We start from the raw sequence: 72,089 nt of genomic DNA, 5'->3' as shown, positions 1-72,089 counted from the left end.
TCAAATTCACTTTGTGAACTTCGGTATACAAAACAGCGGCTTTGAAAAAGTTGAAAAAAAATTCACGGTTGACATGGCGTAACACCTGACATCTGACATGTTACACACAATCGGATGTGATATCGCTCAAGTGGTGTAGATTTCATTTCATGGTAAAAATAAAAATTGACCGCGGGAAAAATCTTCTTTGCTACCGGCTTGAATAAAATCAACCGTTTTGCACACTGTGTCTGTGTCTATTTCTCCATGTGGATGGGAGAAGTACTGGCGCATTCGATCCACACTGAATCGAATGATTCTTTTCGCTGCAATTGCTCTTCGCGTAATCGGGTGGGGGAAACAGATCAGTGACAAACGACCGTTCGAGGCGATAACATCAAAATTACTCCATTTTATCACTATCCCATATTACTGTAACAGTTTACGATTGTTTGTAGTTAAGTAAGATATAAAATACCAACAGTAAAACGAAACTTCTCGTTCTAATACATTCAAATGGTCTTTAATGTCAAACTTAAATTGAATGATTGAATGTACGGAATGTAAATTAATTAATAGATTTACTAGAACCACAAATCTTCTGTAACATTATATCAAATTCACTACACGAGCTAAGTTGAATTCTCTGACATTTGCAAAATAATTGACCAAACAATGGAAATTCCTTTGATTTTGAAATTTCAACCCATTAAACTGTGTGACACTCAATATGCCAATACAACAAAGTAATTTATCATATGTATTAATTTGTAGCGACGACTTTGAACTGTATCACATACAATCTAAGTGTTTGTATTGCCAACTCGACGTTTAGAGCACGCTGAATGATGTTGGAGCTATGTTATGTCTGCGAAAAAACTTTTCGAAAACAGATTGTTTGCAAAATTACTTTGGAAAGAGATAACCAAACGGCATAATGAAACCTTGCAGCTCTACTAAAAGATGAAAATAATCCTAGTCGCATTTTGTGCGCAAGACACAATTCAGAATTGAAGATTGCAAATAATAATAATTATATGTAAATCAAACAATCAAACTGTGTAGTCTCCAACTGAATCTTGAATGCATCACATATGAATTTTCGAATTTGATGAGCTCTTTTTTTTAATTATCCATTCCATTGATTATTTTCCTCTGTGAGTATGGGATCGTTTCAGAGAATTCATTTTCGTCTCTCTCTCTCGGTGAGTGGGAGAGCTCATGAGATTAATGGTTGAACAATTCGATTTTACGTCGTAGCCACCTGTGACCTGAATTTTTAACAAGTGCAACTTATATGCGTCGACATTGGTTCGTTCACAAGAAATGCCATTCACCAATCCAATTGTACACTCAAAATTTTCAATTTATATGCAACGTTCTCTCATCTTAATGTTAAAATGAATACAAATCCAACATATTTCCTTTCTCTTTCACTCTACGTGTGTTTCTATCGTTCTCCAGGTTGTACATCTTCTCGAATGAATGTTTTATGTTTAAGGCAAAAATGTGGTTCCAATACATTCTCTATTCTCTGTTGTTGTGTACTTAAAAGGATTTTAAATTTTTTAACAAGTTTGCGTCGTTTATTCGCATTTAACATCAAATGTCCTCTAGTATCATTGTACGGCTTCTCGTTTACATGAAACGCAAACAAAAAGCAAAAACATCAAACTAAAATGTAATTAAACGCTTGAAAGCTTCCCATTTACTAATCACCGGTAATGTGCGAAAAAAAAACTGCACGAAGAATAGAAATGTTAGCCGATTGCATTTCATTATCCGTGGTCTATATCGTGAGCAAGTAATCGCACGCTCACCAAACATTCCATCACACAATTAGTTTGGAATAAATCAATCAAAGTGAGACAAATGGCCAATACAAACGAGATTTATTTTTCAATTCGTAGATAAATCGTATTCACAATATGCGTTCATCAATACGCAAAAAGCAAATAGAGCAAGAATTGGAGAATACCATTGGCTTTTGTGTTTGCTACTTTTTATTGCGTCGTCTAACACGCTGACACGGGTACAATGAACGAGCGCAAAATGACTTTGTTTTGACTAGCGCGTAAAATTCATTTTCTATGACATAAATTGAATCGTTGCGGCGAAAGAGTAGCTCTTATTTTTCTCCAAATAATACTACAACATACATTTTTTATGAATAGTTTATTTGTTGTATTACAACAAATAAACCGTGTGAAAAAAACTTCATGTTGCAGTATTATTTGGAGAAAAATAAGAGCTACTGTTTCGCCGCAACGATTCAATTTATCCTTACATATTCTGCTTTTTTACAGAAAAATAAAGGAAATGCAAACGGAAAAAATAGTTGGCGTAAATGTGAACATGTCTTTTGGAACAAAAAAAAAATATGATTCTCAAAATGACAACGGATTACTACTTTTAAAAAGCATATACGTTTTGAAATGCATATGTTTTTATTTCCGCTCTGAAGCATATCATATCAAGTTCACAAGGCATAAAAATACTGAATAATGTGATACACACATACAAACAGACTTGGATATATATGTACCATTATTATCATTGACGGAAATTGATATTTACCTTTTTGTTAAGATATAGAAAGAGAATGAATGTTCTTTCTCATTATATAGGGTTTCTGCTGAAGTGAACTTCAAGTAATCAAGAGAGATAGAGAGAGAAAGCGTAGAAATAAAATGAGCAAAATGAGAGAAATAAATTCAATATGCATGTATTACATGAAATAGTGAAATACAATAATAAAACATTTAGTTGATAGAAAACCATTGTTGGAAATTGATGTATTTTCGTTTATTTGTAAACACATCAAAAATGTATTGAACCACTTTATTAAAGTAAAGAAAATTATCAGAGACTGTTCCTCAGAGCAATAAATGTTTGGAGGAGCTGTTTTTATAATGTAGCAGGAGGAGCAAAATTTGAAAAGTTGACAAATATAATTAAAATTGATAATATTAGGTATGATTTGAGATTTTTTTACTTATTTTTCAGTGAGTTTCAAAGTTTCAACATAAGTCTTTTTGGGGGTTTGCCCATAAAGTTCAACCAATCATTTTACTTCTTGAACTATGCGATCCAAAAATCTGGTTCTATATTCAGAAAGTGATTTAATGCCGGGAAATCAAATTCATTCGGTTTGCTTGAACGTTGGGTTGGTGTAAATGGTAACCCACTATGTACGGGTTTTCTGTAATTTGCGAAATGAAAGGCATATAGTAACTAAAACTACAAATCTCGACTAGAACGTGCAGTACACACGAAAATATGGTTTAATTTCTATTCGTTTGTGATCTCGTTGAATCAGTTTTTTCTACACAATCTAATTGTTGATAATAATGTTTGGATGTAAAAGTAGTCGAAATAAGGTCTATTTCATTTTCGTTTAAAATTGGGTTTTGAGCTTTGACCATATTTTCGTGTGGAAAGTCGTTTGGATCGTGGTGTGTGGTATTACTTGTTATCTTTGGATATTTATATGGAAGTACCATCATGATGACGGTCTTTTTGATTCAACAATGCAGAAATGAAGTTAACAATCGACTTAACAATTTTACTATAGCAATAACGGTGCAATACAACAAACCATGAGCAGAGAGCAAGAGAAAGAAAATACGAATAACATTTATTCCACCTGGTGTACAGAGCTTTTAGCAGGAATATGACGAAATGATATCATAAACACTTCATTATTACAGCTCAATGTCAACAGGGGTGTTGACGTCGCTACTGCATATAGAAATCGCTTACTTATTGAAATGACTCGATTTTTGTGTTTACGGTCTGACACATATGTAAAACTTTATTTTCATTTCAAAATAGTCAAAATGCCACTTATGTTGTTATAACTGAAGATGCACTTCGAGAATGATTTTCATAAAATGAATAACATCAAATGGTTGAACAAATCAGAGCGGAAAAAATATAGCAATCAAATAAATGCCATTGCGCATAAGAGCGTACGAGGCTGAACAGACTTAAATACGGTTCTTTTATGGATATGCAAAGCAAATGTTATATATGGTTGTCTTTCTTGGCTTGGTCATATGGGTTGAATCGGTTGAAGCGAGCAAACATTCGCCCTATCCGGTGTGATGCAAACAGGAGCCAGTGCGACCGAGTCATGACGTTTTTGAATTTTATTGTGTTCGGACACATTTTGATGAAATTGCGTCTTCTTCGCAATACACATGTACACCAACAAATGAACGAAAACTATAAATCTCTTATCATTATGGAGATTGTTTGTGTCATGCCATAGTTAAAACCCCAGCCATAAATAGTGAATTCAATTTAACAAAGAGGAACCGTCTGTCTATATTGGTTGCCGCATAAAATCTAGGCCAATCGAAATGAAAGTTATGCATGACTTCACATCCATAAGAAAATTTGTCAAAAAAAATTGAAAAACCTGCTATTGTAAATAACGTAACACAACCGACTTTTTGCAATGCATTTTCTATTGTGCTACGGACAATGAGGGAACGAAAAATCATCAAGTATTTTTCGGCAAACCAAGTGACTTATAAATTTTATGGCAATTGTCTACACCCATATAATTTATGTCACTTTCATGACTGGCACTATTTTTCACCAACACAAACTACATAAAGATTCTCCCGTCTCACATTTCACGCTAATCTACACAGCAAGCATTTTACGTGATTTTATTGACTGCAAGCTTAGGATGAATGGATAATGCATTTATGTTGTATCGCCAAATTGAATTTGAATAAGTGACAATAAATTTCTGTTTAAATGTCGTTTTCTTCTTTTTACTGAAGTTTTCTTCTTTCTCAACTCTCCTTTCTTCTCCCTTTGGTCTCTCGATTCACTTGCTTTGTTTGAATTCTTTGACACTGGTTGCACACAAAGAATTTGTATCGAAACAAACAATACGTACGTCGTACAACTATAAATATTGCATACTTTAATTTTCATCTAACGACGATTTAATGCAACACACAATGCACGAAATTTTTGCTTGGAAGCAACTTGTTCATCATCTCATGTTTGTGAGAATTGTTGCAATTTTTAGTGCTACTGTTCCCTCCAGTAAAATACTACGTCGAGCCTTTAACGATGTAAAACGAACAATATAATTTAAGGAAAGATTTTCATACCAAACGAACAAGCAACGACCGAAAAAGAAACTTTCACAAAGTTGCCATGGTAAACAAATCTCAAATATAGACAAACGTACCAAGGAAAAAAAATAAATCACGACATTATTATGCGCTGTTTTGTATTCAGTCATAAAATTGATTAAGAAACGGAAGCACACATTTAATTCTTGCGAAGCATTTTATTTTGAATAAATACAAATAATAAAATTAACCAAAAAATTCTATCAAATTTCGAACATTCGTTTGTTGTTACATACAATACATGAAACGAGGAAATAACATTCGCAAAGCGAACCGGATCACAGTTTTTGGATGCAAGACAATCAGAGCATATACTGAGCATAGATATATATCCGGGATATTTTGTGAGTATCCGATATTTATCGCAGCCAGACATTATAATGGAGTGAAAACAATAGAAGTGATTGTTATAGGTCTAAGTATAAAACCATTTACATTACTCCAATCACTATAACAATAACTTCTATTGTTTTTACTCTATTTCAAAGTCTGGCTCCAATGAATATCGGATACTGACAAAATATCCAGGATATATAGCTATGCTTAGTATATGCTCTGAAGACAATGTTTCAATTTTAAAAATGGGTTCTTTCTGATTCATCTTTAACTCAGATAGAAAACTCGTGTTTTCAAATGTTTTTTACCTTAAATGTTAAATATACAATTCCGTGTACCATTTCTATCGAAATTTTAGTATGAATGACTCAAACATTTTTAAAAATTATCTCTCAGCTAAGATTACATTCCATTTTGGTATTTGATCATACATGGGCACAGGGTGTGTGTAAGCCAGGATAACCCCCCTTAAATCGTCCGAGGTACCCCCGACGACAGCCGAAAATTCCTTCGATTTGCTAGTGTTTTTTGCGAAAAAAGTGAAGACCTTTTTTTACTTTTCAAGTTTGTGAGGAATAGAAAAATCTTTAAAATTGCTAGGGCTTTTCACGACAAAAAATGTCTTGATTTGCTAGGGTTTTTTGAGTAGCCGGTGGTTAAATTTTTTGCGTGCTCATGTATGCATTTGATTCCATTGAATGTTTATTATGAGAAGTAGGGCTTGTCGTTAGCTGACATAATCAGCACTTATAGATCCAGTCACGTATTTTATTTAAATCGAATGCTTGGGTTAAAAGTTACGGGCTAACAAAGTGTGTGCACTTCTACATTTTTGAAATATAGCAAAACAAACACATGAAGAAATTCCTCAATTTAATTTATGTCTATCGCACGAGAAAATAATTCAAATTATAAAAACAAACGTTATATTCTTAATATTATAAAGAATCAGAGCGATAATTCTCATTTGAATACTGAACATTTCCATTTACAAAAAGATTTAAATGAGTTGTGTGTAAAGGGGGCATGGATTCTAATATAGGTCATATTTAAACTCCCCAGTATTTCAGGACCTCTAGCAACTTTTGCCAATTTTTTTTATTTGCTAGTTTTTAATAAGAGAAAACTTTCGAGTTCTTAGGGTTTTTTGTCCGTTTTTGCCTAAATTCTCACATCCCGATCAATTTTGATCCGAATGGAATGAAAGACCCGTGGGAATCTTTGAAAGGGATTGAATGTAAAATTAATGAAAAGCTTGTGAAAAGGTTTTATTTTTGCATTCGAAATGAATAAAATGTTATGCAAAAATCAAAAGAATAAACATTGCAATTCCATCACATACACTTTTCAACTATAACTTTCAGCTCAAAAAAAAAAAATTAAATTAATTAAGAACAAAGTTCCCAAATGTGCAATTACGACAAATAAAAGTTGACAATATTTTTATTCGTCAAAAGTATTTGCAATTTATTTGAACGCAAAACATTTGCTATAGTTGTTGAAATCGATGATAAGAATGTTTATTGTGTTTGAAACTATGGAAAAGTTTCAGTTCATCAACCGTATCACTTAAGTATACTTATCAACGCTGCTTGACAAATATCACACACTGGCCTTATCAAAGGAAGCATTGCAAATATTTGAAATGCATTTTGAATCGTTATTGTTGGCTTGTTCTTCAGAAATATTTAAACGAAATACCTGCGGGTGAGCACTGCCGAGAATATGCTACAATGGTCCGTTCAAAGTTACCAACAGCTAATGTGATGCTATTAAATGAGCATAACCGGCGATAAGAGCGATGCTTCCAGATATTGCCGGAATTTCAAAATTTCACATTTTATACAAATGACCATGTCTATGAACTTTAAGTACGTCATTAGAAAGAATAGCTAAATTATTATTAGTATTTTGGGTGAACATGTTGTGGCTTTTTCAACATATCAAATGAGTGCGACGCAGATGTAGAGAAACATCTAAAATATTATTTAGTTATGTACGGCACATTTCTAATTTGAAAGAATTTAATTCTGGATTTACTGAAATATACGATCAAACACCTTTTAATATTTGCTCTTGCACATGTATTAAGCTGAAGATTTAATTGTATAATTTATGTTTATTCAATGAAGATGGGTAAATGCAAATTTTCTTTGAATATTTGCAAACACCAAGTCTCATATTGACACGTATCGCCCATGACACTAGATTTATTATCAAAATAAATGATGGAAAGTAAACAATAAACTGTCACGTGTTTATAATTCCCATACAAATAAAACCACAATACTTTCTAACTAAAAAAATTGAACAACATCCAAGACCGAGAGTTTCGTGTTATAATAATTAACTGTGAAGATAAAACTAGATTAATGATTACATCAATATTTGCTGTATTATCTCAACTTGAGTTAAGGTTTGGATTTTAAGGATTAAAATACGCTTTCAAAATAGAGCAATTATAAAAATATTTTTTATTAATGACGTAAGACTCGATGAATTTCCATTTTACGCAGTTGCAATAAAAGCTGAAGTACTGCATATTACACTAAAAACGTGCTTTTGTCGAAAAAAAGAGACTTTTTGATAAATTTTCCACCATTCGCCACAGTTAAGTTGAAAGAATCAGTCGTTGTTCAGCTGTTGCATCCTCCAATTAATTCACATTCATCGGATTATGTGAGAGCTCGTTAGGATTACATCGTTCTTAATATCGAACAAAAGCCTAGATTTGCGAAAACGAAAGAGCCTACCATCTTTATTCAATTGCAGCTTGAGTATGACATCATTTGCTGAATTTTCTTTAAAATCGTAACAATACGAAGTGAAGAGATATTCTGCATGACAACAATTAATGTTTTGGCACAATTTACAAGAAAATAATTCCAATAACAAACAAGCGCGACGAGAAATATTTTCCATTTTCAAGTGAATCGAAGCATCAATTCTCATGTGGATCGCTGTTGCGTATTTACTGAAGAATGAAGAAAATGTGAAATGTGTTCGTACATACCAGAATAAAATCCGCTTTGAAAATGTTTGAATAAACAACTGAGGACGCAACAATGGTGGGTAAACAAAAAAGAAAACTAGAAATAACAAAGACAAAAAGATAACAATCCCGAGTGGAAAAAAAGTGACTAAGTTACTATTGACTGTAAGTGACTATAGTTAGCTATATTCATGAATTTTAAAATTTTGTATGGAAAACAATCGACTATAGCTACTCAGTCAGTCAGGCGATTATTTTGGGACGTTTTGACTATCGGGTGACTATGATTATTGTCAACTATAGTTAGCTGTTACAGTTAACCATAGCTTACTTTAATTGATTGAAGTTAAATAAATTTAACTAAGGTTGCTTGTTTTTACAGTCAACAGTCAGTTAGTTTGTCCCAAAATAGTCAGTCACTTTTTTTGTACACGGGCAAATGCCGATTTGAAATGCTAGTGAATGAAAGAAAATGGCACAGAAAGTGTATGATTAACATTGATAATAAGACAAAATGGAATTGTCATTAATCTCTTTGACCAACATCGACCGCCAACTCGATGAAACAATAAACGAAAGGTTAAATGAGAGTTGCATTACAAAGAAGTCCATACCAATGAACGATGACGCGATGGCCACAATCACACAACAAAAACGGAATTAACAGTCGAAGCAAAAGAATTGTGTTGGCGTAAAAATGCTGTTCTGCATTTTTCAGTTGTAAACTTCTTTTGAACACTCATTTTTTAACAGTGTCAGATTGGGGAAAAAAAGTTCACGGCAAATCTTTTTTTATGTTAAAAACCTGCCATTTAAATTCGTCTAAATTATCGTCTTGTTTTTGTGTCTATTTGATAAAATTCATTGCATAGATTGTTGTTGGCTGTGATGGTGGTAGGAAATTTGATATGAACGTTGCAACATCAGAATGTTCAGCCGAAGACCTGACACATACTGAGAAGGAGAGAGGGTGATAAGGAGATAAAAAAGAGAAAGAAAAAATGGCAGTCGACAAATGTGAGTTGTTGTTTCAACGCCTCCACGCCTCAAAAGCTTTTAGATTTCAAAGTTGGTTTTTTTGCACTCTTGTGCTCACCATTATTCTGATATCAGCACTAAACGGTGCATAAATGACATAGACATCTGTTGGACAGTGTAACAAAAAAAACCATACGACAAACGACAAATGTGCTCTATTTTGTCCATCGGTCACAATTCGCATTCATCAAACCGAGATATTTTCCCAAAGCAACCACCGTTTCATGTTCAAATAGGAGCAAACATAACCAACGGTTGATAGTTGGTTCGCATTTCATCTCGGCTCGTTCCGAATATTTGCACTATTGACGCACGTATGACATAATGACCGCCGCATGATGCTGACTATAAAATCACAACCGAAACACAGATAGCTTCGGCACGTACAAAAACGATTCAAAGTTGACAATATTGTGGCTTTGACGTTGATCGCATGTGTGCAATGTTCGGAAAAACAGCGACCAATGCAAAAAATCGTACGATTCACAATGGGAATATCATTTTGCCGATGCAGGCCATTTCCGCTGCTTGGTTGATTTTCCATTCAAAACATTCGAAACTATACGATCATGGACACAGCGCAGGGAATTTCAAATGCAATACTTATCTTGCAAGCGCACTTATTCCTCTCCAGTCCGTTATCGCGACATTTTTATTTCACTTTTTATTGAAATGAAATGGTATGGGTTTTTATCAGAAACTAACAAATAATTTTTAGAAGTATTTAATTAGGTTTTATTTGATTTTTAGAATAAATAACTGTGCGCCATTCAAATGCAAAGCATAAAATAAGATTGGCGATGCTAATTTCATTATAGTACGTGAGCTTCCATTTGATGTTTGATTTTCACTTGTACTTCATACTAGAGGTGGCAGCGAATACTTAGTTTGATGACTTCATTAAACTTCATCGTTATTATGCCAAACTTAGTACGAAAAAAGTGCAACTAGGTAATAGACGCTTTCGTTGACACAAAAAGTACGTGAATAAAACATATACAACGGGATTTTTTCAGTTGGATGCGAATATTTGTTTGTTCAGGTAAATATTTTTTTTGCAATCGGCTTGTATATTTCCATTTTAATCACTGAAACTTGACTTCAACCGACTTTCTTGTGATTAACTCATCGAGTTCGGAGAATTCATAAGCCAATTTTTTCCATTGGAAGTTCGGTGTGTAAGTGGATAGAACAAGATTTAAGAATAAATGACAAGATATTCATTTGAGATTATGCTTACTAATCCGCTTGTTAACCAGTTGCAAAAATATACCATTAGTTTAATTCATTTTGTTTTTTTTATTTGAATTTTCATGACGAAAGCGAAAAAAGAATCAATTTTAGTGCTTTCCCAAATCGTCGATGGTAATAAAATAAAACAATTTTGAATGTAAGCCTTCGAATGAAGCGGATGAAGTCAAGCTGTGTGACTGATGGTGATGACCAATTTTCGATTTGATTTCCGAACCAGTCAAACGTGCTGGAAGATTTGTTTCTCGGCAATTCTCGAAATCGATTTGCAGCAATATGCAAATATTTCGATACGAATTTCATTTCACATTGAATCGATAGTTCTCGGTAGTTGGAATTTTTCTCTCAATCTATCTCATGCTAAAATCGAATAAATATCAAATTGATGCCATATTATCAATGGATATGTTTGCCGATATTGAGATCACTTATTTGCAGCCGATGTAGTACATGAATATGAAAGTGAATATAACATTTTGCAATCGATATTGTGCGCGTGTTCTGTGTGAAGTGGAGAAGAACCTGTTGGTGGTGGTTTGGTTTTGATTTGTATGGAAAACACGATTCACACATTAGTATCTCTCGTTCGAATGATAAAATCGAACCGATTCTTCGTCTGCATATTTTCGCATCGCAATCACAGCAAATCAGTCTGACTTCAGCATTTGTGGAACATTTTTATTAGCATCGCTATTTCTATAGGCATTCAGTAGTTAATATATTGCTTACGCATCGTAACATTTACTATAGCGTTATTTGAGCTGTCATAGTTTGATTTCTCATTTGAATGCCAAATGTAAATGTTAAAATGAATGAGTTTACTAGAAATTACGAATATTCAGGTTAAATTTATTATCATTTTTTTGTATATTTTGAATGAAATGTTTAGAGTTAATTTTCAATTCGATTTCCCATTAGAATGGTGCGCATTTTTGTAAAATGTTGTTAAATTCAACCAAATAGAATATCGTTTTTAATATCTTTCGACAACCTCACCGTAAAGGATTTACACCCGTTTTTTTTTTAAAGATTCAATGAGATAACTTTCTAGATTGGCGCTTTTTTTCAAACTCATACAATGGAAAAGATTCAATTTGAAAAGGAATCGCGTCAGTGATGAAAAGACGAAAATAAATTTTATGATGAGTTTCACTCGAATTCCAATTGCCATAAAATCCGTTTGATGTCAAAAGTACCAACTTATTGATTTTGAAGATATCTTTCTGTAGGAAATTTAATAAAGCTCCTTACACCATCGAAACAGAACGAAAAATTCTGAAATCGCAAACAATCAATTTCCGCCTTAATTTTTTGATAGCATTCAACACAAATGGTGCAGATCTCCGGTTTGATATTTGATAATAATTATTGCATTAAATCATATCCGGTTAGGATTTCAACGGCAGAGCCCAGACGAACATGATAGTTTGAGATTTATTGGTTGGTTAGCTGGTATTCGTGTAGAACAATTTCGTTTTTCGAATGAAAAGTCAATTACGTGTACACTAGTGAAAAGCACTTCAGGATGATTGGATGCATAATATATCCCTTTCTCCGAAGCACAGTGCTAATGAATGTGTATATCAATTCGTTCAAGTTGAACGCGCTGCATTTCCAAGTGGAATTTTGTATGCAAAAGCATAGAGAAAATCCAATCAAGCAAGCAATAAGTTTGAGTGCAATATTCATCAACTGATTAATGCATTTGGCAGAACTTTAAAATCGGATTCGATGCAAAACCACGCAAAATTATTTGAATATATTAAATATAGCGTGTTTTTTGTGCGCTATGTTTCACATCGAGAGAGAAATCTTGTTTCAATACATTTTCAGTGCGTGAGTTTAAAATTGGAGCATTCACAATCCAAATTCATATTCACCGAATACAATTTGTGAAATTGTGCTGCAATTAGTTTATCAAAAGAAGATTGAGCGAGTAAATCGGAACCGACTTGAGCATTTTTGACGTGAACGCTCGCGCTTCAAAACCCATTTCTAATAGAATCCATTTGGAGAAATTTTAATTATTGCGAAGCAGAAGGATAATCAAATTTTATTGAAAAATTACTGCAAGCTATTTGCCATTGAATAAAGTTTGCAAAATGAATGTTGAACATCTCCATCATGTCATAATTGCAGCATTCGGTTGATAGCATAGCTGATCAAAGCAAAAAAATGAAAATCTTTAATAAAAAGCGTATTCAATTTAATAGTTTGTTATGATGCGAACGATATTTAATATGCCATACAAAGTATGCTTTGATTTACAACATTTTAAATAATGTTATTTACATTACACTGCTTATCGGTTTGTTAGCGACATTGACAGACGTTTTGGTTTCAACTTTTATGCGAAAATTGCAATCTGTTTTTTCCACAAGAATGCTTACTTTTTAATGTTTGTTGACATGTACAGAAAAAAACGAACTCTATCTGTGGATAAATAGCGTCTGATTTTATTTTTCAAATAAAAAGTAGCGAATTCTTGTAAAAAAACAGTACCCAGCTCAATTTCAGAAAAACCAAGCGACTCGTTTCTTTTGTTTTATCATTGCGACAAATTCATTGCGGAAGAGTTAGAGAAGAAAATACAAAAAGAGAATATATACGGTCTATAATCATTTACGATATAATATAAGGAATTCCAACAATAAATCCCAGCGAGTTTTACGTGTCAAATGGCTTGAGGGCTCTTCAGACGCACGTATGATTATTAGATGCGTGTCTATTGACTTTCACCAGAAAAGAAGACAGAGAGGAAAAGTGGGTGATAAGGAGCTTCCTTGAACGGCTTATACAAAATTTATCTCCGTGAGTTTCGTTTTGCGTCTCTTGAGAAAATGTAATATCTACCGACAACGAGAGAGAGAGAGAGAGCAGGGAGAACGAGAACGAATACACTCGTACAGCACGCGTCGTATTGCAAGCAAACACCTGATCGTGCAAGAGAATTCTTTGTTTGTTTATAGATTATAGGTCGCGAAACTCTATACGAAGGTGACATAGTATGTACGTGCATGGAAATTCACGAACAAACCAACGGAATCCATTATTAATTTATTGCTTTTTACAAATAAAACATGTGCTAATGTGATTCTGTTTGCCTTTTTTAGTCGCATTGTTTCCGCTTTTTGTTCTTCATTTTTTTTCATTCGAATTCTGGTTTTGCAAGTATTTATCTCATAAAAGCCTTCTTTCAACCATGAAAATAATGTAAATGTGTGTATCAATAATTTATATCGATACGTGTTTTTTCATGGTAATTTCTATGATTTGTGAAGCAAATAGTATTTTTCGAAACATTGTTACGCTTTTATATTCTTCAATTTATCCATAATTTAGTAGGAACCAAAGAGCAAAGTGTATCATCGATTTTTTATAAGCCATCGTTGACGAAAATGTGCAAAATTTTTACTATTGAATCATAAACGATAAACGACAAGCAATCTCTATTGCACTTATTTTAAAATGCTGTGCTCGAACAGTTTTATGAATAAAATAAAGTGCACGATTTTTTTCGTCACTCCGAAGAAATATATGTAAATGACACATTTAAAAGGGAAACAATTTGGTTCGGAAACTATTTAATCTGAAGATAATCAATGCGTTCATCGTGGAAGAGATAACAAAGTTAAAAAATGAGAAATTTTCAACTAACTTTGTCACGAAAATTGCGTCTGCAACGAACACAATGTCGATTATTATTATTTGCTTATAATCACACAATTGTAACGAAATATATTGAACACAATATGCGCTCTCACTTGCGCGCGTATTGTATTCGGTGTACATCCATCCACTTGGTTATACATATTCATTGGATGTTGAACACCCACTTAAACGAGCATGGCACAAAAGTAGATTGCTGTGCAAATGATCTAATACACAACACACTTTATTTACCGAGTGTCGCATCAATGGCGAAAATGAAATTGACGATATCATGGTACACGGAGCAAAAAGTGTTTTCTAGTCAAATGATTGGATGCTCGTTTGATGTGGTATGGGATGCTGTTGAATGACATAAACGAGAGTTTTTGCTTTGGTGCTGTTGCTAGTTGTCGATTTTGTTTATTCCGTCACATTTCGCATATTATTTATGCAATTTCAACAATTTTTGGAACGTGTACAAAATGTGTCACTGTTCATTTGCTGAATAAATCTTCAAGTTATCACACTTTCTCTCCTTATATTTCAAATTGACGTTTATGCAATGCACTTTTTGAATATATCTCATGATAGCAATACATCGACACTTGTTTAAGCCGCTGAAAATAGCTTTATTCGCTTCGCGTTCTCGGATTTTCTTTGAAAACAATGCTCGGAGAAAATGCACAGAGAGATAGAAAGACGCACTATTACCATTAACAAGAGACACCTCAGCATATTTGATTGTTTTATGCATTTAAGTTTCATCAAGAATTCTTGAAACGCATTTCGAATCGTTTATTCAATTGTGTTTGTTGTCTCAGTATGTTTCAATAAACCCTTCCGAGAGAGAGAGAAAAAAATACAGACAAAATGGATAACTGTAACATTACCATAAAACTGCAACACGCCCGACACTCAAGCAATATGATACGGCACTTCAGCAAGTGCTGCTAGTTATTTATGCAGACGACATTTCATTTGAAAGCTAAACTAAATCATTTTCATAATGCACAATTTATGGTGGTGCGTTTATTGTTTCCTTTCGTTGTAGCAACCATTAAAATAACATTTTCTGCTTTGTTATATTGTTATGATGATTATGACGATGAACGACGACTGATCCCGGTTAATTTTCTACATCAACAAGTTTTATCTATTCAAAGAATTACATTTTGTGCTATTTAGTCTTTTGTGTTGATACATCCTGTCACTTTATGACTGATGATGATACTTCATTTTGCATTTGTTCTTGGTTTGGACATAAAAATATACAAAGATGAATATAAATGGAAGAACATGTTTTACATTCAAAAGCATTGCTCTCACACATTCTGCAATGACTTTTACGCATCGCTTACTTCGCGTTGAAATCACTTGAACATACTTCTGCCATGTTCAAATTAATAAAGCTTCAAAATGCACAACTATCCACAATTCTATTATTTTAATTTATAGCCTCTTTCAGCTACTTTGTGCTAAGAATATTTTTCATGTTTGAAAAGTCATTATTCAAGTCAGGGCCAATGGTTTTTTCAAAAAGTTTTCAATTCGTACTTGTCAAAAGAAGCTAACTGCGATTAAGCCCCAATTGAATGAAGTGTGACACACGGGAAAGTTGTAATAAAAAATAAATAAATAAAAGAACACGCCGAAGGTCTAATAACTCGCCAAAATTTTAACGAAACGTAAAACTTGAAAAGGGACGAACAAATTTCCAGAAATTTTGAAGAAATTATTCTGAATTTCATAAATTCCAACTAACCTTCTTAAATATCAAAATATTGTTTATTAAACTATATTGATTGATTTTCTTAATTTTGCTCTCAGTTTGAGTTCGTGTTCCATGCTATTGAATTTTTTCGCTCTTATTCACAGTTTGAATTGCATCTGCTCTAATCACCAATCACACTTGACTTCGCTTCTCTTTTTCACCAACTCGACTGACCTACTGTAATAAGTAATTACTCAATATTCAAGTGTGTGTACAGAGTGCTCGACATTTGAATTGATAACTCAAAAATTATGTCATGGTGTCGTTGCATGTGGAGTTCTCTCACTGTTTTTGGTGCAATTAGTGAAAATGACGTTACATGAAATTGTGATCGTACACTTGCCATATCAATGCCGTCAGTTCAAACCACCACTTGAAAATCTCGTTGAAATTCTCTCGCATCTCTTTCTTTATTTCATGCTTCTCGCACATTTCTCTGGTGCTGACGCCCATAAAACCCTGCGCGCCAAGAAAGTGTATTTCTACATGCGTACATTCAGTTTATTATGTCATGTTCCCATGATTTAATGTGCCCTTCGTTATCCGCTGGCAAATATTTACATCGCATCCCTGCGACCACATAAGAGCAAAAAAAGAAATGAAATGAATGTAATTAAAACTGTTTTTTCGAGGTTAATCATAATTTTCCAACAGAAGAAAATAATTAGCAAAATGCAGAACTACATGTGCGCAACTTTTTCCTCCATCTGGTATTATTTTATAGTTGTCGTTGCATCGCACACACTTGGATAACCATTTTATTTTCAGCAATCGTTTTCCATCGAGGCAATTGTTTTCCATTTCCTTTATTTTTTTCCCTTGTTTCGAAAATAACAATCGAAAGCAATATTTTCGCCACAAAGTTTCGCTTTCGATTGCAGCTTGCGTTTTTTTCTTCCACATTGTTGTTGTTCGGTGATTTTTTTTGTGTGTGTTTGCGGGAAGAAAAACTTTGTTCGCAAAACTAAAAGTTTAATTCAATTGGGATTGAGTGTTGAGCAATGCAACACGTAACTCAAATGGGAAAATGTAATTATTTTTTTCTTGCGTTGCTTGCTATCATGACATCTACTATTGTGTGTTAAATATCAACAGCTCATTTTACCAATGAATGTTTCTTGGTGTGTTGATTGGAAGGAGAATGTTGAAAAACTTCGTGTTTTCATTGTAAATGATTTGTAATTAGTTTGGTAACGTGTTTTGAAGATTGTGTGGTCGATGCAGAATTTCCCTCGAGTAAAATTCGCCTCAATTGTTGCGAAAACAAAAGCAAACATCAACAACAAAGATTACCGCTTTTCCAAGTCTAATTGTTTATTCCATCATTTTAATCGTTTTTATCGAATACACACCGCAACCAATACCAATCCCATACGCAGTTGTGCATTTTCAATACAATCGTTTCAAGTTTTTTTTCTTCTGTTCTCTTTTACATTTTCGAAAAGAGAATCTAAAGTCGAAAAATTGTTCTATATATAGAACGAATGAATTGAAAAAAGTGTTTACGTAATCCCGTATCGACTTAAAGGATATTTCAAAAGCCACTATCAAATTGATGTTATTTCAAGAGATGAAACGAATTGCACGGGGCAAAAAAATCAGAAGAAAAAACTAAGTTTCTGTGATGTGATTTCGATTCACCTACTAAAAAATGGAAAGGTTGTACGTTTTATGATCTTGTACGTAGTGCAAGAAACCTCCATTCATTTCTATCATCAATCGATGTCACTCACTTGGGGCACACTGAAAAAAATGTACACAATGCTCGGTGCAAAGCAAACGATAAATAAAATTGTAAAAGTTGTGTCATCATACGCACAAAATGCACCGTAAAAATGGATCTATGCAATGATTGAGAGGAGTGTGATTGTTTGCGAAATAAAGAGTGCATGATGCACAACAAATAGCAAGATCACTAGTGATAATCATCGTAATATTGACTATATAGCAAATCATTTTAGCACTTTTTAAAAGTACTTAAGCAGCTGCTCGAGCTGTAGAAATCAAATAAACATTCAGTAATACGACGAAAACATTTAACAATAAACATGAGAAAAACAGAACGAGCAATGAGTTTCGGTTGACGAATTTTCAGTGTGTCAATTTGCCAATCCATCTCTTTTTCATGAACAATTCGGCATGCGAGTGTACATCTAACATATGAACTGAACAGGAACAAAAGGAAACTCAACCAATCACTGTTGATCCGGTGTATCAGAGAATAAAACAACAAGAAGAAAATAAACCATGCGCATGAAAGAAAAAAGTCCCAACCGAATCGCATAAAATCATCATTGACAAAGCGATATAGTGTCGCGACGTGAGTGTAACCAAACATACACACATGAACATGATGAACAAAACCGAATAACATGCATTACACAAGCTCTACCGTAAAAGTTTATTGTGTGGCACTGACGATGCTATTCCTTACAACACAATTTTTCATGTCGACATTTCTTCGATGTCGTTATTTCCTACGTGTATATCACGTGTAAGTGGCTTTAATGTTTTACCATTTCGTTGATGTTACCATATGCCCCGTTTTTACTCCATTCGAAAATAGTTTGCGGGCAATAAAGTAAGCAACGAATCAAATGAATACGAAGAAAAAGACGACGAAATAAAAAAAAACACAAGCTCGAACAAACCACACAGACGCTTGTACTACTCACATGCACACAAAATGATGAACATTTCTAAGCCAAACACACAAATTACAAAGCAATGCAAAAAGGATCAAATGTTTTAATATCCATCGTGATGGAAACAAGAACGATTTAAGTGCTTGTGCGACGAGTTATATAAGAAGACGATTGCATCCAAAGAAGTTCGTTGCAAAAGAAAAAACCGAATACAAACTGCTTTCGAAATGCAAGAAAAATATTCTTGTCTTACTCTTGTGTTGCTGCTTTTGCTTAATGTGAAACGTAGTTTTATACATTAAGCTATGGAATAGTAAGATATATATATATATATATGTTTGTTCAGTGATTTTAGAGAAAACCAGAAAAGATAGAGAGTTCGGGTTTTCGGCATTCGATAGGGCATGAAAAACCCTCTAGACGTATTTTTTATTTTCCCCATAAGTGCTCCCCATTTAATTTTTTCATTCATGGACCCTCTCTTTTGGATTCCACTTTGAAAAATATTTCGATTCCACTCACCATTTATTGAGTGGATCACGAATGGATTCGGGTGGAATTACGTTTATCCGCAACTTTATTGGGTGGATCAACGATGGAATAAATGAGTTTTACTTCAGTGTTAATTTGATTACTTTGGATCTAGATGAAACTTGTTGAAAAAAAGTTGGAGACACCCGAGGCACCAAATTGTTTTAGATTCCTTATAAAATTACCTTTCGAATGGTATATAAATTATGGAGTTTCCGGCATGTTTGCTGGCGTTTTACGCTGGCCGTTTGGCCGAAATATGAAAAATTGTGAGAAAAATCGGCTTCCGAATCTTATTGCAAGCAACCTAGTTCTATGATTTTGATGAAACTTTGCCAGATGATAGCTCTTGAAGCCCTCTTTCCAACGGTATATAAGTTATTAGCCAATCGAACTTGTGAATGTGTTTCCCAGGTGGCCGTTTGAGGCCAAATTAGTGAAAATATTGGCAAAGTCAACTTTCAAGGGGAAATTTATTGAAGATAAGTTGCAGTTACGTGAAGATAAAAATTGTTTTAGAATCTCCATAAAATTACCTTTTGAATGGTATATAAATTATAGGGTTAACCAACTTTTTGAAGTGGCTAGATGGCGTTTTACGCTGGCCGTTTGGCCGAAATATGAAAAATTGTGAGAAAAATCGGCTTCCGAATCTTATTGCAAGCAACCTAGTTCTATGATTTCTATGATTTTGATGAAACTTTGCCAGATGATAGCTCTTGAAGCCCTCTTTCCAACGGTATATAGCTTATTAGCCAATCAAACTTGTGAATGTGTTTCCCAGGTGGCCGTTTGAGGCCAAATTAGTGAAAATATTGGCAAAGTCAACTTTCAAGGGGAAATTTATTACTTTTCCGCACACCCACAGTATTAGTTTTCCGCTGGTGCGGCTTTTTATTACTGGTGTGATGCCCACTCTGAGAAAACTCAGATGTTAAAATTCAAAGTAATCAGAGCAAAATGCCATTTTAACATGGAGGTATTTTTTCACTTTATCCGCAACACATTTCTTTGCGGGTTTGACTGCATTTTAACATGTGACAAAATATCTCCATGTTAAAATGACGACAAAATGCCATGTTAACATGGAGATATTTTGTCACATGTTAAAATGCCGTTTTACCCGCAACACATTTCTTTGCGGTCTTTACCCTCATGTTAAAATGGCATTTTCCTCTGATCACTTTGAATTTTAACATCTGAGTTTTCTGAGAGTAGTTTATGGGGTTTACTGCCTTTTTGAAGTTCAACTCCATAGGTGACAATTTAGCCAAAATGAGAAAAATATAGGTAAAGTACATTTTCGAGCTTCATTGCAAGCAACCTAGTTCTATGATTTTGATTAAATTTCGCCAGATGATAGCTCCCAAAGTCCTCTTTCTAACGCTATATAGCTTATTAGCCAATCAAACTTGTGAAGAGTTTTGAAATTTCAATTTAATTATGGCATTGACACAAACCTTAGAGAAAAACGAAATCCATGTGATGCATTTATTAGGTAGTTCTGGACGTTCTCATTTCAGTAATTGAATTGAACGATTTCACCATTTATGGATCATCAGCGCAGCTTTTAAGAAAACCTTCTATATAATTTATAGGATTTACTAACTTTTTGAAGTGGGAGCGCTTAGGTAGTCGTTGAGGCAATATGAGGAAAATATTGGCAAAATCAATTTTCAAGGTGTAATTTATTTTAAAAAAATTGTGGCAAAAAATTCAAAATATGAATGTCGAGTAGTTTGTTTTTCTTAGTAGTACGGTTCCACGTTTCACATTAAGCTCTACGGCCAAAAACTGGCAGTGTATATTCAAAGATATTTATTTATTTCTCGTTAGGTTTCACTTTTTCTATCCAGAATATCTGATTGCACTTTATTATGTTGTACGGCAACAACGACGTCGACAGGAGTTTACAGTCGATTTCACCATTTTAATAATTTTCAAAGAGACATGTTTACCACTTGTTTTCAATTTGAAAAGAATTTACAAGAAGCTTGTTTGCAATTTTGATTGCATTTATCATGTTCATTTTCTATAGCATCAATATAGGATATGAAGATTTTGCAGAAATGTAAAACATAAGTTCCTCGATATGTGTGTTCGGAAAAATTCGGTACAAAACAAATGTGAGTAAAAGTGTTTAAAATATGCAACTTCTGAACTTAAGAAACCATGGTGATCTATTTGTTTGGTTGAAAGGGAGCAAATTTAATGAAAACTCCGTAATGGATAAATGTAAACTATCTAATGATGTATCTAAAATTGGAAAACGATTAAACTTGTAAATAAAGAGAATTATTAAATGTTTGATAATCGCAATCCTTCCGCACTCACAAACATATTTTGTAACTGAAAGTGTTTTATTTTGTAGAAAAAATTAATTTTGTTGTGATAACTAACATTTTTGAAAATATTCTGTCTCAAATCATGATTCGATAATTCGGAACTCTCAATATAAGGAAGAGAATAATGATCGCAGATAAGCATGAATCACATGAGTAACAAAATCACATGACCTGCGAATTCTTATCAACAACCGTTCTGTTTTCTATAAATACATTTGTAGTTTATTGTGTACAATTTTTCGAACCATATCAATTGCTCGTACTGTCATTACAATATGTTAGCTTAACACCAAAAATATTAGATTCACTGTAACCGAGTAATGCGCTATATGTTTTATATGAAAACGTCACACGAATCTCCCCCAAAAACGACATCTTTGGTCTTGCAGCAGAAGCAGAAGTTTCTATGCTGAAAATTTCATTTCAGTTTAAAGAAATTAAAATATTATTCATGTAGAATTGTACAAATATTTCAAAACGTTGAAATGAAATTTACAGAAATATGCATTTGAAAATTGTTTTAAAAAATAAACACGGCACAGTCAATTTCAATTTCAATAAATAATATTGTTGACATATTTTCACGATGACAGCTATTTTTGTGGTACAAAATTGACCCGTTTGAATGATTTGTCAATATTAAACATACTTTACACACATGGGGAAACAGAGATGGCGTTTTCGTAGCATGTAGCAAAATATATGTTTAACGCAATATTCGGCTTATTCACTGTACAATAAAAAAAATTCCGAAAGTCATCGATGGCCGAGAGTCGGCCATCATCGACAAGAATCAGTGCATTTCAACAGAATGAATAATTGCGTAAATCAGAAGTACGTTAAACAGTACGTGATTGCTTGTTAAAAAGCAGTTTTTCGTAAATTTATTCGTAATTTATATGTCATACGTTTTGAGATCAAGTTTTTTCTGAACAAATGCGGATGTTAAGATTTCACAGAAAATTAAAACGCAAGTTCTTCAATATGCATTTGGTGAACCACTGAAAATTTTGTTTGTTGAAATTTCATCAATCGATTGAGTGGTACTTCTGGATGGAACTTACATTTTTCAGTGCTTCAGACAGTGATGAAATGTGTTTTAAATGAAGTTTTCGATGGAATTTTCTTAATAAATACATACCAGAAACACCACAACATTACATAGTTTTGCATCAAGCAAGTCCATTGCTAGTTCTTGCAATTCTCTTCACTTGCAGAATGTTCAATACCTACAACAGAGCGAATATTTTTCGTGTTCAACAAAATGTGTTAAAACATTCACCATAAATCCAAATTGTATACATTTACCAAGTGAAATATACGTCAAGTTTCGTTAAATGATTTCGTTTCGTCTAAGCATGGGGCCTTAATTCAATTCCCTGGTACATGTTGTTTAATGAACGCATGTGAATTTCCATCACGGTGCAAGCAGTGCGATATAATGCGATATAATGATTGTTTGACTAACAGTGAAAACTTATTACCGACTCTAACCGGTGTAGTGCATTAGTTTTCCTGCTTCCGGATACCGTTTACAAATCCACCACCATTTTTCGGTTCGTTACAACCACTACTGGCGGTGACATTTTGACTACCTGCTTCAGCAAAAAATATGCAAATTTCACGGGGGGTTCAATGGCATGAAAATAGAATAACATTAAGCGGGTGTCTTAAAGACGCTTATTTATTACGCCTGTGACCTGCCGAAAATTTATTTTCTTCGTAATTTCCATTTGATTTCATTAAAGTTGTGTTCCGCTGTTACGGCATTTTAAACATAATTTAATTTCAATTTTGGGATTATAGTTTGAAACTTTTGTCAGCTAAATACAATTCAATTGAACTTCTTGTATGAAACAAACGACAGAAGAACGTTTCCTTTAACGGTGACGCAAAAATCGACTTGTTGCTTCCTGGAATATTATTATTTTTTGGGGAAAGAAAAGGTTGATTTTATTATTATTGAATACTGTCGTTTTTTTTTGCATTTTATTACAGACACAAAGAAGAAGAAAAAGTCTTCGCTTCGTTGGCTCGAGCCTTGATTATCGTACTTAAATGCGGATAAGCGAATTTAACAGTAAATTAATTAAAACGATAATCGGTTGGTAAACAATAATACGTCAGACAAAAGAGACTATATAGATAAACCAAACTAACGATTCAAAGGTGGTATCTATTGCTTCGGATTCTCGGTGAAGACTAAACACTCATTGTTATACACAATGCGATGTCACATAACATGTAAGTAATACTTTCACTCTAACGTGCCTCAAAATGAGTGAAATGTCGCTTGAGCTTAAGCCAAAGCACATGAACAAACCTGTTGACATAGCATAATAACAAAACACACAGAAAAATCACTCAAGAAATCTGTTCGGTATTTGAAGCATTTTCTCTCGCACAACGGTGTACTGGCCGTTGAATGGAAAAGTGAAAAATTTTCTTGAGCAAAGCAAAAATGAAAACATACCGTGTACATTCTTCATTAGTGTAATCAAAACAGTGGCTTTTTGATCGTAAACGCACCACGTGAACCATGAGTCGATGAGTGGAATTTCACTTTCTCTCCCTTGCTGAGTGTCTGCCAACTGGCAGTTATTCATTTTTCACAACATGTATCACAGCACATCTCGAACGCTCGTTTGCTAGTTCGTTTCGGATTTTAACTCGCCAAATCTTTCTCTCACTCCCTATATCGCTACATGTGTCGTAGTATCATTCGCATTGTGGATGGTGCGTTAGCAGTTGGCTGTTATATTTGCTTTCACCTTCTCTGGAAGTAGTCACGAGTGTGTGGCAACAAATTTAATTCAAACATCAGTAACATCGCATCTTTTCAGTCAGTTGGCTCGTGAATGCCGTAGTGATAACACATTTCCATAAAAATCTAGAGAGGTGAAACCTTATTGAAATAGAAAATTCCAAACAGAATAGATATAAAGTAACGGACGTTGATAAAATAAAAGTTTTAAATCAAGGAAAAAAAGTAAACATAAAGAATCTTATTTTTTTCTGCTGGATCGAGAAACCAGAACGGAAATAAATGTAAATAACATATCTCTGTGCGACTTTTGCAATCAAAATTTTAAGTGGATCTTTTTTTTCCTGAATAAGTTTATTTTTGTTCTTCTATTTTAAACCAAATATTTTTCGGGTGAATTTCCGTGGTGGTGGTTGTGGTATGCTAAAACAATAATAAGAAACATTGTTGTTCTTTTTTTTTTTGTTTACTCTCGACTTTGTGCCCATTAAAATTCCAAAGAAAAACAATCACATGAAAAATGAATAATTGAAATATCTGGTTTTTGGTGCTGACTATTTTTACTTGATTTTTGATATTTTTCGTCGAAAACAGAGAGAAATGTTATTTCTTTTATTGTTAATCTCGTCGCGAAAATGAAATTTGGACTAACATTTTGAAATGTGCACAAACGATGCAAATATTCGAAAAAGTTGAATGAAAAAAAAGAAGTTTGCAAAAAAATGCACATGAACATCAAGTGGAAAATAGATATTATTTTGCATAGGATAAAAAAGTTTAGGCAAAATGAACAGTGCATTCATTTCAAAAGTTGATGTCATTCAACGAATGCATTCATATTTTTTTTTTCTCTGTATCTCTCTCGTCGAAGTTATTTGCCATTTTGCACGTACATTTTTAAATAATGATGTCAAAAAGTTTAAGAGCGAAGAGATCTCGTTATTTCTTGTAGATTATTCTATTTCGATTTTCCCTCTTTTGTTGCCTATTGTGCGCTCGCTGAAAATTCACAGCACGAAAAATGTAAGCTCGAATTGGTTTAGCGACTGGAAAGAGTGCTTATTAGCATGGTCATTGGTCATTGCTATGCTTGTAATCCAAAACTTGTGATATCCAGTTGATTTCCTTTGGAAATGAATGATGTTAAACTAGTGGCTCAATAAAATGCTAGAAAAGTTTTTTTTTCTTATCTATGATGTCTTCTGACGCTTACTTTCAGTTTTGAAACTTTATCGACATTTTACAAAAAGAAATGACAAAAAACAAATATAAATATTTGATGTACGTAGTTTCTATACATTATAGAGAAAGTATTTTTTATGCCGACGGCAATCATTTTAACGATAATTGAAAACATCGAGGAATTACTTGGAAATTTGGAAAGTATTGACATGTAAATATTTTCAATTTTTTTTTAAATGTTGTTCATATTGTTCATCACATTTTTCAAATAGATTTTTTTTTTTATTTTGGTCACAATTATTCTAGAAAAAGTAATTTCTCCGTGGCTGCAAAAAAACTGTTTTGTATGCAAAAACATAGTTGTTGATTTGAATTTGATAAGCAAACGCGTGCAGGAGTCGAATATTTATTTAACAGAATTCAATAATCATGTGAGTTTGCAAATCTGTAATTTTCTGAGCTGTTGATTATTTATGACCTTTTTGCTAGTTTTTTGGTTGCGGCTTAGAATAAATGAGATAATGAATGATTAATTGAATAAATAGAAAATAATGTTTGTATTGCGTACTTATACGGTTGATAAACTGTTAACAACTGTCGATTTCATCAAATCATTCGAAATTTTTAAGCGCAAGAAATGTGATTGATCCAATTCTTATCAACAATTTTTTATTCCTTGGTCACGTTTTTTTTTACAAAGTATGATAATAATCTGATTTACAACAAATGTGTGAATTTGTGTGCAAAAAAATGTCTAATTTTTGTTATTTAAAAGTGCAAGTCTGGTTTTTGTATATCGGGTGTTTAATTGATTTTTCCGAAATGGGTCGAATGATGTTGAATCATATCGAAATTTGTGAGATCAATGTCAGACGGTGTATTCCTTTTTATTACCACTAGACGACAGCGTCGGATGCATATGTCTGAAAGCTAAATGAATATCACTGTTTATCTATCTTTTCGTTCGGCGAAGACAGCAGAAATTCTATTGAATTTTATCGATATGTTGAAAATAACATGTCTGTTAAGTTCTTATCGACACTTTGGTATTTACTAAAAGGAAATTTATATGGTGTATTCCTTATCGGTAGCATCATTCGATGTGATTGTATGGAAATGTATCTAACATTTGATTCACTTAATTTGCTGTGCGTTAAAAGTGAACGGAGCGAAAAAAAAGAAATCCTCTTCGAAACGAGATTTATGCATATTTACTTAGGCAAAAAAAAACTGTTATGGCTTGTAAATACCAAATGTTCAATGAACATATCCAATCTATGTTTTAAATCGTCTTTGGAATTGGAGGAGTGAAAAGAATTCGCGAAAAGATTACATGATTGATAGCTCATTTTGCTCATACATTCTGTGCTCAAAAAGCAACGGAATATTTTCAATTCACAGCGAGAGAACATCAAAGACAATATATCGCAAACGCTTCGTAGAGTACTTTCTGTTTTATCGAACTTTAAAACTTTGCTGCATGATGAAATACACTTCTCCTTTGAAGGAGGATGTATATTATTTAAAATAATGTATCCGTTTTGGGTTCATAATTCACATGGGGCTGCTCCCATAGTATGGTTTTGACTAACCACTCCTGGTATTAAAGAAATTAGAATGTCAATCGTTTGTTATCTTTACGGTGGGAAAGAAACGCTTCACTGTAATATTTTTCAAACCAAAGAAAAACCAACAACAAATGACCATATCGAAAAAGTTTTGCTGAAACTATATTTATTCTAAACTAAAACTCACACTCTTCCATCGTTCACTTATTCTCGCTTCAATCGAGTGTCGTTGCAAAAAGTTTTGTACCAATGTTTGGTGTTGTAGAAACACATTGAAATAGCATACTTTTGATGACATTCAATACAGCGACTTTGCGTATGTGCCATGCGTTAAAAAGATTAATTAATTTTAGTTTGAAATTCTCAAGAGCTTTTGTACAGCTTGTATAGCTATGCTGTAGCTGCGATGACATTTTATTTGATTTATTAATTATGAATAATTATGGGTATTCCCCGTATATAAAAACGAAACGCATACAACAAACAAACAAGAAAGAAAAAAAAACAATTTATTTGCACGATAATTGCGTCTGGGCAGCATTCATTAGTCGTGCGTATTGTTCACCTGGCACACAAAATCAAATAATGTGGTTGACATCCAATTTATGCGCTATGTTTTCGCATCGTCTCAAGTAGCGTACATTATGCAGCGTATCATGGCCAATTTATTGAGAAATGGTTGCATCTCTTCGAATTAGAGTGGTCAAATGCATTTAAGCCATTTAAATGTGGACACATTTTCCAGTAAATTGAACGAAACATTATGGCAAAATCACTCCCCTGTCAAGAGGATGAAATTCGTTTGCACTAATGAAACCCATTGGATATCGGTTGAATCGTTTAAAATATGACAGTTTCTTTTTTTGTCGCCCATCAAAAAAACTCCTTTCATCAGACATAAATCTCGAAATGTTTTATGGAACCTTTTCCAATCGTATCCCTACCGAAATTCTTGTATCGAAATAAAAATTTTACTCTAGTTTTTTTTACAACGTCATAAAACCATGAATTTACATTTTTTATTCATTGAAATTTTGAAATCGCAGATTCAATCATTACTCAAATTGGTTGTCATTATTTGTCAAACCTTTCTTTTATATCTATCGAATTGAACTCCGGCGACCGTTCTTGATTCAAATTCGAAATTGGTTTGGAAAGAAAGGCTTCATTCCAAAATATACCGTCCAAAGCATATTGCAGTACATTTTTTTCTTCTTTTAACCATCTAATCGATTGTAATTTATCACTAGAAATATGCACACACACAAAAAACTTCCGCCTTTTGTGCGCTTAAAAACTTGTCATTTATAAGTGTCATTGTCCGATGCTAAGTAAAAAAAAAGAAATAACTTCAAATATTAATTTTGAAATGCTTCGGTATTGGCCAAGTAACGAATGAAGAGAATGAAAAAGTGTTAGGGCGTTTGCCTCACTTTTTATCTCATTCAAATGTCTAACAGCACTCAAATGAAAATAGCAATTGTACGTCATGTTTGAACGGCGATGAGTTTGGGAAAAACGTACATTACTCGTGTTACTCATTGCTTAACAATCATTTATCAAAATCATCCCATTCATTGCTCGACCAGCAAAAACAGCGTGTTAAGCATATATAGCACTGCCTATAATTGTTGTATGATGAGTTTGAACTACGTCAATGTATGTAGTGTTTTTTCTCGTTTTACTTTTGTCCTCTAAACTCAAGCAACGAATGAATTAATTAAACACTGATAACTTTGTTTTTATCTACCAATGTCAAATATGCCTCAATAATAGTTTCTCGAGAGTATCTATTCATTAAATTTGATTGGAAAACCCTTGACAATGAATTAGTGGAAATTGGATAAAGTTGTAATAAACCCTTGTGAAAATAAAATGACTGACTGTAATCAGAATCAACGGCGGTTGAATAAAAACACAGTCCAGTGACTATTTTACGACAGTTTTCTTTGCTATAATTACAATTGAAAACTACAACTCTTTTACGATAAAGAGTCAAAAACTGGTCGGCAACTAGGAAAAATATTCTCACGGCGGAACTTTAAATTCGAAATTGGTTTTGAATGTTTTAAGAGTGGGGTAAATTGATCTCCATGTTAGAATTGATGAACTTTGTCAATTCAAACAATACAAAAGTAGTTACCGTTGTATGTTTTAAAGTAGAAAAAGTTAAACATGAACAAACAAAAACTTTTGGTTACTTTAAATTAAAGACAAGGTTACATTTTAAAACTAATCCAATGAATCCAATGAATGGTCATGTTTTCCTTGGCCAAGCTTTTTTCGAACATCAAAAATGCTACGAGACAGTTGACGAGTTGACCCACACAGCATATCGGCCACTCTTACTGAGCACATCCGTTTCGATTTATTTTTTTCATCTCGCCCTTTCCAATTTTGTATCCAATTTCCCAGATCATATTTCATGACAAATATATTCATTTATATGACAATGCTTATGTGTATGTCTGACTCTGAGAAAATTGGCAAATATTCTCCGAAAAACACGGATTTGGCATGAAAATCGATTTCAATTTCAGTACTTCAAACATATGTACAACAGAATCTGTTGAACAGATAAAGGCGAAGTTTTTATAAACGTTGAACTTAAATATTTTGATAGGCAAAAATTAAATCAATTGTTAACAATTAAACAGCTCTCATAATAAGAATTGTAAAAAAAAACATCAACAATGAATTCAAAATAAATTTTATTGAATTTCAAGACCCATAAAGAAGTTAATGGCAAAAAAAGTTCTTTTATTTGCTGTAAAAAACCGGTTTAACATTTGATCAATCAACATATTGTTTTCAATTCAATTCACAATACATTTTTCCGAATTGATAAGTGAAAAACGTGCAGTTCACTGATATTTCACGTGTTTTTGCATATTGAAAAAAAGTAATTGGGAACATTCTCCCGTTTGTTGGTATGACGCAACGGCACTCAGATTATTTTCATTCATATTAAATCACGAAAGTGAATTTTTATTGAACAAATGTTGGAGAAACAAAAAAAAAAATCGGTGAGTGAATAGTAATATAATTGAATCGGACATTTGCTTGGCCAACAAACTGAATAAATCATGTATTTTTATGCGTAAAATTTCGTTCTCAGTCTGAATCGATGAAATACAAAAAGAAGGATGAGAACCTTGAAATGTCGTGAAAATAAAAATGGCTTGACGCACACTGATTTTTTATAGCCAATTCCAAATTGATTTGTTTTGGAAGCCGTACTACATTTACTTGATCTATTGATAGCTCAAACTAAAATTTGACTCTGTGTGCGTGGGCGAAACCAAATTCGGATGGCTGCCACTTTTTTTTTGTTTGAAGCCATTAAAACAATATGTTTTTTTCGGTGCACCCGAAATCCTGACCCATCAAAATATTATAGTTTGCTAAGCGGTTGAGCAAGTGAATAAAATTCCCCCTCTGGCGTCTATCTTCTTCTTTTATTTGTTTTGATTATGGCGTTTTATGGACAATTCATACGATGCAAAGCTACACAACGAACTTTTATAAGACTCTTCCGTTGTTCTCTCTCTGCTACGAACGCGTACAAAGGAAGCTCACTTTTGATAGCACGTATTAAGTTAAACGGAAAATAATCGTCGACACAGAAAAGAAATGTTGGCAAGGAAAAGAAATGTATATGAATAAAATATACTTGAGGCGATTTTCGAATCAAATGTGATTTTTCACAACAATGATTCACAAAAACCTGAAAGGTTCAAGACTGTAAAAGAGACATGAGAGCCTTTGTCGACTTTAGAACGGCGACCATAATAATCATATCAATGAAGATGATACGTACGCACAAAAAAAAGAAGATATGTGTATTAAGTCGGAGAATATTGTGACAGTTGAACGTGAACCAGATGTAAATATTAAAATTGGGAACTATAAACCGAAGTTATTGGGGTCTTACCTTTTGCATTGAAAATTAAATGGGTTGTACATAATTTTGCGAATTTCATTCATGGACACGCATTAGGACCTTTTTGTTTTCTACGTTTTTTTTTCAGATTCCTTCATTTGTCTTGTGCTGGATAACCTGGAATCTTCAATCTTTTTCATTCAAAATTTGAATCGCCTTATTTCCCTTTTGATTCATGATAGTCGAAAAAGATCACGATAAAATCATCTACCAAACCAAAACACGAACACAATCATCAACCACTGAATTTAATCTGAAGTCAGTTCCAACTCATTTAATACAATTTTTGAATTTTCCATACAGTCGAACCTCGATTATTTGAACCATTTGGTTTTCAATAACTTCCTTTGAAAATATAGTCAAACACTTTCCAATTTGAGTGTTCGATTTATCGGAGTACATATGTAAGTTTTTGATCTCCTTTTTGGTCTCATGTCTTTCAAATACAGTCTTTGTAATACGTATACACCGAATTCGGTGACCGCATCCACGCACATTTTTTGTGTGTCGTTACAAAAACTGGCAGGCGCAGAATCGCGATAAAATTAATTACGCGAACTTAAATGTGATGACAATGTTTTGTAACCAATATCAAACGTTAGATAGGAGTAAAACTAGAGAAAAGTCTATAATTAACCCGTATTCTAATGTGCGTTCACGCATACATTTTCCTATTAATTCATGCGTATAAATCAGTGATATAAATCAATGATATCGCTATTGTGCAAACATTTTTCATGGAACGTCATCGTTCTGGTCAAGAATTTGATTAAAATCAATAACACCATTCATTCCCAGAAGATCATTGACGTCTTCATATTATTATTAATAGTGTATTTTATTCCTATTTTTAGACGTTGTTCTATTCGACAATTAATTCAAATGTTTTCGTCTCTCTATTCTACATATTTGTATTGGAATCGATAAATGATTTAGATAGGTTGGCACACGTGTCAATTTACCGGCCTTTCGAATGTGCCGCAACCAATCATATTTCAATCAATACAAAATTTGAAAAAAAAAAAAAACAAACAAGAAATGTGTGTCCATTTTGGTATCGATCCCAATGCGTCAATATTTGAATTCAAGTTTTTACTAAAATCAAATGCCGAAATTCATAATCAAATGTGATTGAATTAAAACGGCAATACTTGTTTGCATGTCGTTCATTATGGATAGCAAAATTTAATAACTGATAAGATACTGAGATCATTCTCCATAGCAATTCAATGCAAAACGAAGCAACAAACTCAAGTCTGACGACAATACGCATATTGTTCCACATCGAAATGAATTCCATTCCGATGGAAAAGAGAGAAAGAAATTGTGTAAATGAAATTTGTATTGTGCAATTAAATGCTGTTGATCATACATATATGCATAAATTTATATATGTTTGGTGGTATTGATTGTACACGCATTGATTGGGCGCTCAATTGAAATGAAAACACAAAGTTCCAACAAACAATATAATTTGAGATAAAACGCCACAGACATACTCTAGAGGGGATATTAAATCAAGTCGGTTTATCCAATGTACATAAACAAATGGCGGCTGCCTTTTCATTTACATTCTCGGAAATATTTCAACGACACACAGACATACTTGTCTGTATTTTTTCTAGAATCAATAAAATTCTGTACATAATTGTGATTTACAAACGTAAATGAAAGACAAATAAAAAAACGATAAATTCATAAAATTAATAAAACACCGCACCACATCATAGCTCTTCATAGTAAGTTTGCGGCTGGTTTGAGAAAAAAATATGACTGAAGGCTTATCTTTGTATTGCCGACATTAGGAGAATTACAAACTTATTACACTTCACGTTCTTTTGAAGGTGCCAACAAAAGCCGAATGTAGAGCACAACCACCATTGCACGAGCGCAAAGTTTTAACATCATTTCATTTCCTCCATTTGACATTGGCTTAATTTCTTTTCACTTAATGTAGCTTATCGAGCTGTGTGTGTGTGCGCGAAACAACAGATAGAAAGAGTAGGAAAGAGTGAATGAAAGCAAGCAAGCAAGAGAGACATAAAGATTTTTCTATTCCTGTACAGTTGCAAAAACGTTCGAGTTTCTCCCATTTTACCAGTCAAACCGTAAACAAGACTGGTTTCATCGGGAGAAACGAATTTATATACCAAGAGTATCGTAATGCTTTCAATTCACATCTATTTATGCTATGAGTCCCCATTCGTACTCATTACCACCACTTCGAAAGATTCCATCAGGCTTCTGCAACCATTCACCAAAACAAGACACGGTACATAGTACATAAATGTATTGGTTATAGAACCCGGTCTCTGTTTCTCATCTTTCCAAAGCGAGAAGGAAAAAAATCGAAGAAGAAAAAAAAATGATGAAAAGAAAAGAAAAAAAAGTTTTTGAAAATGTACACGTTATTTACGAACGAATACTTCTTTATGCAATACTAGAAGCAACGCGTCTTCTTGTTGCAATAAAGTTTGTCGGGCCACATGAGTTCAAAGCAATTCATACGCATACACGTTTAGCCCCATTATTTGATGTGCGAGAGAAATAGAAACAAAATCAGAATATATGCAGTTGAACGTTCACCGTTTATTCTTAACAAACTCCAAAATATCGTGTACATTGATTTTTCAAACAACGGTTTTCTGCTTTCTATTGTTTACGTGATCGTACAAAGATGAAGTGAAAAAGAAGTGAGCACAATAAAAACAACAAAGTGTTGAGGCCATTGAGTTGATGAGCGGTGCATTAAAAATATTAAAATAAATAATGCCCGTCGAACAAAGTACACGTATTTTAGTCGAAAATTGCCATTTAAGTTAAAAACGTTAAAAGCTTTTCAGTGGCAATGCATCTCGTCGCAACGAATTGAAGAAAACAATTCTTTTCTACGATGAGTTTTTTTGTGCTCGCTTGTTTTTCCGTTGCATTCATATTAAGTATACACTGCCAGTTTTTGGCCGTAGAGCTTAATGCGAAACGTGGAACCTACCCTCACTTGCTTTCTATATCACCTGTATATTTTTTTTGAGCTTCACGTTCCGAGCGACATCTCTATGTGCTTGGCATTGAACTCGCGATCCAAACGAGCACCAAAGGCAATTAAAACATTTTTTTTTGGTGCGAAAAAGTCAAAAATGTCAACTGATTTTGTGTGAAGAAAAACCATGTGATATGCAACGTCCTCGCAGTTAATTTCGATGACACAAACTGTGCAAAGTAATTTCAATTTATTTTCCATCACAAATTCACCAAATACAAATAATAAATCGGTTTTTGTTCAATTTACACGGTATATCTTTATCGAGCGTAAAATGACAGACGTCACAACAAATGATTCCGTATTCAAACTTCAAACAACTAACATTCTACACAAACTTTTTGTTCTAATTTTCATGAGCACATAGAGATGGCGCCATCATGCAGTTTTTTACATTATTTGCCATTGTAAGTGATGGTAGCGTGGAACCGTACTACTAAGAAAAACAAACTACTCGACATTCATATTTTGAATTTTTTGCCACAATTTTTTTAAAATAAATTACACCTTGAAAATTGATTTTGCCAATATTTTTACTAATTTGGCCTCAAACGGCCACCTGGGAAACACATTCACAAGTTTGATTGGCTAATAAGCTATATACCGTTGGAAAGAGGGCTTCAAGAGCTATCATCTGGCAAAGTTTCATCAAAATCATAGAACTAGGTTGCTTGCAATGAGATTCGGAAGCCGATTTTTCTCACAATTTTTCATATTTCGGCCAAACGGCCAGCGTAAAACGCCATCAAACCTGCCGGAAACTCCATAATTTATATACCATTCGAAAGGTAATTTTATAAGGAATCTAAAACAATTTGGTACCTCGGGTGTCTCCAACTTTTTTTCAACAAGTTTCATCTAGATCCAAAGTAATCAAATTAACACTGAAGTAAAACTCATTTATTCCATCTTTTATCCACCCAATAAAGTTGCGGAGAAAAATAATTCCACCCGAATCCATTCGTTATCCACCATGGGGCGGAAATGAATGAGACGAAATTTTCTCTCTCATGGGCGCAGCCATATTGAAAATTTTGTATGCGCTTATATGTAAAATTGGTGGCGCCACTGGTATATTTGATGGAAAAAGAAGAACATGTTTGAGTCTCACTCGTTTATATGTAAATTACATAGGCATTTCCAGGCCATGTTATCCACTCAATAAATGGTGAAAGGAATCGAAATATTTTTCAAAGTGGAATCCAAAAAAGAGGGTCCATGAATGAAAAAATTAGATGGGGAGCACTTATGGGGAAAATAAAAAATACGTCTGGAGGGTTTTTTATGCCCTATCGAATGCCGAAAACCCGAACTCTCTATCTTTTCTGGTTTTCTCTAAAATCACTGAACAAACATATATATATATATATATATCTTACTATTCCATAGCTTAATGTATAAAACTACGTTTCACATTAAGCAATATGGTTGTGTGTGCAACAGAAAGGAAAAAAAAAGATGATGGCAAAGGTGGCATCAAACAGAAAAATGAATGGTGCTCTGTCAAGTGTGTATGTTCTGCATATGTCGATATAATTACAAAAGCTGATAATTACATGAACTCAATGCCCCCCAGCACAACGAGTAATTTATGTTTTTCAGCATTCTCTTTCTCGATTTCACCAAGTATTCGATTGTATATGTGTGTGTGAATGCTCGCGCGTTATGTCTCTACAGCAACTCACAGCATTCCGTGTGCACTGACACACTATTCACACAATTTGTTTTATTCAGAGCTGTGCCTTTTTTGTTGCATCAGCGGGGGTGTAATGTTTTGTTTGCTGTCTCATAAACACAATCCCATTGCCTCTCTCGTCTGTTTGTTTGTTCGTTCGTTCATTCACGTAAATTGAAGTTTTGTGGAGCACACTTTCTGTGTGCTTTTGCCCATATTATGCATGTTCAGATAAATTGCAGTGCTTTGGCACGCTGATTTCAGCTACCAAAACATACTTTATAATTGTGAAAATATGCTGCGTTTGGGGCGATACCGTTCACACAAAAACCGTGCATCATTTTATATGTATATGCAGTTCAGCTGCACAACCCTCACATACCGTAAAGTGCTTGCTTTTTGTTTAGCGTGCATTGCACAAATGTTAAAATGTTAAAGGCATTAATGCTTGCATTTTGCTCAAATCGCTAAAAAATGCCAACATGTATTGAACGAGAGCGTTCAAGAGAAATAATTAAGAGGAAAATGCATTTAAAATTCATACGCATTTTGAACAATCTCATTATCTGCCATAATTAACAAAACTATTATGAAATTATGTGACTAAATTCGACGATGAAGCTTAGAAGTCGAATAAACAAAAAAAGAATCGGCAAACACTTTCAAGTGAGGAAATTTACTGGTAGATTGATCATTCGAATGAATCTCAAGAATTCCAACGCATAAACCTACGTAAATTTAACAGCTTGCATTGTGGATTTCATGTGAATATCTATGCTTGATTGTGCATTATGGAAAACATGCACCACATCCACACCGCATCCCTGTAAATGACATCACAAATTCCTTCGTCATTTTTCATACAGTATGATGGTAGGAGATGATCATCATCATTGCCAAGCATATTTGTACAGTTTAAAATGCTGACACCACAACCGGATAAATATACTAAATGCCCCAGAATGTAGCATTGTTGATAAATTCTTTATTTACATCATCATAAACAAGTTGACTGGAATGTTTGGTGCTGTACAAATAAAACATACACACAGAGAGAATGATAAAGAGAGAATGACCATTTTAGTGTATTTAAAAAGCATGTTTAATAAAATAAAACAAGCCGCTTCAACATTCATGTATACCGTGTACGTTGTGCACATACAGTTTCCATGTTTACACGGCAAAACAACGAGCCATAACAATTGTAGCTGAATTGTTTTTTTTTTCGAGAAATTTGTGGGCTGGGGCAATAAAATTGTACAATTTTAGCAATAACAACCAAATGTTGGACCTCGTTACGATGTGAATGCCTTCGCCTTTTGAATACATAACATCAACATCAAGAATTCACCTATTGAATAAATTAAAAGCTCGTTTTCGTCTGGCATCTGTGTCGCCTGCATAACACAAATTCTCTTGTTAATTTTCTTCCACTGATACTTTTATCTCAAAATCATTGTTCCTTGAATATGTTTCTTTAAACAGTTTTTATGTTTTTCGCGGCCAAAAGGTTGGACATTAACTAAAGAAGATGTCGTTTTCAGTTTCAAAATGCGACTTTTTCGGCATGTCAATGGTTGTTTCCCCAAGTGCATTTAAAAAGTAATAAAATAAAAACGAATATCTTTTAAATAAATCACAATGTCGTTCTCGTAAATAACTTATTTGAATCTTATTTAATGTCAACGTGATTATCGATTAACGATTTAGATTTTTACGTTGGCGTTTTGATCAGCACGCTGTTTTCCTTTTTTTCGTCTCCTTGTTTTTCATAAAAATTTGTCGATTCCGTTAAGCGTTTGTATTGGCGTGATAATGTGGTTTTAAATTTAACGAAGTGGCAAAGAGAGAAAGACACAGAGAAAGAAATAAATTTTCCACGTAATTTCACAGTCGATAAAATGGTAAAAAACCGTCCCGTCTTTTGTTTGTCTTCACCATGACAGTTCATTTTTCATGCAATTTTTTTTCTATGCTTAATTTGGGAAAAAATTCTCTTAAATGATTAATAAAAATCGAACTGCTCAATGGGGCGCATAGGTGAAATGTCACATTTTTGGCGGAGTCTCTTTAATTTTGAAACAATTTTCGTTCTTTGAAGATTGAACCATTTTTTCGTTGTGCAAAAAAATGAAATGCGAAATCTTGTTTAGTTGAAATATGATTCAATGAACGCATCTCGTTCTATTTGCCCACTCTTCAATGCATCAAATATTAAAGATTTAAACAACACAATTTAAGAATTTTTGTTTGTATTACTTTCTGAGGATACCTTTTGCATGATTTCATCGCACTGAATAAAAAAATTTAAGTCTAAATATTTATTTTGTGTAAATAATAGAAATGAACATCATTTTCATTTGAATCAAGATCGTTTTCAGTACATATTTGACAGCAAAAGAAAAGAATCAAGAGACTTCACAAATTAAGAGTCATTGAACAAAAAAAAATATAACGGGAATCGAATGGCAAAATCAAACGAAATATAAAAAAAGACGAACCAAAAGTATACAGTGAAATATTTGTATTAATTGAAATCTAATTAAAATCGCAATCAAACATAAAAAACAAAATACGCGGAGCGTAAACGAAAAGTGAAAAAGGACGATGTGTTAGAGAAACAGAAAAACAAAATGCGTTGAAATATTTAAACTGTTTGTGATCAAGTGGTAAAACATAAGTGCGAGCACCTTAGCTGTCGTAATTCAAAATTCACATACAAATTTAATAAGACAGAGAAAAAAATCGACACAAAATACACACGAAAGAAAGATTCTCCGAATTTCTCCGGCATTCGATTTTATTATTTATGAAATAGAACGGTATTTTCCGAATTTGCATTCACGTATTTCAAATCCTGTTGAATATTTGCTATGCTTGATAAGATTTGTGAGAATTATTACAACCAAAATTACATTTGACGCCAGATACTTATATTAAATTGGATCATTTATGAAGTAGGTGAACACAAATTTTAAATTAAAAAAAAATTCGTTCCAGAGAAGCATCACATCGACCAACCGACCCCATAACGAAAACACTTCCGCTGAAGTGGAATATTTGATTTGAAAATTGGAAGTGTACTTTGTCGTTTAACAAAATATTGAGCATAAAACATTCGGAAATATGATGTCCCAACACATAAATTCAATGTTGGAGCATCTTCGGGTGGGCCCATTGAAACGGACCATCAGACCGAACGATGGTGACGATAGCGGACAACAGAAGCAACAACAACAACAACAAAACGAACAACCATCGACAACTTTGGACAGTTGTAGTTCAACGATGAATGCCAAAGGCAATGGTGCTATTATGAGTAGTGGCGATGAAGTTGATAACAGTCGTGTATCGGTTGTTATCAATGAAACACGTAAAAAATCGCTGAAAGAAATCCCAAATGGTGTCGTTGGCATCATTGATACGGAGAAAAAGTTTGATCCACGTAAACGGTTCAGCATTAGTAACGGTGATTTACGCAATGGTAAGGCACGCGAACTGTCGCCCGCCACAACAATGAAACAACAACAACGCAAACTGTCGGCCGATATGCGATTGCGAGGCAGTAATTCGCAGTTAACTGATGATTATCTACTTCGTCGACCTGTTCGTTTGCGCAGCATGTGCACGAATTTCGAGGTGTACGATTCATTGCACACAAAAGCCATGGACGTAAGTACCGTTCACACATTTAAATTTTCAATTTTCAACTGAAAAGTATTTTTTGTTTTGAATGTACTTGATTAGTGTTATTTTATCGTGTGTGCGTATGTTGTTTTTATTGCATTGATTTTGTGACGTCGATGAGATGGCAATTCAAATAAATCGATAAAGCGACAAAGCTATTCAAACCAATCCTCTACAAGGTGCCACGATGTTATTTATGCTTTGCAAGAACAAGCTGATATGTTTATATCAGTTCATTCGATCGGAAATTCCCGCGTTGAACGCATTTTTTCTTTCAATCATTCAACAAACGTCCCAAACCCTTACGAGATAAAATCAAATGTTTCTTTAACGAAAACAATTCTTGACGCGTTTTTTTCCACACTTTGATACCAAATGATTTCATTATTTTAGCAGCGAATCTCTTGACTTTTTTTGTTTGTTAAAAATTCTTAGTTCATTGGAATTTTTTCGCTGCATTTTTTTCTTTGTAATTCATTTGAGCAACGATGAATCTGAATAATCCAATTGTGGATTTTCGTTTTGGTCCTATGAAAAAACGGATTAGAGGCAATATTTTATTTACACATGCCTTTTTAACGAAAAAATCGCCGAAATAAAATCTTTCAATTAGAGATTTAGCGCTGAAAATGCGATGAAAGATTTCCATTTAATTTGGAAACGAAAACATTTTTGGCTTTAAATTATGCAAAAGTAACCATACAGAATGAAAATCCCCTTCAGAAATGTGAGATTAAGGAATTAAACAATGGCATGCTTTTCATCGTTGATTTCGAACACATCAAGAGTGTCATTCACATGTCTCACAATAAAGAAAAGAGCCTTTTTCTTCTTGTTGTTTGGTGCTTCGTGATGTTAAGGGGAAAAAAATGACTGAAAATTGGATTTGATTTGAGGCAAGAATTCTTAGATTTAGCGATGATATTATCAAAAAGTAAAACTCCTTCGACAAAAACGTTCATTTCTTTGAGAGATTTTTTTTTTCATGTTAAATCAAGTACAACATTTTCAAAGTTATTGAACCAAATGAGCAATAATAACATATTTTCTCGTCTTCTTTTCATAGTTCAACTAAAGGCACATTTTTTTTCAATTTGAAAATCGTTTGCTCATCAAAAAAAAATCTTCTTTTCTATTCACATTAAACGTTTTTTGCGACGACAAACTCGCATTGGGATGATTTCATAAGAATGACTTTTTTTTCCCAGGAGATACTTTCAAGTTACATAAATATAAAATCCGAATCGATTGTATCAATAACGAATAAAGGCGGCGATATGGCATTCTGAAAAGGTGCGAATGCTCAATTTTCAATACACTTCATATTGAATGTATTATTATCCATAAATTCCATAAATATTGTGAACCAAATGGATTTATGTGTGTTTGCTGAGATTTAGTCAGATAAACAGTTAAAGGATTACATTTACGTGCTCTACATCCCGAATACAAATAGACCATTTTTATCGGGTCGCGTGCGTTTGCAATGTGGTTTATGAATTGAATAAATAATTTCGGCGTGTGCTTGTTTACGTATTCAATTGATTTCCTGATTGGTAAATTGAACGATGCTCATTGTATGCCGCAAACTTTAATATCTCATCCATTCGAAATGGGGATTTCAATCAACCAAAGTTTCGAATTTTTTGTCAGTTGTTATCAGTTGGGGTTTTCAGTTTCAAAGTGCGTGAAATTGCTAACCACCGAAACTTTCGACTTCAAACTAATTTTGTATCATGTTTTATGCATTCGAATTGCTTTGGTTGAGCAACTTTTCTCTTCTAATTTCATGTGATCGAATTTCAAAACCAATGCGACGTGTGAGGCGACTACACACTGATGAAGTGGAAATAATAGGTTACCATTAACTCAACGTTATATATTTATTATCTAATTTTTCACATTGATAGTCTTTAGGCGAAAAAGCGCACATTTCAAACTAAAGAAATTCCAGCTAATGTTAAAACTTTTTATTGTAAATCTTCCATTAAATGGTTTTAGAACTCAATTTCAGTTTCTCCCTCTATTTCTCATTCTGTATTTGTATTGAGGGTGTACACTGTACATAGCTGTGACAACAGAGTATGAATGTGGACAGATGGACTATTTGTTATTGATGTTGTCTATTTCACCTCCATAAATGGTGCCCGCTTGACATCGGCTCATCGAGTACAGTTACTGTGTACGCATTACCATAAATATTTACTTCTTGAGCAAAAGGTCCACTTTCGATGTCTTTAACTATAATGCCTGAGTAATGTGTTGTAATCTATGCTCTTTGCCACAAAATGCCGAACGAAAAATTGCCACAATCAAAATACACGCATCGAAAGTTGAACGGAGTGCGTTAACAAAAGAGCCAAAAGTTTATCAAAACAAAAGGTCGTCTGAGTACATTTAGCACACTCCTAAACTGAGAAAATCGAAGGGGAAACGAAAAGAAAACACACATCGTGTACAAATAGAAGTTTGGATGGATCCAATTAAGTGTTATTCAGGAATGAGAATTATGTGTATCTTATGTGCGGATTTCGGGTGAAGGAATCCGCTTGTTTTGTTTGTAACAAAAAATCGAATTTTATCGGCGTCAACATACGTTTAATGTTGACATTAACATTTAAAAAAAAAAAACAAATACACACCACGACATACGAACGTGCGAACCAAATAGCTTGGAGATTAGTGTGCATGCTTTTCAATGAATTTATATTACAATTTACTGTTTAGATTCAACACGACTACTTTCTGGCATAGAGAAAAAGCTTTGTTTCTAAGCTACTTGGATTTTTATTGATTAAAAGTGGACGGTAAATATTTGAACATTTCAATGTTCTAAAACACTAAAAGGTTCAATGAACATATGGTAGAAAATACCGGAATTTCCGACAATTGTATCCGATTGAGAGGAAAATAGAGAAATAAAAATGCCTCATCAGTAAGCCTCATCGTTGTGGACCCAAGGTTAAAACGACACATTTTTTTTTATTCAATGCAATGACGTTTTGCAAACGTCATTCTTCTACTTCGATCACTCTTCATTGTAAGGCAGATATAGTTAATCTGACATTTTTACAACCGACGCAAACATTTCGCAATCAAACTGCCTGTCTCTGCCCATCTCGTTATCTCTCTATTTCTATCTCTCATCCATTCGGCCTTATTTTTTTGTTCCATTCTTTCCCTTATTTTTGTTGGCCTCGCAATTTCTGTCCACATTCGATGAAATTGAAAATCCAAATATTTTCGTAACACATGAGATTAGTCGAAACGTGATGTCTTTTCCGCATCACTCGTTGAATTTTAAGTTCATACAATTTACGTGTCTTGTAATTTTTTTGCTGTTGTTTTTGTTCTAGGTTCCATTTTTTCACATTCTCTCTTTCGGTTAATTTATTTAGTGTGAAGGCACAAAATTTAATGTGCTTAATGCACACAAACAAACGGTATTGTTAGTTACAATCAAGTCGAGACACATAAATTTCATGCCATTTAGCCCAAACAATTACCATTGTTTGTTTACGAACACTAATTTATCTGTTTTACCATTATGGAATCTATAATTTGTCCATCTCTGACACCTTCGAAAAGGCTCCAACTGATATGCAACGCTCTAGATGTTTCATTTAGTTTCTGTTGAATATTAATTGGCTTATTCGCACGTGAGGGGGTATGTGTGTGTGTGTGTAATAATGAAATAGTTTTTCTCTGGTCATTTGAAAGATAAGTTTGTCATTGTTTTTCCGAAGGCGACCGTATAGGCTAACAATGCTTTGGGTTATATACACGAATTTTGATGTCACTGCTGTTGATTAGGCTGAATGGTAAACATTCGTAGTTTTCGTTAATCCAACTAACATTGTTGTATAACATGCATCAAACAACGACGATATGTTCCGCATCACCTGCATTACACATCCTACATTTTGCTCATATCGTCATAAGCCGGCTTCAAACTGTTCACATAGCTTTCATTAAAAAGTTATACAATGTTGAGTGATAGAATCATTTTTTTCTCTCTTGCACCGTTGACATTTTCGACATTGTTGTTTGTCTCTCGAAATGTATTTGCTTAACAATTTTTTTTGCGTTAGTCAACTTTTTTTTTTTGTTTCGTTGATTCCTTCCACGTGCCGAGATGAAATTCACATTTTTCATCGTGCGCACCAAAAGTCCGACGCAAGCCTGTGTGTACCTTCAAATGCTAAAGAAACAAAAGCATTTGACGAAATGCATCAATAATAATAACAATTCCAATTTGACACGACTTTTCTTCGAAAAATTTTAAACAATACATAGAAAATCTATGATAAACCGAAGGAACATAAAAAAACACCGAATGCCACGAAAAAAAGTAAGAAATAAAACGTAAATAAAATACAACATCATTTACAAAACGGAAAAAATAACAAAAAAATTACCGGAAAAGGAAAAAAAGCAAATAGAAACAAGAAGCACAATTCCAAAATTACAACAAATAGAAGTTGGAACAACCTACTTCCTACTTAATGCAAATGGTTCAAAATGACAGGGCGTATTTGTTTTTGCGCCAAATATTCCACTGCAGAAATTGGCATTCATCTGTTGTATTGATTCTTTTTTCTTCATCGTCAAATTTCCAGGCGTTGTGAGTGGGTTTCAGACGGTTTTCCTTTTTTTTGGTTAAGACACCATCAATCATACGGATTCCAGTTGAGCCCTAGACTACGTGATGTGGCATCCATTCAAACTTAAGATCAGAGCTGTTATTGGCACCGCAGAGGTGCGGGCACTTAATCCATATAACTTGCGCCACACCTGAATACAAGAAAGAGCGACACTTACAAGAAAAGTGCTCGCACTTCCGCAGTACTTATAACAGCTCTGTTTCTGATTGATAGTAAATGCAGACAAATAATGATGTTTACCTTGCACTCATTACCTCAACGGAGCTTTTTTTCTCCATGCATCACAAGTGCGTGTTGGCAAAGAAATCGAGACTGCATTCAAATCTTGTTTACGCTCTTTCGTTTCAATGTTATGATTTACGTTTGGTAAATATAGTTGTTTACGCCAAAAACCATATCTTTTCCCACATCATCAACTGTGTCATTGCTATATATCATTGTGATGGTGTACCATTCAAAATGAAATATAGTATACGAAGGTGTCTGACTAAGCAATTATATGCGGACGCCTTAAGATATGCTGCCATGAATTCAGAAACCCTCGGCAAAAATGTTTTCTTTTTCAATATCATTTCGTGATTCCAAAATTAAATGATCCATGTACAACGTCATTATTTCAGGGTATGATTCCCACTTTAGGCGATATAGCATCAACAATACTTTGGCACCACATCCAAAATGAGATTTCAAATGTAATTACATATGTTTTACCACTCATTACCGTGAAACATTTCACATCGTGTGTATGCGTGTGGGGGTATGTTTTGACGGTTCGTTGATACTTTTCCTAATTGAGTTTTAGTTTAATTAACTCTATTCGCCACAGTTTCATTTCCAACCAGTTGTTGGATGGTTGCACACTTCGTAAATTAAGTGTGTTTCCACTTCAAATTCGGCATCCTAATACAATATTTATTTCAATTTGAGTTGATGTTTGCAAAAGCACAAAATTACCCACCGACTTTTACTCATCTCGAACGATGATGATGAACGCAATCGCAACGATGAATATGGAGAATTTTTTTCTTCATATTTTGAATTGCATATATAGTATTTAATGGTGATTATATAGAAAGTTATATGATTAATTAATTGCTGCGAGAAAATAAAATGGAATTAATCAATTTCGCAGCAATTTATTGATTGTTCTTTTCGATTTTGTTGTGAATGAATCATCTAAATATACTTTCTACATCAATTTTGAACTCTTCAATCGCGCAAAACAGTTGAATTTACTTGATTTGAGCGAAATTCAACTTCATGATTCCGCTGGCGGTGAATTTGCCATTTACATTTTGGATGAATAAATATTTAGTTTGGTTGTTCACTTCTCGACGGTCTCGCCAGGTAAATGTTTTAGCAAAATATTTATTATTATCGAAGGGCATTTAATAAGCCTCGGGTGATTGGTAGAGAATGGTAAACATAAATTGACGAATAATCCAATGTGTATAAATCATAAGTACAAAACCAATGTTAAACCAAAATGCACACTGACTACAAACCAATCCAGCAGAATAAATATTACCGCAAAGAACATTCAAAGAATCAGAACGCAACGGAATGGCTGCGATGAACATAAAAATATGAATGATTGTATCCAATGTTAAAAACCGATAAAACTCGATGTTGACCAAAAAATTATTCAAAACGAGAGGAATTTTCAAGAAGTCAAGCGGTCTTTTGAACGCAATGAAATTCTAATGGTGGACACAAGAATAATCGAAAGTCATACATTTTCCGAATGAATTTCATCGAACGATTTCAAATAAAGAAGGTTTTGTCTGCGCCAAAAAAGTGTTCTCGTGCGAAAAATATACTTTATTCTGAGCTTTTTCTTTCAAATACACTCGTGAAAATGTCGTATGATTATTCGACTCATAATAATATTTACAATATAAGCAACTTTGCTTGTATCAATGAGCACGTGCTGATACATGCTGAAAGCGTTCGGTTGCATACGGAAACAGTATTATGTTCGTATTACTCAAGCATTTCCTGTTAATTTCGACAATGTTTATCCAAAATGTTTTATTGTTTACTGTTGCCACTTCCATCCATTTATTTCACACTGTTTCCTGGAAGTCGAATGGAAAATCACACTAATTAAACGTAAAAGTACTTATTCTTTTCATTATCCAATGGTTTTGGCCCCGTGGTTCAATAGAGATGCCGTAAAAATGCTGTGTTCGTTTTCAATGTTTTTCCAAATTGCTCCACTCCAGCATAAAATTTGAACAATGACCCTTCGCCAAAGTACCATGTGCTTGTGCATCTATAAGCTTCTCAACGTTTAGCACTTTTGCTTAAGGTTGCCATAATGGCCATCAAAACTTAATGAATACATTACAAAAAACTACATTAATTCAACCTCAATCAACATGGTAACATAATGTAGTTTGTATTGAATTTACAAGCATAAAAAGAAACTCATTTCATTTTGACGCAGTTTTTGTCGAAAATATGTGGCATCAAAAGTGTATCAAATGTGTTTTCTTTTTGCATAAGTTTATGCAAATTAATTTCAGCGATACAAAATGTGTGCAACGATTTGGGTCAGGTTTAAGAAGAAAAAATTATTTTTTTTTCTCAAAGTTAAATGGAAAACTCTTTTAAAATGTAGTCAGAAAATCTGATTCACTTTTAAAATTTAACCCAAATTCGTTCAAACTGACGATGAAACACAAAATTTCATCATTTTGAATCTTTCGAACCTTCGTGCGGATTAACTGAGCGTTTTCAATTTAATTAAATTTGCATTTTGATACGTATAGTGGAATGGAAAAGGTTGCAATTTACGGTAGTGCTTGGCTGCATGTGATTAAACAAAAAAACACCCTTTTTTACCATCGTCAGAATTTTGATGACCCGATGAAAACGTCCATTAAACACGTTTATTTTCAAATTGTGGTTAATTTGTTCGAAAATATTTCGGTAGATCTATTTCCACAATTCACTTTCATCCTCTATCAGCATCAAATTAACTCGTTTCATGCAAGTGCGTTGGCATCATGTAAATTCAGGTTGTTGTTTTTTCTGTGTGTTTTGTTTCGTCTCTTGAATAATTTACGAAAAATGAAATTATTTTTGAATTGAAATGCAGTAAAACAAAGAATATAACAGCAAACAAAACATATTCATCTCACACGAATAAAATCATATTGTGAGAGTTTTTCAACAAGCACTCCGCAGAACTCTGTCTGTACATATTCGTGTTCTATGAAAATGCATACCGAATAAAATGCAAATATTTATATGTTCAAGCTGTGCGAGCGCGTGTTGTATGCACAGCGGAGGCACTTGTTTAAATAAAAACCAGATTAGTCAGTCGGTTGACTGTAACATAGCTCATATTTATTTCTCTTTTTTTTTTGCATTTCACACAGCACACATGTTACGTATATGTTTAAACATAAAGTGCCTTTGTTAAAACCATTCATCCTTGCCGTTAGTTTTCATCCATCTCACATTTTCCACTCGGATATTGTCGACATGGTATACAGTTCAAAACATTTAGTTCGTAAACTGTGTGGCAAACAAAATACTGTTCAAAGTCAAATTATGTCAAAAAGTTTAGCACCCTCTGGAAATTATTTGATACAGACAGAGTAATCGGACAATGATTTATCCGAATAGAGAAACATTTATCGATAAGATTTTTGATGTACAAACTTTTATTCAACATTGAAAAGTCGTCAATGGTTCATTTTACTATGTTTCACTTCGGATTACTCTTTCCAGTGTTTGATACTTTACTCGCCTTAATCGTCCATTACTATGCAGAGCGGAAGGAAGGATTTTATAAAATATATGCAAATTATCATACAATATTAGACGTTTAAGCCATTATCTGTGTTGAAACATCAACATTTCAGTTCAAACATATGAATTGCTCAGTTGATTCGATTAAATCAAAAAGTTTTTGCTTATAACTTGGTTTTTACACCATTGGATGAAACGGGTTATTAAGTCCATCTATCACAGTTTTCCATGCTTAAAACTATAATAATTTTCAAAAAAGAAAACATTTCACAAAACCGTTATTGGTCATTTTCATGTCTTTTATTGACATAAATAATCAAACCCTTTCGAAATTATAAACAACATTATGTTTGTATTTATAATAAATAGCATTGACCTAGAACCTAAAATGATTTCACTTCTTCATCAGAGTTGAGCGTCTCACATTAATTACATTTTTTCCCCATAAAATGTCTACTGCTAACACGCATCAGTATGCACCGGCCAATTTACGAATGCTGTATGATTTCAGTTCGAGTGAATAAAGTCTTCTTCATGAACAGAAATAAGAATAACTGATGAAATGAATGCCAAATGCTTTTTAGACGAGATCTAATTAAGCCAAAGCACATTTGAAAAGATCCAAAGAATATACCGTCGTCATTCGTTAAGCGTCTACGACAGAGTGAACCAACTGGAAATGTAAATTGAATTTAATTTTTTTCCTTTCTTTTGACGGAGGCGAAAAACTTTAATTTATGTATGTGTGTATGTTTATGAGGTGAAAATACGAATGTTTGAAATCATTTCTTGAATTCATGTTTGCTTTTATCTAATTTATAATATTTTGTGTAAAATCGTTTTTTTCCTTCATCACAATCTGCAAATGAAATATTTTTTTTTTTCGGGAAATTTTCGGTATGAAAAAAAGGAGTGTATTCGAAAAGCTAAACGAAGTGTGAATGTTAAGGTCGTTGTCAGTCAGGCGTTTAACAAACAATTTTGTGCATTGACTTTTTTTTTAAGAACACGTGAGCACATTATTTCAATTTGCCATCGCCGAGCCAATGTCGTTGGCATCATAAAACATGCCACGTTTGCTAAAACATACGCCACAATAAATCTACAAAAGTTTTTTTACGAATCCACTGTGAAATTGGTTCTGTGCACCTTCAAAATTTTTATTGGGCTAGCATGTGTGCAAGTGTATGATGAGCTACAACGAAAAATCAATGATTTATTTTATTTGACTTTATTTCAAGACATTCTTCATAATCGCTTGATATTATGTTTTTATTTGAATTAAAACACCCACGCACAAATGCAGTGGCAGTGACATATTCGACTAATGACTCACAAGTTTTCTTTTTCGAAATCTTCAGAAAAACAGTGAAATCTTTCTTTTTCCAGTAGCGATTAGAAAATGACAAATACTTTCGATTCGTCGAATGAGGATGGCAGCAGGAGGGAGAAAAACGATATCAGACTAGACGAAAGACGTTGTCTATAAAAAGAAGAAATTAATGATCAGAAAATTCACTTTTCAACTTCTTGTTTCCAATCGTTTGATGTTTTTCATTCACTTACGTCGCTAATCATTTAGAAACAGTAATAAATTAATAATTGATCGAAATTGAAAGAAAATCGACAAATTGCCGACTGATTAAAAATCAATAGTTTGCACTTAATTTACGTTAATGCTGCGAATAAAATGACTTTTTAACTTTGTTTGTGGTTTGGGACTGCGTTTTTCACTTCTTTTCATTTTGGAATAGAAATAGTAAAAGTACGTTCAAATTTCACTTATAGACTTGGTTCTGTTTTAATAGACTCGTTTTTAGCACAAGGCTTCTGCCATGAGTTGTTGAATTTTCAAAAGAACATTCATTCGATTCACATATGCTTCAGTTGAAATAAGATACAGTATTCAGGTGCAGTGCTGCTTCAAAAAAAAAAATCGCCCAATTCAACTAAAATATCATTCAAAAACAAGTAAGAGTTTGAATGTGCACGTTTAAATGGAACGTTTTATTGTGCATTTCGTAGGTAGCTCGTCAATTCACATAATTTACTGATTAATAGCATCACGATGTGCAGTCGCTCACAAATATTGAGATTATATTTGTGGATGGTTTCCGGACGTTGCTTTTATGTGTTATTGTATTATCACAAACATGCGGAGAGAATGTTGAGTCGATAAAAATCGGTGTGCATGCAGCGCATGAAATGTGCCTTTTGATGTATTTATTCCATTTCATTCGTACAAAGAAAACCGTGTCCCTCTTCTTGCACCGACATACACATTTTTGGATTAAATTCAGTGAATTGGTATCATAACACATATGAATGCATTGTATGTGCTAAAGCTCAATGCAAAGAAATGCAAAATGTAAATTCTAGAGATAGCTGAACAGTGTTCGTTGTCTGTTATAAATTGAATACAAAAGAAAAATCATTTTCAAAAACTTCAACTTCCCGAATTGTAAATAACGTTGGTTTGTAATGGTAAAAAAAGACGATGCTTCAGTGCTTGTAGTATAAGTTATACCGTATCCACAATTTAGACTGTAGGAAAAAAAAAAAACAAAAAAAAATCCACTTTGTTCGTCGTGTAGTTGAACACTTTGTGAAAAATTAATCTGATAACTATGATTCAAATGAAGTTTTCAAAGGGAATGCCTTAATTTTTGATAAAGATTACCTAATTGAGTTTTTGTGATTTTGGTCATAGTCGGTGATTTCTTCAGCATAGACAACAAAAGCACACAGGATTCATTTAATTTTATTATTATTATTACAACAAGATTTAAGAAAAAAAATCAAATTCTCTTTTCTTGGTCTTTGCAGCAACCATCAAGCAATGTGTTATCGTGTTCGAAAGCCATTTGCATGGGGAGCATTGTGCACGGTGCAAACTTTCCATTAATAACAACCGATGCGCGCAAAGCAGAAGTGGTGCTTGAACATGCCAAAGATTTTCTCGACCAATATTTCACGTCAATTCGGCGGTAAGTAAGAAACATACATACACACACACCCACATAACCATTTTTGTCACCAATGTCATAAAAGTGACCTACATTATTTTACATGTTATAACAAACACATCCATCCAGTTACACACTCTTATCCAGTTAACATCAGTAATCATCTTAAAGTAGCTAAATTAGTTTCGGTAAACCAAATTTGATGTAGCAAATTGAAGAGTCCTGATGGCATGCTAGAGTTGCTCCACTCACTTTATGTCAAAGGGATTTGAAAATATAATTATTTGAATGCGAAAAAGTTTGCGATATCAAGCACAAGCTTTTTCGTTTTTAGTAACATCATAATTAAATTTAAAGCGACTGAACATTATCGAGCGCATAACATCGATATATATTTGATGTCGATCAATTTTTTATTGCTATCTTCATCATCTGTGGAAACAAGAAAACTCAGTTGCTTAAGAGTATGCACGCGGTCTCGATGGTTATGCACGGTGAAACATCATAAATGAAAACGATTTGCATTTCGATTTATTTTATTTTTATTAGCTCATTTGCGTTGGCAACAGTAAATAATGGGAGAAACGACGAGTGCTTGAGAAGCGAATGGCAACGGGAAATGGAGATGCTATTTTGTGTGTTGCTTCCAACATTGGACATGCCATAAACCACCGTTCATTGTTGGTGTGTCCGATACAAGCACTAGGAAAACCACACACACAAAAAAAAATAAACGGAGAGTATCTGCATCAGACATTTCAAATAGCGATTTTCTTTCGCCGTTGCATTTTTTATGAGAATTCATTAATAAATAAGAAAAGTTAACTGCAACTTGTAGAGGGAGAGAATGAAAAATATTATAGATGCAACAGATATAACCGAGGTTCTGACGCGCGCGCGTTTTTTCTCTCGTTAGAATTTAACTTGAGGTAAAATGTGCAACACGTACCATACCAGTAACAACACGGATGTACATAAAATATTACGATGAATGTGCAGCAAAAAAAGTGATTTAATTTAATGATTTTCTGCGATTGCAAGTTTTACATAGCGAAAAATGTGGAGAGGAAAAATGCCAGCCAACATTTATACAAATATTTATTGTTTTGCTTGTATCAAATGGCAGCTCGCTTTGGAATTCTTTTCGTCTCAATTGCAGAGTGAGCGACAAAAAAATGAACAAAACAAAACCGATTCTATTATTATTTGTTACTATGTTTGCCTTCCATTTTAAATGATCACGTAAAGATTGGCACAGTTTCCATTATTTCAATTGATGTTGAATTATAATTCAGTACACTTCAAATTGAAAGTATAACAAAAAAAATATGTGAAATTCATTGAATGTGCCCATTCTCTCTTGATACCTGAAGAATGCTTCACAGAGAAAAAAAAGACACTTGTATAGCAATGTAACCATAACATTTCACATACAGCGTTTTTATGCTCTCAACTCTTCCATTTGATTGTGTGGTTCCAGTCGGTCGGTTTTTTTTCTCTATATCGGACTATCAATTGAAATCGAACTGAATATTTAAAAAATTTCGCTTTTTTTGTCTGCACAATCGGAATGCAACGGAATCTATAGCATGGAATTCAACCGTCGGTATTTGGTATATTTCATTCAAATTCCAAACGAAGGAAGTGGAAACAAATATTGATTGTATGACTTCTTTGGTTCTTCAGGGTGAATGGAAAATTCGATTATTAGAATTGTATGGTGGTTACGGTGGTATTTTGTCTGTTTATATTTCACACTTTCAATTCAATGCAGCGAAGATTCTCCAGTAAACTTGCTTCGATTATCTCATCAATAAAGTAAACCACGTTCGCATGTGCCAAACAAATCGTTCGTTGTATCGTGCATTTTATCGCAATGTTTAATGAATAATGTCATAAATAAGATCAATAAAACTTTTCTCGTATTGAAATGCTAAATGGAAACTGGCTACGATTTTTCCGGTTTTCATTTATCATTCGAGCGACGGCAAATAAAATTCGTACTCTTGTTTTGTTTATGTCATTTCATCATGTTATTGTGGTGGCAGAGGAGGTGGTGCTGGTCGTAATGGTAATAATGTTACGGTGTGAACAAGCATTAAATGAATGAATTTAAATTGACAAGATCATAAGATTCATATAATCAAATGGTGATGATGATGATGTCGTCATAAAAGAAACATGTCAACGACATTTTCAACTACATGAAGATGACGATGAGATATCTCAAATTCCAAATACACTTAAAACCGGCACTTATTTTCCTTATACCATGTGCTCAAAATACCACGCGCATTTTTCTCTTTACGGCTTGCCATTGTGACGATGCTTAACCAGGAAGATTATATATTATTAATGAATGGCGATGAAAAGCGAAAAAAATGAGTCCGTTCACGTTGCTATAACGTAATTAATTTTGTGGTCTTATTTAATGGTGAGATACGTTTCTGTGCTACCAAATAGATAGAACAATCCGACCGTAATATGACAATCGACCACTCAGAACACACTTTTATCCAATATTTTCACTCTTTCTTTGGTGGATGTAAAAAAATGAAAATTGAAAATAGAATGGAAGAAGGTATAAATTAGGAATAGCATTATAGTTTTAACCTCTATAATAAAACGTTGATTAAAGAAATAGAGATATATAGATGTATTTGTGTGGGATCAACAATTATTTCAATGAAATGCATTATGTACTCGAAGTGTATTGCTTACAAAATCAATTAATACACTCGACGTTCGGCCAAAGTATTTTTATGAATATGAAAGAAAATGAAATTCCTTTCATCTAAAATTGAGTCGGTTTTTGTTCAATCGTCAAATAAAATCCTATGAACCGATAACTTTCAAGTTTTCAAAGAGAGAAGGAGTGTTCGACGTATTAAATTAGGTCAAATTGAAAGAATCCTTCAGAAGCCATGAAGCATTTTAATGCCCAACAGAACGGAAATACATTTTCCGAAAAATATATATATTCTGTTTTCGATAGTATTTCCACTTCAAAGTCGCAATTTTTGCATAACGATAACAATTCCGAAATTCACTCATGAATCGAAATGTTGTCCAAACCGTACAATGAACCAACGAAAACTTATTCTTGTCGTTTTCTGAGATAAAAAGTTGATTCTTTTCTCTTCATTTTAAATTCGAAGGAAGTAACGAAATCAAATTATCCATGGTAGCAAAAAAAAAGTGCATAATGTTTGTGGTGAAGACAACGTTCAGTGGATGGAATTTTTAATAGATTATTGAAAGAAGGAAACGTGCAAACCATATTAAATACGCTCAGGTGAATTTGAAATGAAGGTGGATGAATCAAGAACGACAATCGACACTTTGGATACAAATCACAATCGCACAGACCACCCAAACAAATCGATTCACTATGCGAGTACAAAAGATGTTGCATTTCAGCACGTGAAGCAGGTAAGATAGGGTCATCGCCTTCAATTTAATCTCGTTTCCATTGAATTCCGTCTGCAAATATTTGCATTAAATTGTACAAATAATAATGTATCCTTAACGTCGTTGGGCATCCGAAATTTAGTTTGAATCGTCGATATTTTAGAGAAATGTTCGATAAATCGAAGAATTCATCAATGTGTCGAGAGAACATTTGAATCGTTGATCCTCAAATGAACATGAAATGACTGTACAAAGTGGCCTGTATCCGTGTTTTGTAATATAAATCATTTCAAGTCGGTGAATTCCATGAGAATATTGGATAAGGAGGGTGTTATGGGTAACATATTTTGCATACATCTTTAACCTTTCAAAAATCATCTGCAATGTTTGAGTTGATTTGTGACTTGTTTTCCATCTCTATCAAGTCAGTGACAAAAGTCCTACGCTTTTGGTATTTGGAAGTTTATTGTGATTTGTGAATTTCTTGAGTGTTGAACGTTTAGTTTGACACATGCTAAGCTTACATTTGACAAGCATTCAACATCGGATTATATGGAATTTGGCATTGTAACTCAATAGTGTACCAGCCATGTCAAGATACATATCGCTTCGGGGGACGAGAGGACAATTTCATTTCAAGAGATTTTTATCTGTAAATAAAAGCGATTCGGGTTTTATCGCTCACTTCTTACCAGCTGGAAACAAAATGGCATTCGTTTTTGTTTATAATTGGTTGGCACATGTAACATAACAAAGGTGTTGTTGTGAAAGCGATTTATAAAACAAACAAGCAACAGTTGGCTGTTTTTTTTTTGACAAATGACCCATGTATTAAAATAAATTTACAAGAAAATATGACAGTAATTTTCATGCATATTTTCATGTGGTCAGCGTGTAATGTGGTGCGCAAATGCAATAAATAACATGTTGTAAATGGAGCAAAACCACTGGTTCGTGGCTTTTTATTTCATTATTAAACGAACGATGTTTATATAAACTGCACCACTAAACGAATAAAATGAAGCGAATGTAATGCATTCGAAGAAATACGAGCGTAAAATACCGTGTTTGAAAGAGAGATTTCATAATTTTAACGATGTGCATATACATGGATTTCCGTGGCGCGAAAATGGATTCGGGTGAAAACAAAATGGTATGGTGATGGCGGCAGTGGTTGAGGAGTGAATGTATGGCATAAATGTTTAAATACTCTTAAAAACCGCATATTTTAACCGCTTATACACTCTTAATTCTGTGTCGAGTGGGGTTCATAACGCCAATCCGAGGCAAAGATTATACTCACTCATCTGTCGAAAGAGTTACAACAAAAATGAACTATTACCCAGGTGCGGAAGAAAAAGAGTGTGAGATTTGTGTTAAATATTACTTTATCACAGCACGCTATCACATATATGTATAACAAAGAACAATGGATAGCATCAAGTATATGTAGTGCATAGCGCACAGATCTATAGTATAGTGACAGGCGTTTTACAATAAATTGTTGAAGCAAATGTAATATTCTGCTGTTCGGCAAGGATTACGACGATACTTACTGAAATATGCACACATACGTATCATATATGTATGTGTGTATGGGAATCTTCACACATTTCCATGAATTATTATTTAATTCATTTTGTTTTCATGTAGTTGCTGCAGATGATGCTGCCAACCAAAAACGCATGCTTGATTTCTTCATTTCATCGTGATATTTTTACCTTCGCATTCATTGAATTCAATTAATGAAATTCATTTAAAAATTCACCATTTCCGGCGTTGGGTATTTTTCTGAATCAACAAAATTTTACGATACATTTTTTTTCTCAATCGATACAGCAGCACAAAATTCAATTTTAATAATATTTGATGCACGCAAATAATTTGTTTTGAAGAGTAATTTGGATTCCGATAAACCATGTCTATAGGGTCCGATGGCTCAGCTGAAAAACTCAATTAAATTATTTACTTTTCATAATAATATGTAAACCATATAAACCAAATTTAAAGAATTTCATACTGTACATGTTTACAGCATCATATTTCGCTTACGCAAGCAGACTAAATACACACATTTATTCATAGTTTATTTTAATTATAATGTAAAATGAGAGTGCGGTTTCATATTAATGCCAATTTTTATAAATTTATTTTATAAAATAGATTCATTAATCATGCGCTTTTGCGGTGTGATCTGAATTGAATAGGTTTAATTCAAGAAAAACGCTTCAAAAATTTGAACGATATTCCGCCCATTATGCGAAGTGACAGTTTAGCAAATTGAAAAACATAACATTATTCATACCAGCAAAACACGTTTCGAAAGACTAAAGAACTAGAATTACATTTGAAGTATCATTACGCGAGGAGAGAGTGGAAAACAAGAGAGAGAGCGAGAGAGAGAGAGCGATGTGGAATTGCGTGTTATTAGATCATAAGTTTCATTTGAGCGCATTCATTCTTCACGCAGAGCTTTTGTAATTCCATGTCTTTTGTTCTATTTGCACGTTCGTTCACAGACACAAATCACCAGCGCACGAAACCCGATTACAACAAGTACAAAAGGATATTGAAGCAACAGGAACATATCATCTAACCGAAACGGAATTGATTTATGGTGCAAAATTGGCCTGGAGAAATTCGGCACGTTGCATTGGTCGAATTCAGTGGTCGAAACTACAAGTAAGTAAAAACTCATAAAAAATTGTCGAGAAAAAACTCTGCGATAAAAAAACGAATCCTCGGAGAATAAAAAATCGCTTCCATTCAAAATGTCACGTCAACATCTGAGCAATTGAAAAGTGTGCAATACAGAAGCAGGGTGGTACTCCATGAATATTATAAAACTGAATCAAAATTGAATTCCGGTAAATCGCTTTCCCCACGAGCAGGACAGGAAAGAGAAAAATATTGTTTCCATTAATGGCAAACCACTTGTGATGCGGCGGTATAAATATTTTTGCAGCCGTGTAGAAAAAAATGGAATATGCTGTCAAAATGTCACACGAGAGGAAACCGTATCATGTCGCTCGTTTTATTTAGCAATCACTTGCATTGAACAACGGAAACAATAGCAATGACAACAAAATTGAATATTCTTCATCGAGAATTCATTTGCTGTAACAAAAATGTGCCGTTATTGCTCACTACAATACGATTATGCTCATGAGGTTTGCTCTATATTCCATTCTCACATATACACACACACCAATACCGAGCAATATACAAACGTCAACTTGTTGCATAAAATGTAATTAAAATTCAGGCCAAAAATATGCATTGCGCTCGCGATGCATATGGAAAGTGATTTGATTTACACATGGCAAATCAGCGTGCAAATTGATTAGTCAACGCCATACTTTATGATGCATTTATGTCATTCATTCGTCATAAATTATAGAAAATGTCTGAAACAATCCGTTTCTGGTTTTTTTTTTCGCAGGTATTTGATTGCCGATTGGTAACCACGACAAGCGGAATGTTCGAGGCAATTTGTAATCACATCAAATACGCAACAAATAAAGGAAATTTGAGGTAAGCGACCGTGTCATTCATTCGTTGTATTGGTGCAAAAATGAAATTGTTCATTCAATAATGTTCGTCATTGAAATATATGAATTCATTGAAGAGTAATAATTTTCCCAAGGAAAACTAATGACATTTTTCTGTACAAAGCCCTTTAATTACGCAATTTATCACGAGTTTTATTTTATTGTGTACACTGGATAAAAGAAATTTAATTGATTTTATTTTTTAATTGCTTATGAATGTGGTTTATTGACATCACAGATCGGCAATAACGATATTCCCTCAACGAACGGATGGCCGTCATGATTATCGAATTTGGAATGCACAATTAATTTCATACGCTGGTTATCGAATGCCTGATGGTAAAGTTGTTGGCGATCCTCAGAACGTTGAATTCACGGAGGTATTTATATACACAAGAAAAAAACTGTTTTCTCTCAATCTATTTCCTCTGTTCAATGAATTCAATCAAAATCGTCAAAAAAAAACTAACAAAAATATATAAATCATTGTTCGGTGGCATTTAGGTATGTACGAAGCTTGGTTGGAAAGGTAAGGGCACTGAATGGGATATACTACCATTGGTTGTATCAGCAAGTGGGCATGATCCAGATTATTTTGATTACCCACCGGATTTGGTGCTTGAAGTGCCACTAAGTCATCCCGATCCGAAGTAAGTGTCGTCTCAACCCGATAATTTGTGTCATTCAACAATTTTTTTTTATTTCGGTTCGTTCGGTTGCGGTAAACCAAACTGGTGGTTGCTTTAAATTGATGAGAATCATTTCTCACCCATGAATCGATATTCTTTTTCGAATTGAGCAATTCGATTTCTTGTGTTGAGGGTGATGGTGTTCTCTCTGCACTTTTTCATTCGTTCTTTCTTTCTCTCACCCTTTTCTCTCGATTAACAGATACAAATGGTTTTCGGAATTGAATTTGAGATGGTATGCCGTACCGGCTGTGTCAAGCATGATGTTCGATTGCGGTGGCATTCAATTCACAGCAACATCATTCAGTGGATGGTATATGTCGACCGAAATTGGTTGCAGAAATCTATGCGACGTGAATCGCAGAAATTTAATCGAAGTAAGTAAAACAGATTGCATTATTATTTATTGATGGAATGGTAAAAAGAGCATCAATTGTAGCATTCATATAAAAAATATAATAAAAAGAATAATATAAATACCAACATTTCTGGCATAAAGTGCCAAAAAAGGTCGTTAAATTTACAGGAAATCCTTTCAGTTTAATTGACTTTTTCCGATTTCGATGAACAGTTTAAATAAAAACTGCCAACTTGTCACATCGAGAACGAGATAAAGAGAAAATCAATATTTACTGCAGTAACTTTTTTATGTTTATAGCCTTTTAAAGTAATAGCTATTTTCCATTCATTTTTGAACAAATTGCGATATTGTTTTATATGACCTGCAAAAAAAAAAACATTTAACCATAAAAAAATAGTGTGCACCGTTTGATGTTTACCCGACTGAATGTTCGATCAATGCATTTCAAATGGATGCAATCACCCTTTTTTTGTTCTGTTTATTTAAACGTCCGTTGTCATGAACATTGATTTTAATTGCCACGACTCATTCACATGTATGTACACAGAAAATTGCCCAAAAACTGGACTTGGACACACGTACACCGACATCACTGTGGAAGGATAAAACACTTGTTGAAGTGAATATTGCTGTTTTGCACTCGTACCAAAGCCACAATGTCACCATTGTTGATCACCATACGGCCAGCGAGAGTTTTATGAAGCATTTGGAAAATGAAACAAAACTAAGGTAAATTAAAATCAACTACCATTAGTTGCCATTAACAAACCATTAGTTGGATTTTGCTTACTCTGCACATTCGTGCATGTTTATGTTTGAGTATCTTTGGTCACGTTAACTTTGCTTTTATACGGTTACAGAAATGGCTGCCCTGCTGACTGGGTATGGATTGTACCGCCGATGTCATCATCAGTACTTCCGGTATTCCATCAGGAAATGGCATTATATTACTTAAAACCATCGTTTGATTATCAAGAGCCGGCCTATAAAGTGCACGTATGGAAAAAAGATCGAGATAAATCAAAGTCACGCAAACCACGTCGCAAGTTCCATTTCAAACAAATTGCCAGGTAATTTTATGGTCTCAATCTTGCGCTTGATGCATTATTAATTCAACGACAAAAAAAAGTTAGACACCCCGAAATTGTGAACGAAAATTGGATTTTGAAACATTGTACATTCAATGTAGTCAATGCTGAATGTTCATTTACGCACGTGTGATACTCCCCAAGAATTTTATATATTCTTCTTGTACGGTTTTGATGACATTTTCACATCTAAGTTTAGATATATATTTTCTGTGGTTGCATTCGAGTGCAGTTGAGCGAAAACCTCAATATGTATCATTTGTATGATGGTCATGTGCCGATTTCTTCGTTTACATCATTTGTGACTTAAAGTAAAATGCATTTTCAAATTTACGCTTCGCTTGAGCTTTTATATACTATGTCATTTGCACACATCCAACAACTGAAGTTATTATCTTTATTATTACGATTAAAATTGGGTATTGTTAGAAAATGTTGACTTTTTGTTCAGAGATTAGCATTTGAACAGGCGAAACTTTTCACCATACTATTTTCTTTTCATCTACATTCAACTTAATTTATACTTGATATAAATTGGAATGGACCACATTTAGTAAAGTTGGTTTTTTTGTTGTTGAATTACTTGCAGGATCTTCAATTCAATATCTGTACAAAAAAAACGATTATTCTCAAATTAATTTTTTTTTTCTTCCTTTTTTTCGATCCATTTTGCTAATTAACTAGAGCGGTAAAATTTACATCTAAATTGTTTGGTCGTGCATTATCGCGTCGTATCAAAGCCACTATTTTATTTGCAACAGAAACGGGAAAATCGGAACAGTATGCAAAGCAGCTTGTTGAACTATTGGGACACGCTTTCAACGCTCAGGTATGTATAGTTTATAATCTAGTCAGTGTGATATAAATGTTGAAAAGCTGATTCAACACAACGCGCCCTGGGTGACCTGATCTATTGTGTGAATGCATCAAAATGAATGCGTTTAATCAAATTGCCATGGTTCCCATTTCTCGTCCACTGAAACCATTGAGTGTTGTATAGAACTATGGTTTTAAGATCGAATCGAGGCATTGTTGGGCAAACGCAACAGCATCAATGGCATTTTCCACATTCATTGGCGAATGCTACGTTCTTCTAAATAGCTATTCTGATTGCAATTCAATTTGAAAACTAGTTTGGCAATTGAATGTGAATGGACGAATGCAAATTGAAAATGTTTCTTTTTTAGATTTAGCACGAAAATTTACATTCATTTGGGCTAACCGATTTATCCAACACAATGGCATGGTGTGTGTGTATGTTGTGTCTGCATTTGAATAGAATAGCTGGTGGATAATTTGTGCATCTGTTTTCACACGTATTCAACACATTAGCTAATTGCTTTCAGTTGCAGATGGTCGAAAATTGTTGCGGCAGCTTTCAGCGTGAGCATTCGCTCAAACTTTATTTATATCATTTTGGCTTTTGTGCATAGTCACTGCGGACACTTTTGAAACATGTCGAATTTCGATTCGATTGCAGTAACATGATTTCATTGACACTTCCAAGCACACACACACTTCGGGTGAATTTTCTCGTTTGAATAAATAATATGCATGCAACTATTCGATATTAATACTCCGGATAATTGAAATATTGTTGTAGTGATATTTGGAAGCTTTTCAACATTGTGACATTGACAAAACTGGTTTTTGTCGAGCATACAAACCTTAATGCATAATTGAGCTGTTCGAACATGAAATTATTGTCAGCACAATCAGCGAAAACTAATCAATTTTCCTGAGGAGCCCGTTGAATGTGTCGCAACCATCTGTTTTCGAGTGTGGGACGTTCATACCCCACTCTCTACATGGATTTTGCATAAAACTATTGATTTCGATGTATTGAAAATGAAAATCATACCAATTTGCTTTAATTGGAAAATCACACGATTTTCGCTGTTGTTCATAATCAACGTGTGACACAAAAGGATGTCATTCGAAATGTAATAACAAAAGAAATGCTTGAAATCTTTTCAACTTCCAAATCATGGTCATTGCACACAACAACCTTCGCTTGAAAGACAAACTGCGAACTACAATTCCTTGCACTAGCACGAAATGAACGATGTAAATATGCAACGTGACCAGGAACCGTATTGATTTCTAAAGCAAAACTTAAAATGATAAGAGATGAAAAACGTCAACAATGAAATGTCTTCGTAAACGGTAGTTGTTTATTTATTTTCGAATTGACTTGAAAGTTTACTCATTTTACACAAATATCATGACTTCACGTAACTACCATTGGTGGATATTCTTATTATTATTCGGTAAATAATGAAAAACAACAACAAAAGAAACATATTACAAATTAATGTAAACAACAATCCATTGCTGACGGTGTAAAAGTTTCAATTCAGACAAAGAAAAATGGTGATTCGCATAAAATATGCAGGATGTCCTGGTTGCCACCAAACGATAAAAGAAGGTAAACAAGTTTTTGATGAAACGAAGATGAAACGTTGCTGTATGACTGCGTCAATTTTCTTGCTTTGTGATTTTCTTTTCAACGACAAAAATGATACGGAAGTTTTAGGACAATGTCAACCACAGTGAAAGAAAATGAAAGAATAGACGACTCGGTGTAAATGTAAGAAACAGTTGAGTCTCATCACATCATCACCTGCTATCTCCATTTGAGTTGGAATAAATGAAATAAATGTGAAAATTTACTGAACCGAATCCACAGCACTTCATCATTTTAAACGAACAGCCGATGGAGAAAAAATAGAAGAAAATTTAAAGATTTTCGAACGGTAAAAGTCACTCCCAAGATCGTTGGGATAGATAAGCAAACATTTGTCGCTTGAAATGTTTCACTCGAAATTAGCATACATTCAGATTTGGAGTCGACGACACGTCTTAGCATTAAATTTTCTAAACAACACATTGCATGCACATTCAACGTGTCCATATTCCAGCGACAATGTTAATTTACTCGAAATTATTCACGTATGCATCCCCAGCGTTTGTAAACTTAGTCAGCCCTAAAAGCGAACTTAAAACACACAAAATTTGTTACATTTCAATTTTGGATGTACCGAATATGAGCATTTCATTTGTATGCAAGGATTTTACTCTTTGCTTCTCATACATGACGAAGCAATGGCTTAATGAATTGAATCGAGCATTGAATATGAATGTTTATTCCGATGAGATCAAAACATGACATTCCCAAGTTGCCGTGTTTGGAGATATATCATCATACAGTTTTGCACACAAAAGATACGTTTGAGGTAAAAATGAAAAGAACATTGCATGAACTTCAACAACATTTATCATTGAATGAAATTCAATTGAATGCGAGAAAGATAAAGAGAGAGTTGTGAGCTAGGGGACGGAAACCATTAGCTAGTTTTTTTTTGTTTCAAGTAAAAACTAGGAAAATTAGAAAAAAACTAGCAAAAACTAGAAAAATTAGCAAAAATTATTTGACCCGCCATTTTGATATTGTGCCATGATTTGGTAACTAAATCAATTTTACAAGTCGACTATTGAAAGATACAAGTATTTTTGCACGATTTTGTGTTAAAAAAGAATAATTAAACTAATTTTTACTATTATAAGTGTATAATTATTCAAAACACATAAAAATATGTCTGAACAACTAAACGTCAAAATACTTCATTGTGTCAGTACAATCATTTGATTGTCATTTGACAGAACAAAAAACTAGAAAACTAGCAATTTCATAAAGGAATATTAGCATTATTAGATTATTCAAGCAATAAACTAGTAAATTAGCTAAAAACTAGTAAATTAGCTATAAACTAGAAAAACTAGCATTGGTTTCTCTCCCCTAGGTTGTGAGTGAAAATAATCTGCGGCAATCATTCAATATGCAAGGTTTCATGCCAATTTGCTAAGGATCCTCTCTGGAAATGCATTTTATAGTGGGTTTTCATGAAGAATGCAGAGAATAAACAACGCTTAGAATTGCCAATAATTATATTTTAGTGGTTTGTGTTTTTCATAATTACACCACTTATGATGTAATTTGAATCGATTTGAAATTGAATAATAACGTCATTTCAATCGTATGGAAATTTGCCAAAAATGATGGCAGCATGATGGAAAGGAATTATTTAATATTGTAATCAAATAATGCCGAGCATTTGTGACGCATTTTTCATTCATGTGCTATAACTGGATTATATTTCTTGCCGTGGGCGAAATTACTTGAAAATCAAATGCCCTATGCATCGCCGCATACCAACAATAATTTTCCATTTTGATTCATCATTGTTCAATTATTTTATTTTGTGTAAAAATCCCGATCTGTTCCATAACAATTGAACGATTCTGTTTTAATATCATATTTAACATCTTTTTTACATCATTTTATGATGATAATTTTTTTATTTTTCAGATTTATTGCATGAGTGATTACGACATTTCTTCTATTGAACACGAGGCGCTCTTACTGGTTATTGCATCAACATTTGGCAATGGTGACCCTCCAGAAAACGGCGAGGTATGCACACAATATGTTTTTAATTTTTTTTTTGTATAAAAGAACGTAATAGGATTCTGTTTGAAAGGCAAAATTTGACAAGGGGATTTTTAAAAATCAATTTACGTCCGTAAGCTAGTTATCAAATTCGGAAAATGGATCCGTCAAATTAACATATGTAATGCAATTAAATTATGACAGTTTTCAAAGGAAATTATGAATAAATTAGACACGAATGTTTATATTAGCAGCTTACACATTTGACTTGATTATCCAATATTATGTGTAGGTATCTAAGGGTACTGCAAATATTCGTATAAATATTCGTATAAATATTCATATTCTTGGTAATTTATCGGCGGGATCTTATACAGGAAATAGATTACGATTTCCACATGAGTTTCCACGGCAAGCTACTACAGCGTTTTCTATTTCTATTTTCAATATCATTTTTCAACTATAAAGATATTATAGTTTTTACATACATTGATTTTTGGATAGGATAGGTCCGTAAGATCTCCGCAAGAGCTAGATCTCAGCGTGCATATTTCGCCGCATGGTTACATAGACACGCAGATTCATTCTTCTTAGTTCGCCTACTATTATTTGCGTGTCGAAACAACACGGTAAAACGAATGCATGTATCAAGCGGCGGCGTACGCACGCTTAGATCCAGCTCTTGCGGAGATCTTAGGGATATATCCTATCCAAATATCAATGTATGCGTTTTTGTAAAAATATTAGACTCAATTGTTGAGTCGCTTTTGAGGTTTTGTGTCGTGCAAATAGACTACCACAAACCCATTCTGTGTCGGCTTTCTTCCATTATAATAGGATTTCGTTTTCCATGCACAGGCAGTTAAATAACGGGAAAGTTAAATTCTATTAAAAAGCACGACAAGAAAACATTCCAATTTTCGTGTGGGATATGATACAATTGTCATAGCATTTCTTTCACAATCAATTCAAGTTTAGTTGTCATCTCTTGAATAAAAATATTTCCTGCAAAAAAGCTTTGGACTGATTAGATTCCCTCTCTCTCTCTCGCTCTCTCTCTTTCTCTATCAAATTCTTTTTTGCTGTATGCATTTTTTTGTACGTTGAATGACTGGTTTTAATCTCTATTTGCGATTTATCTCAACTCAAAAAAGCGGAAGGTTGTCACTCACACAATCTGATAGACGCGTGTGAATGTTTTTATGGTCAAAGTTTAGACGAATTCGAAAATTGACCCATTTTTTCTTATTTGCGCACACATTCATTCTCGAACGAAATAACACGACAAACAATTTGTTTAAATTTTTTTGCGCATGAATTCAAATGGAAGAACTTGTACAATGTACTTGTGACAGACAAATAGAGAAGAGAGAGAGAGAGAGAGAGAGAGAGAGAGAGAGAGAGAGAGAGAGAGAGAGAGAGAAAAGACATATGCCATACAAAATCCACTTGAAATAAACAGAAAGACAGCAAAAAAATGAACTACACTTGAAAATAAACTTTTTCCACTCGACGACAAGAAAAACTGGTTTTCATTCCAAAACATGCATCTTTGTGTGTGTGTGTGTTTTTTATTCTATTTGCATGACAACCTCTTCAACGTCCACACACTGAATAAATCTCTCATTGCTACTACTCTTCTTTCCCAATTGGGGATTGTGTTTATCTGTTGCATTTTCAAAAAAAAAAAAACCATGTACGCTGCACATGCTGTTTGCGCGACCCAAAAAGGAATTCGCACAAGGATTATATGCAATGAAACTTCAAGAGAGCGGCGAAAGCACCGACTATCATAAGAGGTAATTTCTCTTTCTCTATTTTTTTTTTCATTTCGTTCATATATATATTTTTTTCACCATTTGACAAATGCATTTACTCTGGCTGTAAAATTACATAAATATTTACTCAAGACTTAACATGTTGTATCACTCACTGGGTTTTTTATGCTACGCAAACTTCTGTGGTGTAAATTCCAATTTTTTTTATGTTTTGTCTTTGCTTTGCTTTGCTTCATCATCGTTGCCACACATATCTCTTTTTGTTTCTTTGAAATTTTGCACAAACAATCGTATCACTTGCTCCAATGTAATTAGAATCTTTGCACATTTATTTTCATTTTTCGCATGTAATAAAATACAATATAATTTACATCCCGAGACACACCTATCAACAACACGATGACTTCTTGTGTCATGCAATTCTTTTCCATTCCATCAAGTGATACATTGCTATTTGTACATGCAATCATGATGATGCTTCCGTTTGAGAAGAAAAAAACGAAAGAAAAAAATTTCATTTGTTGTTTTATTGCAGTATAACGGTGTCATCGAAATCATTCATGAGAGCCAATTCACGTTCCGACTTTGGTAAAGTGAGCTTCCAACAGGTGCGTAAAATGGATCGATTGGATTCATTGCGTGGTTCAACCACTGAAACCTATACAGAAGAAACGTTCGGGCCACTGTCCAATGTTCGTTTTGCTGTGTTTGCGCTTGGTTCGTCGGCATATCCAAACTTTTGTGCGTACGGCAAGTATGTTGATAATATTTTGGGCGAATTGGGCGGTGAACGACTTACGAAAATCGCTTATGGTGATGAAATGTGCGGTCAAGAGCATGCTTTTCGGAAATGGGCACCGGAAGTCTTTAAGGTAAATTGATTCGCATCAAATTTCATTCACAAATAATGCCATAAGTGTTCAAACCAGATTATTTGTTGGCTCATAATAGAAATAAACCGATTTTATATTTATTTGTGTATATGTTTTGGTGCATTAGGTGGCTTGTGAAACATTTTGTTTGGATACGGACGAGACATTCTCAAGCGCTACTTTGCACAATGAATCCTTAACCATTGACACAGTTCGTTTAGTGCCTAGTGCAGAGACCATTCCACTTGATGTTCAATTAGGCAAATATCATAATAAAAATGTGGTTATCGGTCGTACAAAAGTTAAACCACGGAATTTACATCGTTCGGCGACAGCGACCCGTTCAACAATTTTGGTTGAAATCGAAGCAAACAATGTTCATTATCAACCGGGCGATCATGTTGGCATATTTCCTGCTAATCGTAAAGAAATCGTTGATGGCATTTTAAACCGATTGAATGGCATTGATAATTTCGATGAAATTCTTCAGCTACAATTGTTGAAAGAAAACCACACGACCAATGGTAAAGCGATGAAACACAAAATGACTGTTGTCATTAATCATAAAAAAATATTTGGTTTTTCTCTTTTTTAACAAAACAGGAGTTACAAAGAGCTGGGAACCACACGAAAAATTACCAGCCTGCTCTTTGCGGACTCTTTTAACACGGTTTTTGGACATAACAACACCACCAACACGACAACTTTTAACACTTTTAGCAACATTTTGTGAAGATAAAGCCGACGAAGAACGGCTTAACATATTAGCTAACGTAATTTTAGAAATATTTTTACTTGGTTTATCTTAATCTCAAAAGTTATAATTTTCTTTCAAAATTGGAAAGGGAATTTCTTCCGCTGTGTTTATTTCTACTATGGGTTGAGTGGTTTTTTTTTTGTTAATTTGTTGTTTAATTTTGACTTTATGTTTTGGTTTGACGGTTTTTTCAGTTATTTATTGCTTTTTATATGAGATATTTTCAGACGGTGAAGGCGAATAAATTCAGGCCGCGAACGAGGGTTAAATTTTTGTTTTGTTTTGTTTTCCATCATTTTTCATTTAATGTTCATATATTTGCTTTGAATTTGATTTTTCATTCTTATCTATGTTTACAGATTTCCATTTCAATTGCTTTCATTATGTACCGCTGTCATTTTAACTCACAAACTAATCTCGTCGTTTAATTTAAAATTATCTCTTTGATAATATCAATTTCAATGTATATAGGAATCGTCGGCATATGAAGATTGGCGACATTGGCGATTGCCACACTTACTCGAAGTGCTTGAAGAGTTTCCATCATGCAAACCACCAGCCTCGTTGTTCATCGCCCACTTGTGTCCAATGCAACCACGGTTCTATTCAATATCATCGTGTCCAAATACATGTCGAAACCAAATCCACTTGACGGTGGCCGTTGTCAAATACCGTGCCGAAGATGGTGAGGGTGCTGAACATTATGGTGTGTGTTCCAATTATTTAGAAGGACTTAAAGAGAATGAAAATGTGTTCTTGTTTTTGCGAAAGTAAGTTTTATCTTGTTCCGAAATAAAAAAAATCGAAAAGTTTACACACTTTTTGTTCTGAAAATTCATGGAATTTCAATGATTAAATCATTTATTTATATGCAGTGCGTCGAATTTTCATTTGCCAAAAGACACATCGAAGCCCATTATTCTCATTGGACCCGGCACTGGCATCGCACCATATCGAGCATTTTGGCAACACTGGGACTATTTAAAGGAACAAGATCCGAATACACAAGTAATTTTTTTTCAACAAACTCACTCACATGTCACTCAAAAATACTTCAAAGTGCTCTTGTCGATTTTGTTCAAAAAGTTTTTTCTATATGGAAGTGTGTTTATTTTTTATTCAACAGTTGCCGAAGGTTTGGTTGTTTTTTGGTTGTCGAACCAAAGCATTGGATTTGTATGGTGATGAAAAGCAGGAAATGGTCGACAAGAAAATTTTAGATAGAGTATTCTTAGCGATGTCAAGAGAACCAGATTTCCCAAAGGTAATATTTTTCACTATGGTGTTGTTTTTAATCGCTTAAAAATGGTCATTAAGCCAGATATAGCCAAATTCTCTCATTTTATTAATTAAATTACACTCTGTTGCATCCATTTTTCGTATCGAAAAAAAAAACAATCAAATATTTGTAAATGGTAGACTTATGTACAAGACTTAGCTGCCAAGGAAGCCGACGACATTTATAAATTGATCGTAACCGAAGAAGGCCACATTTATGTGTGCGGTGATGTTACAATGGCTGAACACGTTTATTTAACGATTAGGTATGTAAATCACATGTCATGTACACGATTATTCCATTCCATTTTATTGCATTATTCATAATCGAGTGCACAATGCTTATTGACTCGTGTGTGTGTCTCTGTATAAAATTACATTTAAAAATGATGATTATGATGGAGGTTGTCTGCCTTTTTCCTTTAATATTCCTTTTAACATCCTTTCAGGAAAATAATCGCAACAAAAGAGGTCAAAACTGAATCGGAAGTGGAAAAGTATTTATTGGCATTAAGGGTAAGTCAATTCACTTTGTTTGTATACAAACGTGGTTATTTTTCCACTCGTTGTGCTTTTCCAATCGATTTTAGTGTTATTAATATTAAATTTTATTATGATTGCCTACATCGCTGTATGGTCAAATGACAGAGTTGATCTTGAGTAGCTTATTCTCTTTGAAGATTATCCAATACCCATAAAACGCATCCATTATTTATAAAGTCTGAGACAGTTCCAATTTTATAATCATAACAACAAAAACAAATTTTTCTGCTCGTTAGGATCAAAATCGATATCATGAAGACATATTCGGAATAACATTGCGTACGGCTGAAATTCACAATAAATCAAGAGCAACAGCTAGAATACGAATGGCATCTCAACCATAGTCGGAACCATTTAGAAATGACCATCATGCACCGTATGGGTTACAAGAGATAAACGAAAATGAATATCCAATCGAATAAAATTATACACACACCAACACATTTAGCGCGCATCGATTTCGCAATGCGTTAACGACATCTTATCTAATTCATATCCAAACACACAGTGAAATAGCTTTCGATGTTCTGGTTACTATTTTTTTTCTGTTCTACACACATAAAACGAGATCGGTAATAAATACGCAAACTGACGGTGAAATCGTGAATTACTACCAATGAAATCTATAAATCAATGATCTTTTGGTATATTGAATTTAAAGTGTCTGCATTATTTGACGTCGAACTGAGCTAATGAAAAATAGTAGTATGAAAATGGCCAAAACAAGTAGAAGTAAAGGTTGTAATTCGAAATTTTACCACCACACGGCTGAACTATTACAAATGTCATTTTTTGTGTGTATAAATGTTCATATACAAAATTGTATAAATCAAACATCGAAATCAAATTAATATTTTCTCGAGTGAAAGACATTTTTTTCCAAATCAAATAAAACATAGTTTTTAATGATTGTTCGGCAGTTGCAACGTCATTTTTTTATGCGTTGGTAAGTCATGTATATATTGAACTATTAAAAATACAAATCTCGCACAATTTCAAAGTTAATCATATATATTATATAATAAAATTAAACTTTTATCTTTCTTATTCGATTTTTTTGCAACATAATTTTTCTTTTGCACAAACGGTAGCTCTTTTCTTATGCACACCAATCTAGCTTTGGTCTGATTTAAATGCGATTTTCCGAAAAGGTTTCAAAAACGAGTAGAAATTAACACTTCTAAAGTCTGGATTAGGAATATGTTAGCACATTTTACGAATGTAAATCGCAATTTAAAATTTTAAAAAGAAAAAAAACACATTTCGTTCGAAAAGTTTCTCCGAAGCAAACAATATTCTTTTAAAGAAGTTATTATCGAACTTTGAAGAGAAAAAAGTTAGGATCACATACGATGAAAATATGATGGGATGACAGCTTTGATTTTTCTCATTTTTGTGTCTTTACCTGAACATTTATGATAGATTGTATTCAAAAATCACATTAAAATGTTACTGATTCATTCAAATTTAATAAAAATATATAGATATATTTATCAAAATAAAACATTACAGCAAAAATCAATTTTCTCGGTCACATGTTTTCTCTGATTTATTGTAAATAAAACAAAACGATTTTAAGCATTCGTTCGGAATGTTTTAGCTTCAGTTGGAGTATACATATCATTTGTATATTCTTTGAAGTGAACAACACAAATATTCATATCACATTTTTGTTGATTATCAGTCTGATTAACATGTTTGAACTTTAAATTTGTATATATTAGTACTAATTTCAGTGAGAAGCAAATATTTTATTTCAAATAGGAAAATTGGAAAAAGAGTATGATCTACAGGTTCATCGTTCCATTTTCATTAAATGATTATACTTATATTATCCTAGGATAGGTAAAAATGTTAAATTTTCAGGTCGTCCGATTGAAAATGAATAAAGTTATAAATGAAAAGAAGCCAAATCAAGATGACGGTCTAGCATTCATGCTCTTTTTCCAATTAAATCTGTTGATTTTTAAAAATGAACCAAAAGCACCAAACTAATATTTAATTTCACAAATAACTATCTAGTATATTTCCTATGTAAATTTGTTAGTTAGTTCTCTTTATCTAAAATCAAAACTTAAACTAAAAAAGGAAGAATCGTTTGAAAATTTCATCCAATTTTGACCAGTTATTCGATGGAACAAATGCAAACAGAGTATAAACGTTAAGAAATACCTTGGATGCAAGGTTTAGGCAAATGGAATTTTAAGCAAATAAATCAAACTTCTTCTATTTTCTGACACTTTACTTGTGACTTTAGGCAATTTATCAACAAATAACATATAAACAAAGCAACAAATCTTTTTAAAATAATGTTCACATTTTTTGCCGCTATACATATATATATATATATATGAATGTCCGA

At 33.5% G+C, this 72,089-nt stretch overlaps 1 protein-coding gene across 1 annotated transcript; it reads left to right on the top strand.

Moving 5' to 3' along the window:
• The first annotated feature begins 38,540 nt into the window (after positions 1–38,540).
• LOC116341093 (nitric oxide synthase) lies at positions 38,541–71,251 on the top strand. The gene is made up of 21 exons (XM_031767960.1): positions 38,541–39,542; positions 50,810–50,970; positions 56,880–57,042; positions 57,803–57,894; positions 58,150–58,291; positions 58,416–58,561; positions 58,803–58,977; positions 59,509–59,690; positions 59,822–60,031; positions 60,734–60,878; positions 64,419–64,523; positions 66,231–66,298; positions 66,813–67,149; positions 67,277–67,673; positions 67,753–67,922; positions 68,378–68,676; positions 68,782–68,914; positions 69,033–69,170; positions 69,326–69,450; positions 69,634–69,700; positions 69,964–71,251. Exons 1-21 carry the CDS (start codon positions 38,997–38,999, stop codon positions 70,069–70,071), a joined length of 3,909 nt encoding a protein of 1,302 aa, XP_031623820.1. The 5' UTR covers positions 38,541–38,996; the 3' UTR covers positions 70,072–71,251.
• Positions 71,252–72,089: the final 838 nt, after the last annotated feature.

This window comes from Contarinia nasturtii, unplaced genomic scaffold, assembly GCF_009176525.2.
Source record: "Contarinia nasturtii isolate CC-2019 unplaced genomic scaffold, AAFC_CNas_1.1 Cnas_scaffold_695, whole genome shotgun sequence".
In the NCBI taxonomy this organism is placed as follows: Eukaryota; Metazoa; Arthropoda; class Insecta; order Diptera; family Cecidomyiidae; genus Contarinia; species Contarinia nasturtii.
Note: the sequence above shows the minus strand (reverse complement) of the source record. Positions and strands in the feature narration are given on the sequence as shown.

Excerpts from the sequence above, each read along its gene's own strand:
- LOC116341093 (XM_031767960.1), top strand. The coding sequence starts at position 38,997 with ATGATGTCCCAACACATAAATTCAATGTTGGAGCATCTTCGGGTGGGC. Across the intron at positions 50,971-56,879 it reads TATTTCACGTCAATTCGGCG|ACACAAATCACCAGCGCACG; the intron begins GTAAGTAAGAAA and ends GTTCGTTCACAG. Across the intron at positions 59,691-59,821 it reads GAAAATGAAACAAAACTAAG|AAATGGCTGCCCTGCTGACT; the intron begins GTAAATTAAAAT and ends ATACGGTTACAG.